The sequence below is a fragment of the Lissotriton vulgaris genome, chromosome 1_1, assembly GCF_964263255.1.
Source record: "Lissotriton vulgaris chromosome 1_1, aLisVul1.2, whole genome shotgun sequence".
In the NCBI taxonomy this organism is placed as follows: domain Eukaryota; kingdom Metazoa; phylum Chordata; class Amphibia; order Caudata; family Salamandridae; genus Lissotriton; species Lissotriton vulgaris.
In genome coordinates, this window is record NC_141685.1 from 997,605,622 (window position 1) to 997,677,710 (window position 72,089).

Consider the following 72,089-nt stretch of genomic DNA (forward strand, 5'->3'; position numbering starts at 1 on the left):
TCTCCCTGCTCCGGTTCCCGGCAAAGGTCATTGAAAAAGCCGCCAACAAACAACTAACCCTAGCTGATGGCATAACTGATGGGACTGTGTACTTGTCTGCACTATGAAATAATTGCAAATGGCATCCTGCACAGTGCCAGTTATGATAAAATAAGTATCTCTATCTTTATATGTTAAAGAGCATATAGTACTTTCACAAAAGGGAAACTGAAAAATTTGCAAGCAGTGAGACAGGTGATGATTTTGGGATCCTCCCTAACCTAGGGGGAGTACCAAACAGATGCCTTGAAAACAAAAAGCACATCTTATTGAAGGATTCAATGGTGGCCCCATCCTCTTAGGACCACCCCAAGCACAGTTATTGGCAAAAAAACATCCCCAACCAAAGGCCCTGCAAAGCATTATGGGATGAGTTTTGCAGTGGGCAGTGAATATTATATAGAATCTAATATCAAAAGAATTCTACAAAGAGCTGCAGTTCATTTGGTGGTTACTAGATGTCCCTCACGAGTCAAATTCAAATGCTTGATGAAAGGGTTTCAATGGTTTTTCATTTGACTCGTGAGGGACATCTAGTAACGACTAGTGGAACTGCAGCTTGATGTAAGAATTATTTCAATGCTTTGCATTGGACTCGTGAGGGACATCTAGTAACGACTAGGTGAACTGCAGCTCTTTGTAGAATTATTTTGATATTGGATACTAAAATATTCACTGGCCACTGCTAATCTCGTCCCATAATGCTTTGCAGGGCCTTTGGCTGGAATTGTTTTTTTGCCAATAACTGTATTGGGGTGGTCCGAAGAGGATGGGACCACCACCGAAATTCCACAAGATGTGCTTTTTGTTTATGCTCTTTGTGTTCAAGGCATCTGCTTGGTCCTTACCCTAGGTTAGGGGGGACCCCAAAATCATCACCTCTCTCATTGCCTAATATTGTCTTTGAAAAAGTTCACTTTTGTGAATTGGTTATGTGCTTTTTAGCATATAAATTTGTTAATCAAAGCACCTGAGGATGTTGTTGTTTTATCTTGAGCAGAGGGCAGAAGATGAAAAACAAGCTTGTTTACACAGGGCGTAGGTGTCTCTGGCTTTCTGTTGATGAATTGGTTAACTGCAAAGAACAGGGGGCCTTGGGTATGATATCGTTTTTTTAGCATCAGCAGAAATGGAGGCTGTAGGCAGGGTTTTGTCACGAGATGGCAAGAAATGGAAGAATGTAAGGAAATTAATAGGACCGAGTAAAAACGTATTTCTTCAGGCACTCCTTTTGCCATTGAGTGGCAAAACATGTTCTTAGAAAATGTCTATCTGCATTAGGTCACCAATCTCTTGTCGATGCATTATCCTTACGTTGGTGTCACGTGTACTGACCGGGGAACTTTTAAGGGCCTGTGTACACATAGCACAAAGCATAGGCAAGCACTGGATACACAGGCAGCATGATATGATGACTACTGTCCTTAAGGCAAAAAAAAATGAGGATCCCCATCCCTATCTGAAAAGGAGGCCCCATGTCCAGCCCATGAGGGACCAGTCATCTTGTTGTTGATGAATCTCAGAGGAAAGTTTATGCAGACGTTGTATAGCTTGATAGACTGATGGAGCGTTATCAGGTATGTAAATGCAGCACCTGGAGCCGATTAGTTTACATACACCACCACGGTCAGCAAGGATGATGTCAAGTACCATTCGATATTGTAGTGTCATCAGGCGGTCCGCCTGAAGCTCTGCGGTGATGTCGCCCAATGCCCCTGCTGTTTCATTATTGGTTGCCTCCACTACTCGGGTAAGGTGTCGTATGTTGCGGCTGTTGACCATAGGACCCAAGAACGGCAGGAAACCTTTGAAGAAGTCCCCCACCTCCTGTCCTGCAGTGTCATCGGCCTCAATTACTCCCCTAGGCATACGATGGTGGAGGTGGGGATTGGTCAAGTGATGTGTCCCAACAGCAGTAAATTTAGGGGGAAGAAGAAAGGCCAAATAACACACACCTGACCAATTTCCCGGAAGCCAGGTATAAGCAGACTGTCCACAAACAAAATAGGTATTTGGAGAAGCGATTAGGAGTGGTGGTGAGGTAATATTCAGTGTACTGACTATTGCACAGTCACTGTCTCCTACCTCCCGGGTCCCCAGTCCTTTTATGCACACTTGGCCATGTGTGTTGATCACATTGAAAGCCTGCAATTTGGCGGGAACTTTACGTCTGGACTGTAAGCAGGAGAAGATTATTCTACTTGAGGTGTTGAACACAACCATCTCATTGCATTCAGCACAAGAGATGTTCAAGATGTCAGATGTCGTAGTAGGGCGGAAAGGATTACTGACATTGCTTGTTCTGTTTCGGGTGAAAGTGTCATAAAAATCGCCAATGATGGAGCTCGTTGTTCCATTGATCGTATATGCATTGGTGACGAGCATCCTCCAAGTCAGACAGGACCCAAAAACAGAAAATGGATAGACGAAATAGGGGACAGTGTGTGTCATAGACTGTGGCATGAGCCGACATACCCAACAGTTTGAGGTATTAATCACAAGCTGATGCTGGTGCAATAATTGTACAGAAGTATTGTTCATGAATTCCAGGCGTCGTGGTAGTTCATGGGGTGACAAGGTGGCGTGGAGATGTTCTGCAGGTGTCGGTGTCATAGCCAGAGGAGCTGGGGGAGAGGTCAGTAACAAAAACCATCCCACAACCAGCAGGATGAGGAGAGCAAAAAGTATAACTATTGTGGAAAGGAAGCATTTATTGTTCAGAAGTTTGACATATTTCTTGTGCGCTTCAGACCCTCGGACCGCTGCCATTGTGCTCAGCCTGTTGTCACTAGTGGCTGTCTGTAATTGGTGGTTGCTTCACTGGATGTGGATACTAAGAGTCCTACTGACATCCCATTGGTCCAGCATACCAGCACCGGTCTCATCCGGAGATATCACAGCCGTACAGCCTATTAGACATCAGACAGAATCAAGGGCCAGCCCCTTTTCTTGGTCTCAAGTTGTAGCGAGTGGAAGAAGGTATGGAGTGGTCTGGAAAGAGAGCTTCTTTTTCCTTCCTCTGGTCCCGCAGAGGAGGGATGACTGGACCTCCTAAGATTCGATCAGCTTCGACTTCCGTAGTGGTGTAATGAAGCTGAGCATCACTGAAAGGGACAAAGGTCGGTACTACCTCTGTGTTGCAATCCGGCAATCCTTCTTTCACCCATTGGTCGTACGGGAGGGGGAAAGGCACCCTTTTACAATGGGTAGCATGTATCCATTTCTTTCTCCCTTCGACTTTTACAGCAGTGCGGGTGGCAAGAAGAACCTGTCGGGGGTGCGACCAGCGGGGCTCCAAACACTTGGTACGCTGAATAATTTCGGATCACCGCCCAGTCACCTGGTTGAATGGTGTGACCTGGGCCTTCACTCTTGTCGGGGATAGCAGTGTGTACCTGATGATAAAGTGTATGAAAAGAATCGGTTAACTGGTACAGGTAGTCAGTCAATACTGGGAACTCAATATCAGACAATTTCTTTGGCCTTGGTACGCCCCATACAGTAACTGGTCTACCGAATAACCAATTTGTAGGGATATACTCCTATCCTTGAGTGGGCAGTCGTCCTTACTGACAAGAGAGCAAGGGTTAGGGCATCTACCCAGGTAACGCCTGTTTCCGCCACTATTTAAGTACCCAATTGTGTTTCTCCACCAATCCGGCTGACTGGGGGTGATTAGCAGCGTGAAACTTTTGTCTGACACCAAGCCCGGAACACACAAACTGGACCACATTGGCTGTAAAATGTTGGCCATTGTCACTCCAAATCAAATGGGGAAACCCAAATCGGGGAAACTATTCTTTCAACAAAACTTTGGCCATTGTAATAGCTGTGCAATCCTTGGTGGGGTAGGCCTCCACCCATCTGCTGAAGGCACAGACCACTACAAGGACATATTTCAAATTTGCACACCTGTCCATGTGGATATAATCCATCTGGATGGCCTCAAAAGGAAACGTAGGTGGGGAGAACCTACCAGCGGGGGTAACTGTACCTTTTCCTGGACTGTGCATAAGGCAGATCATACATGACTTAACCACTCGGTCAGCATATAGGGGCATTTTTTCATTATACCATGTTGGTTCTTGTAATTTGCATATTCCCTTTGCACTGATATGGGCAGGGCCATGGGCCATAGTGACAACTGGGGGACATGACTGTCTGGTAACATCCATTGCCTCCCTTCGGATATACGCACCCAACATCCCTCTATCTCTTTCTCTGCCAGATGTTCCTCCCATGTGTGCAGTTCTTTTGCAGTGGCATGAGATTGAATCTCGACCACACTCTGACTAGTATTTTCCAACATTCCTCCTTCCACCACCCATATGGCTGTTTCTGTCACAAACATTTCATCTGATTTACTTAGAGCAGTCTGTCTTGCTGTTTGGTCTGCAAAGGCATTGCCTTCCCCTACAACACTTTCTGGTGGGCTTTACATTTAATCACTGCAACTTTTCTAGGTAATGTCAAGCTGTCTAGAAGTCTGTGTATCGGGGGGCCATGCTGTATTCTGGTCCCATGTGAGGTGAAAACATTTCTTTCTTTCCAGAGTCTACCAAAATTGTGAACCACCCCAAAGGCATACTGACTGTCCGTATAGATATTAACAGTCATGTTTTTACTGATTTTTTAAGCTCGTGTCAAGGCCATTAATTCAGCCGCTTGGACCGATGCCTGTGGAATTTGTGCTGTCTCAACTACTGTAACAAGATTGGTGAAGGCATATGCAGCAGATGTAATCCATCCGATCTTTTAAGACATGAACCATCTATGTATAGTGTTCCCTCAGCGTCTGTTAGGGGGGTGTCTTGTAGGTCCAAATGACCCTTTGTCTCTTCTTCAGTCTGTAATATGCAGTCATGAGGGTCAGAATGTTTCCCTTGTGTCTCAGTAGGGAGTAGTGTAGCTGGGTTTACAATATTCCATCTCCTAATGTCAATGTGACTGGAAAAAAGAGTGCGCTCATAACCTGTAAGTCGTGCACTGGTAAGGTGTTGTGTCTTGGTGTTGTTGAGCAAGGTATCGACTGCATGTGTGACTATTAAGGTCAAGGGTGAAGACATAACAATACCTGCATTCTGGCAGACCATAAGTGCAGCAGCAGCAGTTGCGCATAAACATCCAGAAAGGGCTCGGGCTACTGGGTCAAGTGTAGCCGAGAAATAAGCACAAGGCGAAGTTTGTCTCCAAAACTCTGAGTTAAGACCGCGCAAGCGCAGCCATGTGTCTAATGGACAAAAAGGAAAAATTGTTTGCCATGGTCTGGGGTGCCTAACACTTGTTCCTTACCCTAGGTTAGGGGAGACCCCAAAATCATCACCTCTCTCATTGCCTAATGTTTACATTGAAAAAGTTCACTTTTGTGAATTGGTTATGTGCTTTTTAGCCTGTAAAATTGTTTTATCAAAGCGCCTGAGGATGTTGCTGTTTTATCTTCTACTCTACGTGTATGCTCCTTTAGCGTAGTGTAGTATTATGCCCAGGGTTACAAACAACTGGCCAGCTTCCTCGAAGAGAACAACATCCTGACCCGTCCCAGTCTGGGTTTCGCAGCAACCACAGCACCGAAACTGCCCTCATCACCACCACCGACGACATCAGGATCCTGCTTGACAAAGGAGAAACCGTGGCCCTCATCCTCCTGGACCTGTCAGCCGCTTTTGACACAGTCTGCCACCGCACACTAAGAGCACGCCTCCACGACACCGGAATCCAAGAGAAGGCCCTGGACTGGACCACCTCCTTCCTCACCGGGAGAACCCATAGCGTCCGCCTCTCCCCCTTCCGCTCCAAAGCTACCGAGGTCATCTGCGGCATACCCCAAGGCTCATCCCTCAGCCCAAAGTTGTTTAATGTCTACATGGCCCCGCTCGCCCACGTCGCCCGACAGCATTACCTAAACATCATCTCCTACGCCAACGACACCCATCTGATCCTCTCGCTTACCAAGGACCCCCACACTGCCAAAACCAACCTCCACAAAGGACTGAAGGTAGTCGCCAACATGATGAGGAACAGCCGACTGAAGCTGAACTCGAACAAGACGGAGGTCCTCATCCTCGGCTCCTCCCCCTCGGCATGGGATGACTCCTGGTGGCCGACGGCACTAGGAGCACCCTGCACACCCACCAACCACGCATAAACCTTGGGGTCATCCTCGACTCCACACTCTCCATGACTAAGCAGGTCAACGCCGTCTCCTCCTCCTGCTTCAACACCCTTCGCATGCTTTGCAGGATCTTCAAGTGGATCCCCACCGAAACTAGAAGGACGGTCACCCAGGCCCTCATCAGCAGTAGACTGGACTACAGCAACGCACTTTATGCAGGAGCCCCGCCCAAACTCCTGAAACGACTCCAAAGCATCCAGAACGCCTCCGCACACCTGATCCTCGACATCCCCCGCCACAGCCACATCGCACCCCACCTGAAGGACCTGCACTGGCTCCCCATCAAGAAGAAGATAACCTTCAAGCTCTTCACCCATGCACACAAGGCACTCAACGACACCGGACCAGCGTACTTCAACAGCCGACTCAGCCTCTACACCCCTGCCCGCCAGCTCCGCTCCTCAAACTGCGCCCTCGCCACCATCCCCCACATCCGAAGAGTGACCGCCGGCGACAGATCATTCTCCCACCTCGCCGCCAAGACGTGGAACACCCTTCCCATCCGCCTACGGCAGACCAAAGACCTCCTGATCTTCAGGAGACTCCTCAAGACCTGGCTCTTCGCAGAGTAGCAGCTTCCCCCACCCCCCACCCTTAGCGCCTTGAGACCCTCACGGGTATGTAGTGCGCTTTACAAATGCTATGATTGATTGATTGATTGATTTAATTGCCCCAAATTGCACTTTGTAGTGGAGAGATGAAATATGTAAATGACTTAATAACAGACCAATGGATGAAGAGGGCCAGCTGAACCCTTCTATAACTAATTACATATACATATCCATTTAGTCAAATCAAAAGGACCTGTCTAACGCCAGAACTAAAAATGAGAGGCTTTGAAGATAGACTTGCAGGGGAAGAAGGCTTGGGAATTCGCCTAATGCATTATTTGTTCCAACAGCACCTAGATGGGATTAATGTGAAACAAATGCCCTCATTTACTGTCCTTCATGAAAGGAAATGCTGCATAAAAAAACGCTTTGTTACCACAAGGGGTTGGGCCTATACTTACGTCCAAATTAGGCCACCTTAATACCAAGGGAAATAGAGGGGGTGTTTAGGACGTGCACTGTTCTTTTGATACTTTCAGAAATACCACCTTTAATGATTAAGTGGTTGTGGTGCTTTTATTTCATCTTTTCTATTTTCATTCAAAATACGAACTATTACGACATTTGACTCCTGTCATATAGGGAGACACTGTACAATATTCAAAATTACAGTTAAACATTGACATAACGCACATTACAAACAGAAATACTTTAAAGAACCACATCCATGAACAAACAAGTGTACACAAAAAGCAATATGACAAACATCAGCCCAGTCCTTATTTGTATGGCAGTGCAAATTATTGATACTTGTTAGAATGATACTTGTTAGACAAGCAACATGCCAGATGCAGCTAGATCAACCGAGGTTACAACAGACAGAAAGTCCTGTTTGTATATGGTACATTCCATAAGCTGGTAGTGGCTGCTACTAGCTGTGAGGGGGGGTCGACGCGTTTCTGAACCCAATACATTCTAAGGGTTATCCTCAGGACCTGGACGGGGTCGGACACTATTGAAGTGGAGGAATCAGGATTTGCCTGTGGTTTAGTAGCACCTGTTGAAAACTAGGTTGGACGGTGTGCTCTGTTAATGATTTACAGCCAGATTCATCAACCAAAATTGTGATCGCAATAGCTGCGAATTAGCTATTGCGATCGCAATCAAAAGAAAAGCAATTCATGATTAGAAAAAGTCCAAAATTGCGAATTCGCAAAAAAATTCTGCGAAATCGCAAAATTATACGCAGAATCTAGGAGGAACCCCTATAGCGAATTGGATTTAGCGAGAATCCATGGATTGTGCAAAATATTTTGCGAACTCGCTAAACAATCGCTAATGCAATTCATGAAAACTCGCAAATTGCAAAAAATCAGAAAATCGCTATTTGCGACGCGCAATTTAAGGAGAACCCAAACCAGGTGGTAACCATGAAGAAAAAAAAAATAAACTACCCACAGGTGTTAAGGAGACACAGTAGGAGCATGAGGACTCTCACAATGCCAGGACTCTACATGGCGGTCAGGTGGCGAAGGCTCTAGGCTGCAGCAAGGAACAGATGCAGGATCCGGGAGCGAATATTCCGCCAGTGGATCACCCTTCTGGGCCAAACTGCGGAGCAAATCTACTCTAAGTACCGCCTGAATGGGGCAATGATCACTAAGCTGATCCGGGACCTAGACCCACTGATGCAGCACCCAAGAAGGAGGACCAATGCCGTGCCCACCCATGTCCAGGTCTTGTGCAGCCTGCACATCCTGGCCTCCGGAAGCTTCCAGGGGGTAGTTGCCGTTGCAGGGGGGATCTCCCAGAGCACCATGTCCCGCTGCCTAAGGAGTTTCCTGGAGGCAATGCTGACCCGGCTACACCATTACATCACATTCCCAACCACCCAACAGGACGTGAATCAAACCAAGCTTGATTTTTACAACATTGCGCAATTCCTAGATGTAATAGGATGCATTGACTGTACCCACATCCACATCTGCCCACCTGCACAAACAGAATACATGTACTGGAACCGCAAGTCCTACCACTCCCTGAATATCCAGATGGTGTGCAACGCTAAGACAATCATCACAGACATAGTGGCACAATACCCGGGGAGCACACATGACTCCTTCATATTCCGGCACAGCGGCATGCACACACGACTGGCCAGGGGAGACTTTGGCGAAGGACACCTACTAGGTAAGTACACATGCCACCAAATAGTGCATTGTGACCATATAGCTGCGCATAACAGGCACTCACTCTCTGCTCCTTTCATTCAGGTGACAGCGCCTACGGTCTCCGTGAGTACCTCCTCACCCCATACCTCAACCCTGCCACACCACAGCAACGGCGTTACAATGCTGCACACATACGCACAAGAAATTGCATTGAGACATTTGGGCTTTTGAAGAGCCGATTCCGCATACTTCACAAGACTGGTGGGGCCCTCAAATACGAGCCTGAGGTCTGCTGCCGCATCGTGGCCGTGTGTGCAATACTCCACAACATTGCTACCAAGCGCAGGATACCTGTAGAGATCTCTGGCAGTGAGTCGGAAGGGAACAAACGCACATGTGCGTCAGGCACGCGGGGAGAATCCTGCTGAAGGACACAGACGCCGCAACCAAATCACAATTAACTGTTTCTAGTGCACCCACTCCCCTCACCCAACACTTCACTCATGCATGACAATTGAAATAATGACATGAGTCAGATTAACTGGTACTGAATATATATTATTGTTTTTTTCACAATAATGTGGCTTTTTTTCTTACAGTTACATGAGAGCTGTATTGAGTCATACATCCCCATGTATGTGAGGAGGGCATGCTTGACTCATCAGCATGGCCCTGCATAGTACGAAAAAAAATTGTCAATGGCGCCTCCGGGCGGACGCTCCCAGTCGCCTTTCCAACTCTTCCTCAGCATTTGCCCGTGAGGCAGCAGTGGGCCTGGTGCTGCGGCGGGGTACTGTCACCAGTGGAAACGATTGGCTGCTGTGGCTTGAATTGCCCTCACTTGCGTCATCCCCCCACCTGCCTGGCCATGGCCAGTCGCCTGCAGACCCTGCACTGCAGTGGTGACTTGCTCCAGTGCCCTAGCGACATCCTGGCAGCATTTGTATTTGCATGGCCAACGAGGGTTGTGAGAGTTGGGAGGTGGCATTCCCTATGATGTGGTTCAAGCGTGTGTACGCAGACAGGCGGGTCAGCAGCTGGCGGTGGCGGCGCCGGTTGACGTCCCGCTGGGTCAACATGGCCTGGGTGTTTTCCTCCACTGCAGCGGTCATCCTCTCCATTCTGTCAGAGAGCTCTCCCACATTCCTTGCAGTCTTGTGCAGCTGCAGGTGAATGGCTGCAAGATGACGTGCCTGCTTCTGGTGTATGCGGAGCATACGGCACTCAATTGACAGGCCAGGTACCCGCACATTCACCCCCTGCCGGCGCATGGTGTTGTGTCGCGCGGCTCCCTCACCCATCCGCAGGACTGTGTTCTCACAGTGGCTGTGCACCATGTTTGTTTCCATGCTGCATCTGTTGTTGCCAGTGACACTGGCATGGGTGTCATACGGTGCGGTTGTGGCGCGCCTGTTGTTGCTGAGGTGGCCCTGTCCACAGGGGCAGGTGGTGGTACTACTGCTGGTGCTGGTGCTTGCCCTGATGGTCCTGGTTGAGGGGAAGGATGGATGTCTCCCTCAGTGTCCTCAGGATTGTCATCTATTCAGCGCCACCTGTGATGTAAAGTGGACGTTGATTAATGACATGTATCTTGCACATGGAAGGTTGCTACATGCATGCAGGCTAGCATTCCCTGACTGGCTGTAGGATTGACTCTCACTGGACAGGTCTGGCTGTATGGGGCTAGATGGAAATTGTGGTCGGACTACATGTCCCACAATGCAATAGGGCTTTTCTGGTGTGCATGGGCTGCATGACTGGGGTTTCTAATGGGTAGCTTTGGGGTCATGGCCATTGTTAGGGGACAGGGTCGCAGTCGCATGGCACTTACCTTGGGATTCTTGGGTGGGTCGGGAGGAGTCCAGCCGGGTTACCCCCACGCATGCCTCGGGATTCAGGGTGTCCTCCACAAGGTCCTCCAGTGGAGTGTTGGGTGGTATAGTGGGCTCGCCTCCTCCTGTTGAGACACGCTCCCCCAGCCTCGCTGCAATCCTCTCCTTGGCACGCCCTCTGAGGTCATACCACCTCTTCTTCAATTCATCTACGGAGCGCTGGGTCACTCCCACGGAATTTACTTTGGCGCGGATGCGCATCAAAATGCGTCTTTTGTCCGCCTCAGGCACCCTCCTTGAGTCCTTCCCAAAGAGCCGGTCATGGTCTTTGCTCACTCCCTCAATTAGGTATTCCATTTCTTGCTCTGAGAATTAGATTTTTCATTTCCTTCCTGAGGAACTGCTCCCTGCTGCTTCCTGGGACATTTTCTGCTGTGGGGTTTCTCCTGAATTTGAGCTGGAGGTGGTCTGGAGTGGAGCTCTGGACAGTGCTGCTTTCACTTCAGGCTCAGTATGCAGAATGACGGAGGGAAATGCCTGCTTCCTGGTTGTGATGTCATCACTGTGCTCGAAATGCGACTTCCCGATTAGCGAGATCGCAATTTGCTATTTCGGTAATTGCGAGATCACAATTTCAACATGGAAAACAGCCGATTCTGCAAATTTTATGCGATTTTGGCAAAATCGCAATCAGCAATTGCGGCCGATTGTGATTCGCTTTTTTTAATCGCAATTGATCATGAATCCCATTCTGTGAATTCTAAATTGCGATTCGGTATTTCTCGCAATTTAGAATTCGCAGAATTTGGGTTTGATGAATCTGGGGGTTAGTCTCAGCAAAGCTTTTCAGTTGCGGGTAACAAAACAGCAGCACAGAGTTGCGTAAAAAAGTAAAAATAGCACAGCACTAGATTTAGTAAGAGTCACTCGACAATGATGTCATTGGCGGCGCTCACCTAGAGCATCACCAAGTGGCACAAAGGGGACCCTGCACTGCCTGCCTTTGTATTTGTACTGGAGGTACACACCCAGCACAAATCCCGACATATAGACCCCATCAAAGGGGTCTGCTTGTTTGCAACATGTGCTTTAGGGTAAGGCACACAAGTCACATCTAGCTGTTTCAGGAGCTACCCCACTTGAACCGTTGTCTGTGTCTGTTTCTCTTTGTCAATAAGATTTTGGGGCAAAAACAGATAACACTATTTTAGTGAATGTTGCTTTGCACCAAACCTAAGGTTTTTGCGCTGACCAACTCAAGACAGTCATTCATTGCATACATTATCAGGGGGAAGGCGCAACACACTTTGGGAGTAGCGTAAGGGTCAACTTTCAATGAAAACCACCTTTTGTGTGAGAAAGTTGGTCCGTTGTTACTGTCTGCGATGTTTAGTGAAGTCTTGTGACGCTTTGCATCTCTTACCGTTGCATGAGCACCAGTGCAAACTCTAGGCATAGATGACCCATGCTCTGCAAAAAATGGAGCTCATTAGTCTACCATTCTTGTGGATGCATGCTTTGTGGCCTGCTGCCTTCCTTAGCATCCCGGTTGTCGAAGTTTAAGTATGGCGCTTCCTTTTAAAGTAAAGTGTAATTGGGGTTGTAATGAAGGGCCACCCTGTGTCTGATCTAGATGGAATTTGTAGCATCACCGGCTCTAAATAACTCGAGGCGCCTTATTTTCTAGCGGTACTTACTTTCTATTGTCGGGGTCTGAGCTCCTCGTTGCTGTCCAGAGCCACACGCTCAGACATTGCTTGCCCCGTTTCACAGATCTCTGCATCTTGGTCTTCACTCGGTTTCCCAGTTACCTCAGTGCCTTCCTGTTGTCTGCACGAGTTTTTCGATGATCCCTACCAGAGTACCTCCCTTATTTCCGGTTCCCATAGATCACGGACCCCTTTCCTTGTTCTTGATGGCTGCCCTTTGTCCTTGTTTTAGGTTCCCATACATGGTTGCCTCCTCTCCTAGTTATAGTCTCCCATACATGGCTGCCCTCTATAATTGTTTTAGGCTGCCAAATATGGCTGCCTCTCATCCTCATGCTAGGCTCCAATAGGCTGCCCTCTCAACTTGTTTTAGGCTCTCAAGATGGCTACTCTCTGTTTGTTTCAAAATCCCATAGCACACTTGTTTAAAGCTTCCGTGGATAGTTGCTCCCGTTCACCCTCCTAGGAACTCATTGATGGCTATACACTTTCTATGTTCTCGGCTATATTAATTTCCCCCATTCTTTACTCTTCAAATGTTCTTTTTCACCCCACCCCACAATGTTCTTCTACACCCCACTCTAGCTGATGTGGTTTCTATGTCAAAGTTCTAATAAGATTTCCATGTCTTTTGTTCTACAGCTCTTTGGATGTTTCCCGCTGAGACCAGTAAGATGGTTGCTTTACACCAGCAGAACTTATCCCTGCATAGCCTATACGAAGCATTAGACAACGACTCCTGTGACACTACCCATGAGCTGAGAAACATTTCCAACGTGCCAGATGGTGTCACCAACATGGCTTTTTCCACCCAGCTTCTTTCATCTCACTCCCAGTCGGCCACCATGACCAGCTTTTCTATGACCCTGGGATCCATGTCTAACATCATTGCACTAGTGATCCTGGTCCAGTCCTACGCCCATCTCCGTCGCCGCTCCAAGACCACCTTCCTTCTCTTCGCCAGCAGCCTGGTTATCACTGACTTTGCCGGTCACCTCATCCTGGGCACCTTCGTGCTGCGCCTCTATGCTGTCGAGCTGCAGTGGGAAGAACTTGACCAGACGGGCTCTATTTGCCAGTTTTTTGGTGCCTGCATGGTCTTCTTTGGCCTCTGCCCACTGTTCCTGGGCTGCGTCATGGCCATGGAGCGTTGCGTCGGTGTGATCCGCCCGCTTCTACATTCTTCAATAGTCACATCCAGACGGATGAAGTTCACTCTTTTGGGCCTGTGGACCTCTTGCCTTCTTATTGCCCTACTTCCCATGTTGAGCTTCGGCCGGTATGACATGCAGTATCCAGGAACATGGTGCTTCATCCATGTCAGCCCAGAGTCGCCCTGGACCGAGGTCAGTTTTGCGCTGCTCTTCTCGCTGCTGGGCCTGATTTCACTCTTCATGGCACTGGTCTGCAACACAGTGAGTGGTTTGACTCTGGTTTGTGCCCGGCTGCGCAAGAGGAAGTGCAACCGCTGGGCCAAATCCCATGACATCGAGATGGTGGTGCAGCTGCTTGCGATCATGATGGTGACCTCCATTTGTTGGATTCCTGTACTGGTGAGTGTCGCATGCATGTGGGGGAATGTCAACATGGCCTTCCTTCATCACATTCCAGCAAGGGAAGTTTCACAAGGGTCTATGAGTAATATGTCGCAATGTCCTCCGCCACATACTTGCATGGACAATATCATCATGGCCTTCTCACATGTCCACTGGGATAATTTTGTTGTATAATTTATTTATATTCTGTGCACAGGATGGCCGACCCTTTACATAGAGTGGGGTAGCACAACAGTGATAAAGCAAAAGTCTAGGTCCTAAAAAAAGGAGTTTAAGTCATCTGAAAGGCATTGGTGTATTAGTCATAGAGTTTTGTGGAGACCAGGGACAATCAATTGGGTACAGATTATTAAAGGTCTCCTAGTAAGCGCTCTTTGAGGACCCTTTAAAAAGTAGCTGTTGACTCCACTTGTCAGACGTGTGTCAGTGCGGCATCCGAGATCCTCGCCACATTTCCAGAGTATGATTTTTCAGAGGGGAAGACATCCTTAAATTGTGAGTTTCCAGCTTGAGCTGCTGAAGCTTTTGAGATAAGTGTTTATTCATGTAAATCACCTTGCAAGAGATGCAAGTGGTCCTCAAAGAAGAGCAACTCTTCCTGGGAAGCCAACCTAGTGATGCAGTGGCTGGTGTGATGCACTTTTGTACTGGAGACCAGATGTGCTGCTCACTGCTGCTAGGAGAGATTTAGGAAGCCTGGTCCATGGAGAACCTCAGTAGTTTATACATGAAATGAATAGGGCTTTGAATGGCCAATTTTAGGTCTTGTGTTGGGAGGAGATCTTGCATGTTTTGCCCTTTTAATGACGTGTATCTCAGGGTGGAATAGTTTGTCAAGGTTGAAGCCAAGACATTTGGCTAAGCTATGACAATAGAGCATCCAGGGTACAAGGCAATAATGACTGCACTTATCTAAAGTTTGGTCTCATGTGTTCAAAGGATCTGGGTGCCAAGAACCTGAAGCCACATACCCCTAGGCTTCCAAGGGTATATACCCCAAATTTTGCAACACAACACAATAATAAACTAATGAAAATTTTCAGAATCCGTTCAGTAGGGCTTAAATTGCTTTATTCTTTTTCTTCATGCAAAGCGTAGCCAAAGCGTTTCGTCCAAAAGGACTCCTTCAGGGCATAAAGTAATAAGACTATGTTGATGGTTAGTTTCTGCAAGATGAAAATTTTTATCATAGGATGTATTATCCATTGATCCAGTGGATACCCGGGGATGGCCACCTTACTATTATTTATTTAGTATCCTCCATATATTCACTCCTGTAGTTAACCAGGAAAAGAGTTTTTCAAAAAAGTTCTGTATTTCACGTCCAGTCTCTGTGGTCCCCTAGGGTATAGAGCCGTCACCTCGCACCGCGTCGCCGTGTTATGAAAGAAGTGGATGACATTTGGCTAAGCTGGTCGGTTTTGGTGTGCAGTGCATGTTCTTGAGTTTAGCAGATCACTCAACAAAAATTTCCTGTCCTTTGGCGAAAAAAGGAAATATTAATTTTTGGGAGGGTTTGGATTTACTTTCAGGTTACTCATCTAGTTTAGAATATCAGTAATGGAAGAGGTTAGCGCCTTATGGCTGTTGCAGTGTTAGATTTTAATGTAGAGTAGAGTGCCTAGTTGTTCCACACAGCATGTGGAGAAGATGCGAGAGGACGTTGCCCTGAAGTACTCCAAAAGAGGCTTCACTAGGCCTTGAGAAAGAATTTCCTCTATTGTTTACCAAGTCGCCCCAACTTACCCACTGGGGTGAATCCACCATGATCTCCATGTCATGCTTACTGGTGAGATGGTGCCCTGACCTCTAACATGATTCATTTAAATCTTTACAAGTACCCCTCACCAACCCCACCCAACCAAATATACATGCACATCTATACAGAGGAAATATTTTTCTACCTCCAACATTCCTTCTTTACTATGCCCAGGCTGACTAGTTAATCACTAAAGGCCTTTATCTCATAACCCATCTCACAACCCTATAACCTCTGCAAAGCCTCTCAGTCGCTACCACCTCCCTAGTGCCCCCTCATCCTTCATTCACCCTCTCCTAATCACAAAATGCCTCAAACCTTCCGGCAGCTATTCTCCTCTCTCTAAAGCCCTCTCATGCACACCCCTCGCCACTCTGGCCTTCCTTTTACAGTCCGGTTTCACCCCTTTCAACTCACCCGACTTCATTATAGTATTTCAGATAAGGATGTCTGTCAGACCTCCTTTTAACCTCTGACATTTATTTATTTAAAGAGTTTTATATAGCGCTGGCTAGACCCGTAGGTATCGGAGTGCTTTACATAAGGTCAGCAAAGTTACAACAATAATAACAATTACACGTTACATCAAATTTATGAGACACATTAACGGGAGATAAGGAGAGATCAGTAGAGAGGGAAGGGGGAGTGAGAAGGGAGAGGACAAGGGGGAACACAGAATAAGAGACAGAGGAAAAGTCAGCCGAAAGACCGCATGGGTAGGTGACGGCCAGGGAGGCCAGTCTCCCCTTTAGCTCTCAAGGAAGCTCCAATGGGTATCAGTCAGACAGGTGGATAGAAAGGAGACCAGGCAAAAGCAGAATGGCAGAAATACGATGAGCGGGAAGGTGGGCGAGACAGGGAGAAGGGGAGAAACTGTTCCCAAGGTCCGGCCAGGTAGGTGACGGTCAGGGGGTGAACCAAGTCCGATCTCCTCATTAGCTGAACAGAGCAGCTCCACCGGGCGTCGAACATAGTGCTCAGACTCCACTGTCAGGAAAGAGGTCATGCATACTCAGGAATTGTCAAAGTAGTGCGGGAGGGGAGCCATGGTCCGAAAGAATTCTGGAAGTCCTCTTGAAGTCAGTCACAGTCCTGGAAGGGTTGAGTAAGTAAAAGTTCAGCAACGGGGAAGAAGTCACCATTGTCGGCCATGTTTGGGTCAGGCATCATGGTACCCTTTTCCAAACCGAGAGTGTGCCGAGTACGACAGAGCTCTGTAGGGAGGAAAAGGTCAGACTCCCATTAGTTCTTAAAAGGACACAAGATCTCCCCCGGTGTCCCTAGGAGCTCGAGGTGTCCCTCTTCACTTTCTGCTCTTCCAGAAATCACCGGGCCAAAATGGGCCTGTTGCCCCACTGCATATGCAAGCACTGAGGACCTCTCAGGCACCCTAGGGCTCCCAAGGCTTGCACATAGCCCTGGCTCTGCAGCTGGATTCTCTGTGTCAAGCCTGCACAATGCCTTCTTTGGATAGGGGGCCCAATTAAGGCCTCTGTTACATTGTGCAAATAGGGTAGCGGGCCTTCCCTTCCAGTGACTACGTATCCGTCGATCAGCACCCGCTGTGCACACACGTCTGCCCACCAGCAGCACCGGGTTGCAGGCCTCTCTAGATCCAGTTCGCCTCCATCCTGTAGTTGCTACCCCATGCTGTGCAGCCTAACTCCGTCCCCTGGAGAGGCTATCATTTCTCAGGCGGTCACCTATACACTGCCTGCTCTTCATCTATTGGGACGCGAGGGGAGAACGCACCCCGCCTTCCTTTCAAAGTGCCTCCAGCTGCCCCTCATCTCAGCACTCCTGCAAGGCCTTCAAATCACGGGTCCCAGTCTCCCTGCCTCAGGCCTCTCCTTACCGGGCAGCAGAAGGGGGGAAACAGGAACTGCCAATGTCCGATTCTCTTTCCCCACAGCGCGCACCCAGGGACCGCCGACCTCAGCTGGGTGCCGCCTCAGCCGCAGGCCTCTCCACTGCTCGGACATGGGTACAGCCCCAGTCACTGCTCTGCCGCACTGTGATGATCGGGTCTGCCGGGTCGTCTGTCAGCACCTCTCGGGTTGCAGAGTCATCGCTCCGGGGTCACTCCGCCAATTTTGCACCCAAGAGTCTCGGCCCTCATCTGGTCAGCTTTCAATCCGCTGCAGATTAACTGCTCCACCCCTCTGCGGCCGCCATTGTGCCTCGCATAGGGCCGCTCCCCGGCCGGTCACAGTCGGGCAGTTTGCTTCCACAATACAGCCTGCCCAGTTGCAGCTATGAGATTGGCACAATCCAGAGAAAGTCCGCCGTCCAGTAGGGGCAATATACACGTGCCCGGGGTTCATCTGCTTGGAGCTCACCCAACCTGCCCATAGCCTCTCACACCTCTTTACAAAAACTCTTCCCTTCTACATCTCACTTCTCTGTAGTCCATCACGCTTTCTTCCTACAACCCAGGCCATCAGGCCTATGTTATGCCCATCCATCACAAAACATTACAACTACATTAGCTACCAGAAGCCGGTCCAACCTTGTATGATCTCTCGCCCCTTCTTAGAGGCCTCTTCATCTTCAGAGTCCCCCTCACTTCCCTATATAAGCCCTAAAGACACCACTATAGCATTTAATTTTTCCTTGACTACCCTCTTTCACATTACTGTTACATAGACTTCCAGTGGCAGCTACTCCGTTAAGGCAGGGAAGCGTTGCCCCACAGCTTTTACGACATGCGTATGGGTGAGGCTGCTCTGCCCTCAGAGCAGGGCAGGGGAGGAGTGGTTTTCCCACTCCAAGTATGCAATGAATGTTTGGCCGGCCCTCTGGGGCTGGGCAAACAGTCATGTGCACTTCGCATGTTCTCCATACAGGCAGCATTGCAGCCTACGTAGAGAACATGCCCAGGCTCCCAATCCCTGTCTGAGGGCCACCCATCACAATGCTGCAACAATCGTCACAACCCACCCATGCTTCTTCATGGCCCTCTAAGAACCCAAATCCTGGAGCAGGGCCTGGTGAGAGACCGAAAAAAAGAATCGTCTTGCTGGAACACATTGTGCAGAAACCGGAAGTACCTGCACAGCAAACAGGCTACAAGAGAGTAGGACACAGTGTTATGAATCGCTCCCAGTGCTTCACAGCGACGTTTGTAAATCTGGCCTCCTTTAATGAGATTTGGAAGACAGCTAACCAACAAGATGGTATGTGTTAAAAATAGTTCTGTGCAAAACGTTGTAGTTTGGTTTGTTATTTGGTGTCGTCCAACGGACTGGGCCTACGCGCCGAAAGGATTACTTTGGGGCCTTAGTATGGTGGTGGCTAGATAACTGTACCACGCCCGGAGCCCCTGGCTTTTTATTAACTTCCCTTAAACTCGACTGGCGTACGCTAGTCCGGCCCACTTTCATCGCGCACTTGGGGGTCATGGCTACTCCCCCCTGTGCGACTGAGCGACTTGGGCTCTCCCATAACTTGACAAACCCACAGGTTATGACCAGTTCATAAAATGGAGAAATAGAAGTGCAGTTATTCTGTAACAGAGTACCTGCATGTTTCCGAGAAGTGCAGGTACTTTACAATTTAAAGTATTATATCTCTCAGTTCAGTTCAAAATAACTTTATTCAGCACCAAGACTACAAAAGTTTGACAAGCAGACAATACATTTTAAAATGTTTAAAAAATCCTTATTAATAAGATAAAATCCCAATTAAAACTTAATGCATCATCAATCATAAAATTTCATATTGGTTAAAGTTAAACTGTACAGAATATTTAATCTCCCCATCCAATTACTATAGTTCATATTGTTTCCTAATAGCCATTGTAGGGTTGATAAAGTTTGGCTCAGTGCTACAAATAACAGAATTAGTCAGCAATTGTAGATATCTGAACCCCTCAACATATGTACATGGACGAATATTCTTTAGTAGAGATGCCAAAAATCTTCTCCTTGGCTCCTTGTAAAGTGCACAAAAAAGGATAAAGTGCATGGTGCTCTGGGTTGCCATATTATCACAAGGAAAGGGAATGAGATTGTCCATTCACCCACATTGTCTGGGAAATGCCACTAAAAAATGCAAAGTGCCTAAGCGGAATCTTGTTAAAAAGAAACGTGTCTGAATGTTTGTAGTGAAGGATAGGTAAAATTGCTGTTTAGGCGTAAAAAAGCAGCTAGGACCTGACACCTTCAATTGAGTATGGCACAAGGTTGCCCAGGTGTGGTGCGCCTTTTTCACAATAACTTTAGCGTTTGTAGGCATACTCATCGGGGCGTCAAAGTACTTACCCAAACCAATCTCAAATAACCTATCCCTCACAAAACGAAGCCAGGGGATCTTTAAAGACTTATCCAAATTAATACAATATTCAATAACCTCCCTGGAAACAGTAACTCTTCAGACACCCATATTTTGGTCCATAAAAGCAGGGGGCGGTGCCAATGCGGCCGTCTACATATTCCATCCCCAGTTCTTGGTAGGAGAAAAAAGTGGCAGAGCTTATTTGTAATCATTAATAAGCGTTTTATGAACTTATTTTCCACCACTTGTAACAGGCGATTTTTTTAGTAGCCCCACTCACCCGTAAGATGCAACCGATAAATATTTTGCTTTGTTAAAGGTAACAATCTCAGGCACTGGCTTATAGCCTAACTTGCAGGCAAACCTAAACAGACCCTCCACAACTCTACTTGTTTGCTGAGCTCTTGCCATGGCCAAGGGATACGACTTCATCTCCTTATTGAACAACTTCCCCAAATATCTAAAGATTTCCACCTTTTCAATAGTCTTGCACCTTACAGGAAAAGTACGGGTTTTAGTCTTTTTTGGGCCACATGCCTTTATATAAGATTTTGAAAAATTGACCTTTAGGTCAAGGGCCAACACAAAATCTGTAAAGGCATCCAGTGACGTTTGTAAGCTGTTGACCGTCAGGGCCATAAGCACTGTATCATCTGCATACCAAAGTAGAGGGATTGGGTTGTCTCTGATGCAGGGGAAATCAATTTTCTTACCCAATAAAAACTCTTCCAAACCATTAGTATAAATCAGGAAAAGAAAAAGAGCTAAAATGCACCAGTGACGAACTCCTTCAGTGGAGACCATGGCCTTAGTCCTTTCCCCATGTGGGCCAAATCTTATGGAGACGGAGGTGTTAGCATGGAGTCTTCTTAAAAGCAGGATCAGTGCCGTTTCAAAGCTCATTTCACAAATTAGCACCCACAATTTTTCCCTGTTGACGGTATGGAATGTACTCGACAAGTCGATGAAGGCAAGGCGGATGGAACCCCCTTTTGCCTTCATGTACTTGCCCATAATCTGGGACAAATTTAGGCATTGCTCTCTAGTGCCCAACCCCCTGCGGAAACCATATTGGGTTTTCGAGATAATCTCCTTATTAGTTGCTCAGGTCTCTAGTCGAGCAAGAATTACATCTCTCGTGAGAAATGCCTGTACTGTACAGCTCAAAATAAAGAAGTGCCGGTACTCAGTACCGGGCAGTACCGGCCCATTTAAAGTACTGGTTAGGACATACTATAAATCTCATTTGTCTCTACAAAGCCTGGATATATGGCTAATTATACTTGGTTCTAGAGTGCCAGTAAAGCATCAGACAGTGCCACCTAGTGGCTCACACATACATTCCTGATGTGGAATGTATTAATCAAAACTGACCGACGATACAATAATTGTTTCCTCTCTGAACCCTCAAATATCTCCTTCCATCTACGATAAAAACAAATGTTATTTCCCCTGTGCACCCTAAAATCTTCCCTCACTTATCCAGCACGGTCGCTCCCCCCACGCTCCCTGACCCCAGCTCCTGCTCATGCTCTGGCTTGCTGGTGAGACCGAGACTGCAGATTTGGAAGTGATTCAATTTATTTAAATAACCTCGCGCTGTTGTATATTTATTTAGCTTGACTCGCGCTGTGCATTAATTATTTATTTCGATTCGCGCTGAGATTTCATTATTTAATTTGAGTCGCGCTGGGAATTAATTATTTATTTACAGTTGCGCTGGGATTTATTTAATTAATTTTACCTAACGCTGGAAACTGATCTGTGCCCCCGGTGCCGTGGTGCTTCTGCTGCCCCTGCCTTAGTCTCCCTTTGACCCTCCATCTTGTTTACTCGCTCCCTAGCCCGCCCCTCCTCCCTGCTACCGCCTCCCAGCTGCTGCCCCTCCCACGCTCCGCCCCCTTCCACCATCCATTTATGGCCAATGCCCACACGCGCAGCGTCCACGCGCTACGGCCGCGCCGAAGGTGCGCCAAAGGTAAGCCCGTCCGCGCCTGGACCGCGCCCAGCGCCAGAGCCCCTGGTACACGTAATGCCCACCCCTCCCGCATTACTTATGAGGCCACCACCCTCCTAGCCCTTAACCCCGGTCGCGCCCCCAACTGCGTCCAAGCCGCTCCCGGACACACCCATGGACCTTTCTCCTGCTACTCCTGCAAATTCAGCGGCACCGATAACATCTCCGCTACGACCACACCACAGTTTCCCGACCCCAACCACCTACAATGCATCCTTCTCAACACCCGATCGGTCCACAGACACGCCATTGACCTATGGAATCTACTAGACACCATCTCCCCAGACGTCGCCTTCCTAACAGAAACATGGATGAACGCTTCCTCCGCCCCAGACATCACCATTGCCATCCCTGAAGACTATAAGATCACACGCAAGGACCGTACCGGCCACACAGGAGGAGGAATCGCTATTGTCCATAAAAAAATTAATCCACATCTCAACCAGCTCTGACGTCAACCTCGCCAACTCTGAACACCTTCACTTCCAGATCCACATCGACCCCAAGACCACACTCAGAGGCACCCTCCTCTACAGACCACCAGGACCCCGCGCTAAATTCAGTGAAGACATCACGGACTTCATCACTCCACACGCGCTCCCCTCCAAACATTACATCCTTCTGGGAGACCTCAACTTTCACCTTGAAAAGGACAACGACCGCAACACCACCACCCTTTTGGACAACCTCGCCAACCTCAGACTTAAACAACTGGTCACCTCCCCCACCCACATCGCAGGTCACACACTCGACCCCATCTTCACCTCCAGCAATCATGTCTCCTTCAGCCACACTACGGATCTCCTTTGGACTGACCACAGCTGCGTTCACTTCACCTACAGCAAGCCGAAACCCACCAACCACCTCCAACCAACTCTGCAAAGAAACTGGAACAAAATCACCATCGACCAGATCTCCTCATCGCTCCTTCTAAACACCCCAGCCCACTCTTCTAACCCAGACCAAGCCGCCGCCAACTTCACCCTATGGTTATCCAACACCGCCGACATCCTAGCACCACTGAAAAACGTCAAAGCAAACCTGGCAGCAAGAAAGCCTCATGGTTCAACGATGATCTTAAGAAGTCCAAGAAACTCTGCCGCTCCCTTGAAAAGGCCTGGAAAAAAGACCCAACCACTAGCACCAAGGACGCCTTCAAAAACGCCACCCGCATACACCACCAACTAATCCGAAAGGCCAAGAAAACAGCATTCAAGGATCGACTAGACAACAACGCCCACAACAGCAAGGAACTTTTCAACATCGTCAAGGAATTTACCAACCCCTCGGCCAACTCCAACGACATCACCCCCTCTCAAGCCCTCTGCGACTCCCTGGCTTTATTCTTCCACAACAAAATTGCAGACATCCACAACAGCTTCGACAACCAACCCGGAGACCAACCCACCCAACCATATGCTGAACATTCTCCCCCCTTGAACACCCTCAACGACTGGAACCCAATCTCCACTGAGGACACCATCCGCCTGATGAACTCCATCCACTCAGGATCCCCACTAGACCCATGTCCTCACCACATCTTCAACAAAGCAGACTCCGTCATAGCACCGCACCTCCGAGACGTCATCAACTGCTCCTTCAACTCCGCCACCTTTCCGGAAAGCTGGAAACACGCTGAACTCACCGCCCTTCTGAAAAAACCCACAGCGGACCCCACCGAACTCAAAAATTACCGCCCCATATCGCTCCTTCCTTTCCCGGCCAAAGTCATCGAGAAAGCTGTCAACAACCAACTCGCCGCTTTCCTCGAAGCCAACAAATCCCTCGACTCCTCACAATCTGGCTTCCGAGCAAAACACAGCACTGAGACCGCCCTCATCGCAGCAACAGACGACATCCAAACTCTACTGGACAATGGAGACACAGTCGCCCTCATCCTCCTCGACCTCTCTGCAGCCTTCGACACAGTCTGCCACAGCACCCTTTTACAACGCCTCAGAAACATCGGAATACAAGGAAAAGCACTTGAATGGATCACCTCGTTCCTCACCGGAAGAACCCAGAGAGTCTGCCTTCCACCATTCAAGTCCGAGGCCACTGAAGTCATCTGCGGCGTACCACAAGGATCCTCACTCAGTCCCACCCTCTTCAACGTATACATGAGCCCCCTTGCGGCCATCGCTCGCCAACACAATCTCAACATCATCTCCTACGCGGATGACACTCAACTGATCCTTTCTCTCACCAATGACCCCAGCACCGCCAAAACCAACCTACACGAAGGAATGAAAGAAGTTGCCGAATGGATGAAACACAGCCGTCTGAAACTGAACTCAGATAAAACAGAAGTCCTCATCTTAGGTACATCCCCCTCTGCATGGGACGACTCTTGGTGGCCAGAAGCCCTTGGAAAAGCACCCATCCCGACAGACCACGCACGGAACCTAGGCGTTATCCTGGATTCTTCACTTTCAATGAACAGACAAGTCAGCGCCGTATCCTCATCCTGCTTCAACATTCTTCGCATGCTCAAAAAAACATTTCGCTGGATCCCCACCGAAACCAGAAAAACAGTCACCCATGCTCTGGTCACGAGCCGACTGGACTACGGAAACACCCTCTACGCAGGTACTACCGCTAAAATCCAGAAGAAACTCCAACGAATCCAAAACGCCTCAGCCAGGATCATATTAGACATCCCGCGTAACGAACACATCTCTGGCCACCTGAAAGACCTCCACTGGCTGCCCGTGGATAAGAGGATCACTTTCCGACTGCTGACCCACGCACACAAATCACTCTACGACATCGGACCAGAATGCCTCAACTCACGACTGTCCTTCTACACCCCCTCCCGCCAACTACGTTCTTCCAGCCAAGCCCTCGCCACTGTACCCCGCATCAACAAGACCACCATGGGAGGAAGATCCTTCTCATACCTGGCAGCTAAAACTTGGAACTCACTCCCCACTTACCTTCGCCTTACCCAGAACCACCTAGCATTCAGAAAGCAACTTAAAACATGGATATTTGACAAGTAATCCTCCTCCCCTCCTTAAGCGCCTTGAGACCCTCTGGGTATGTAGTGCGCTATATAAATTCTTTGACTTGACTTGACTTGACCATGCTCATGAAAGCACACCCTAGCCAAGGAACCCCTGAACTCACTGCTCTTGCTCACCAACCTTTGGGTGAACTCTATTGCTCTTCCATTTATGTCCCTGCACATGGAAAAGTAACAGTATACCTCACAAACCAGACTTGTGCTTTTGCACACATTTGTTTACACACCAGAATCAGGGTCCCCCTCGTGGGCACCCAAGTTGCTCCTTTGTGGCAGTATCCAACATTCTGCTCCACCCCCAAAACCCTTACCCTCACCAGTACCACCCATTCACCCGGCGGCACCTAAACTCACTACCACCCCAAGATCCTCCACTTTTGCCCTTTCTGTATATCTTTCTAAACTGTAGGAAACCAAGTGCCTCATTTATGGGGGGGTTTCTTGCCGCAGAGCAGCGCAGCAGGCCTTGCTGCTGCACTGCCATACAGCAAAAGAAAAGGGCAGGAATCCGCCATATCTATTAGATACAAAACATTCCTGTCCTTTCCCCCTGTGCTGGCGTACAATATACTGCAGTGCGCCATCGCAGGCATATTTGCACCATGTTGCAAGGGTGCCTGCGCTGCGGGGATGATTATTTTTGCGCAGGAAGAGAAACCTTCCGGCACAAAAACAATCACCAAAGGCTTTTTCCTCTTTCTATGTGTGCTGCTTAATGCAGCACACATAAAAAGAGGTAAAGCGGAGAGAAATAAAGATATTGCTCCTCGTTGTGCCTCCCTTGGGGAGGCGTAGGTTTTGGCGCTACCTCAGACTTACGATTTCTCGTAAATCTAGGGCAGGGTCTAAAAGCCATAGGTGTTGCTGGGAACGCCCCCAGCAACACTCATGAAACACCCCTTTGATGCAGTATTCTTCGTGAAAGAGACACATATTTATGAGGCCATGAAAAGCCATGTAATGTGGCTTTATCATGTGGCCTTATAAATATGCCAGTGGCACATTGCACCACCGGATACTGTGATAAAAAGTCATGCATCGGCGGCTCAAGGCGGTTGTCAATAAGTCCCTAAGGTCTTAGACACGCATCTGAAGCTGGCCCTGCTTTAGTACTAGTGGCTCCTGGTGCAACAGTCTTTTTTGGCACCCGCCTAATGATCCTTTTTTCCACTAATTCCCTCACTACCACCTCCAACAGTGCCCCTCATCACTCCATTGACCCTCTCTGACTTAGATTTTTTTTTATAGCGCTACTCATAGTTCACTTACACTCAGTACTGTGATCGGCATAATACATGTTCCTTGCAGCAGGCACATTAACCCTCCATGCTACTTTATGATGAGTCAAAACTACTACCAGACACAACTCTGATCTCTCTTCTGAAGGATTATTAATCACTAGAGTTATCTTGACATTTGTGTTGTTACCTGAAAGATGCTAGACACAAGGAACTGTGAAGCATGTATCTTTAAACCCATACTATCCCTGCCAGTCAAGAACTCTGTGACAAAATAGCTAAATTCTTCTTTGACAAAGTTGATGCCATCTTTTCCACTTTTACTCATTTAACAACTAAAACAATTTCTGACCATACTGTAAGTCTTATGTCAGGAAAGAGCTCTGCATCACAGTTGATAAATTTGCCCCACTAACAGCTACAGTTACTCTTACTCTTCTTATGACAGCGAAATCAGGCTCCCCGAACGACCCATGCCCGGTTTCTATACTAAAATTAGCACCAGAGCCAGTCACACTAGCATTGACTTCCATCATAAATGCTATGTTTTCTGAAGGGTATTTTCCAATAAACTGGAAAAGTGTATCCATATTGCCCCTGCTCAAAAAACCAAGTCTGGATCCTAAAGATTTCAATAACTTTAGACCTATCTCTAGACTCCCACTTCCTGCGAAAATCGCAGAAAAAAACATGAATGCACAACTTAGTCTGTTTTTGCAATGCTGGGCCCTACCCAGGATGGTTTCAGAGGGGGCACAGCACGGAGTCTGCGCTTCTTAAGTCCACAGAAGAGATCAGGGCTATACTTGTCCAGGGAGGAAAAGCCACAATGATTATGTTGGATCTCTCAGCGGCCTTTGATACAGTCCATCATGTTTTGTTGATGGACCGGCTGCAAGAGATTGGAGTCCAGGGCACTGCCTGGAAATTACTTAAATCCTTTTTATCGAATAGAATTCAAACTGTCTCTCTCTGCGAATTCTCTGGCAAACCATTCTCACTGCCCTGTGGAGCCCCTCAAGGATCATCTATAAGCCTGACACTTTTTAACATTTATGTATCCTCACTGGCTCCCCTGATTGAATCGTTTAGCTTCAGTTTGACATCTTACACAGACGACACCCAAATTGTGGTATGGCTGCAGCCAGTAAGGATGTTGAGAACGGCATCCCGGGTCCATGATTGAATGACGGCTGTGGGAATCCGGATGGCCCAAAATTCCCTCAAACTCAACTCCGGGTAAACGAAGGTTGTGTTGTTTGGTAATGACACTAATTTCAGGACCCCAGCTTGGTGGATGGATACATTGGGTCCTCTCCCTAGTCCTATCAAGAATGTAAAAAGTCTGGGAGTCTGGATAGCCAATAAACTCAGTTTCAGGGATCAAGTGTATTCTTAGATCCTGTAAGAAAATAATGCCATTCTGGCCCAAAGACAGTCAACAAACAGTTATCACTGCCTTAACCATGTTCAAGCTGGATTACTGTAATAGTCTCTACATCATTAACCAGGAAGGGCTTATGAACAAATTCCAACTTCTGCCAGACTGCTTACCGGTACACTAAAACATGCCTCAATCTCGGCTAAGATCAGAAGGCTCCACTGGATGCCCGCTAAGAAGCGTTTTGAGTTTAAAGCCCTATGCTTGGTCTTCAAAGCCCTCCAAGGTACTGGGCCAGACTACCTAAAACAGCGATTTCATTGGTATGTACCAAAAATTCTATTGCTCCAAAGAAGTAAGATTGATGTCAGTGCCCTTTGTAAAAAAAGCCAGCTGGGGTGGCAGAAGTTTTGTGGCCGACGCAGCCAAAGCATGGAATGGTCTCCCACTGCATCTTAGATGCATGACCAATCTACTTGCCTTTAGGAAGGCTTTAAAAATGTGGCTTTTTCCTGTCTAAATCCAATAATATTCTCTCTGATTTAGGCTCTGTAGGACTTTACACAGCGGCAGGACACCTCCGGGTAACAGTTAGCGCTCTATAAATGTCACTAACATTAACATTAACACAAGTTATTGTAAAAATGGCACCCCCAATGTCACCGCCAGGTGAGGCTGCACCGGTCGCATCACCCTAAAGCCGGCCCTGCATCCGAGGTTTGCACAAGAGGTACTGTCCCTATCGAATGCCCTGCACCCCTTATTGCTGTCACGGGTGCAACTAGTCCTGGACTTCGGTGGGGCCTAACACTTCGGTGGGGCTCCACTGCTAGCAAGGGGTGGAGTTTACCCTTCAATGCAAAGGTGACATTGGCACCTCTGAGCCAATGTATCAAAATGGAGCAATAAACTTTGCTTTGTAAACATAGTGGACAAACCCAATAAGATTACAACAAGTCTGTTTTGGGGGAATTGATGCCTCATAGGCTGCTGTCAGTGATCATTGAAATGGGACTGAGCGCACTGAAAACTAAAAAGCACTGTCTACAGATTTTTTTTTTTTCCAAAACCTTTATTGCACTTTGTATAGTACACAGCGGAATGCCTACAACCCTGTGGGCCGGCCGCTATCAGAGGATCATTGTTCACCATGATATTCAGCAAAAATGATAGTAAAGCTACAGTTACATTAAATGCGAGACGGAGCGTGCTGAAAAAATAGAAGTGCCAGTTGAGCAACTGTTCAATTCAGGAAATGAGGTTTTGATGGAGTTTTTTCATTTTTTGAAAAATAACAAACTCAGAACAACAAACAGTTAGGAATGACATTACGGTCAGGTACGAATCAGTGCATTTCAAGTCATAAGTGTCTCTTGGGATTGTGGAAATCCGACATCCTCGCACAGTACATGCATGTAACTACGTACTACACATGCCCCCACCCCCTTTGACTCACCAGTTTAGGCCCTAAGAAGAGGCCTCCTGCAGGAGCCCAGGCCTCCAACCCTCCCCTCCAACCCGCCTAGGTTTAGCCCTCCTCGCCCTCATCATCGGAGTCATCTTGATCGTCCTCCAGCAAGGGTTCGCATTTGTCCCCCCTGTATTCATTCCATTTCAGCGATATTTTGTTCCATTTCCCCGGGCAGGCTCGGTTGGCCTACACTGCACGCTCTGTCAACATTACTCGATCCATGTTTAAGCACCATTGGGACTTGGTTGGGAGTTCTGCCGCCCCCCAGCGCTGAGCTATGTCCCGTTTCGCTACCATTAGCCCTGCCGTGACCCAGAGTTGCTCGTGGCGGGACAAGTCGGTAGGTTCCCATATATTTAGCAAGCACCTTCTCGGGTTAGGCAGTATGGAGTGGTCTAATGCTTGTGAAAGTGTGCGGAGTATCTGTTTCCAGTATTCCTGGATCTTGGGGCAGTCCCATATGGTGTGGAAGAACGTGCCCTCCTCCCCGCACCCACGCAGACAGTAAGGATGGGGCGCCCTGTGTATACGATGTAGCATTGTCCTTGTATAGTAAACCCTGTTCAGGATCTTAAATTGCACCAGTCGCATGCGAGCCGAGATGCCTACTTCCTTAGGGGACCCAAGTGCCTCGTTCCACTCATGTTCATCCATGTCGTTAATCTCCCCTTCCCATTTCTCTTTCAGGTGTGATGTAGGCTCAGGGGTGTTATTGAGTAACTTGCGATAAGTGAGGGATGTCGCCCGTTCTAGCATGTAATCAGTGAGTAGGCGATCTTCTAATGGCGAAGACTCCGGCAGTGGTGTGTCGGCTGGGATGGCTGCAAGCAGCGCATGTCGGACTTGGATGTATCTCTAGAGTTCCCTGTCATTGAGCTCATAGAGTTCTTTTAGTCGGGCAAAAGGGATCACCTCATTCCTCTCCCACAGGTCGCCCACCGTGGAGATACCTATTGTGTCCCATTGTGCGAACCCCTTGGTGTTTCTCAGGTTGCCCAGTGCGCGAGAGTCCCACAGCGTTGTCATCCTAGTGATCCTCCCTTTCCAGCCCAAAGCTGCCGTAGCTGCGTGCCATATCTGCACAGTTAATTTGGTGGGGCCGACTAGAGTCCGCATCCGTCGGTGATCATACAGTGGACCCAACAGACTTTCAGCGCCTAATTGCACCCTGTCCGAATGAAATTCTGGCTCGGTATGTGGTGCGTGGATCCATTGATTAATGGGTTTGAGGTGTGCAGCCCAATAGTACAGTTTTAGATTCGGTAGCGCGATGCCCCCACTATACCAGTCTCTGTGGAACTTGGATTGCGCCACTCGCGCCGGGAGGTTGCCCCATAGGAGATTGGAGACCACTGCTGCTACCTTCTGGAAAAACTTGGGCGGCACAGGATAAGGTGAATTATCAAGGACGTACAGGAAGCGTGGTAACGCCATCATCTTGTAAAGCGCCGCCCTGCCTAGGAGTGTCAACGGCAGGCCGGACCAGAACTCAACATCCCGTTTGAGCCTTTCCATGGGCGGCTTCAGATTATTATCTATGAATTCTGTCGGGTCCTTAGTAACATGTATGCCTAGGTATTTAAAGGATGATCCGGCCAGACGCAGCGGGCAATCACTGTCGAGATCCGGAGCCGGGCCCCGCAAGACATATAACTCTGACTTGGACCAGTTTAGTGTGTAGCCGGAGATCCTGCCGTACGTGTCGCAAATGCGTAATAGGGCCGGAATACTCTCCTCGGGGTCTGTTAGATATAGCAGCATGTCGTCTGCATATAGGGACAGACGGTCTTCCCAGCCCCCGGTCCCTGGTATACCTTTGAGGAGGGGAGAGGCTCGTATGAGAGTCGCAAGGGGCTCCAGCGAGATGGCAAACAGCAGGGGTGACAGAGGGCATCCCTGTCGCGTGCCCCTTCCCAGTGGGAAAGTGCGTGAAATGTGGCCATTAGCCACTACGTGAGCCACTGGTGCTGTGTACAGCAGTTTGACCCACGCTAGAAAGCGAGGCCCAAACCCCATACGCGTCAACGTTTCGAAAAGGTACTCCCACTCCACCAGGTCAAATGCCATTTTGGCGTCAAGTGCTAGGATTACTGCCGGTGTGTGGATGGTGTCAGCTCTGGCCAAGACCCCATGCAGTCGCCGCAAATTCAGCGCTGTGTTCCTGTGCGGCATAAATCCGGACTGATCCGGGTGTATAATTGAAGACAGATGGGGCAGGATCCTTTGTGCCAGAAGTTTGGCCAAGATTTTCACTTCCGCGTTCAATAAGGAAATGGGTCGATAAGAGGAACAAACCTCCGGTGGTTTACCCGGCTTGGGGATTGTCACAATAGTAGCCACACGTTGGTCTAATGGAAGGGAACCCCTCTCCAAACAATCCTTGAACATCCCCAACAAATGTGTGCTGAGGGTGTCCGGCATCACCTGATACCATTCTATGGGTATCCCGTTCGGTCCCAATGCCTTGCCCGGGTTCAGAGCCTTAATGGCCAGTTGAATTTCATCGGTCGTGATGTCCGCCTCCAGCTCGCTCGACGCCTCAGGCGATAGGGTCTGGACCTCAATTGGTGCTAAAAGCGCCCTGGCACTCTCAGGTGTAATTTTACGTGCCGGGGTGTACACTTGCTCAAAATGGGTCGCAAGCAGTTCTGTTATACGCCTCGGATCAGTGTGTGGCACCCCCTGTTCATCTTTTAGACGCTGGATCCCCCTGGAGCTGCCCTCACGTTTATCGAGCCACGCCAGCATTTTCCCTGCTTTGTCCCCCACTTCATAAATCCTGTTCTGCGTGTCGGTTATGTGACCCTTAACTACCAAACGTAGGTGATCATTGTACAGCTGTTGTTGGAGAGTAAGTGCGTGCAGGGCAGAGGGAGAAGGATGAGACTCATGAGCCGCGGTCCGTTCCTGCAAAGTAACCTCTAAGTCGGCCAGTTTTTGTGACTGCTGTCTCTTATGCCCGGTTATGGTGTTAATGGCTTGGCCCCGCAGAACCGTTTTATAGGCCTCCCAAAGCGTTGCTGGGGAACGCACTGAATGTGTGTTTTCCAGGAAGTATTGTTTCGTGGCGTGTTTGAGTGCTTTGCGAACCTGTGGAACTTTAAAATATGATGCGTGCATGGGGTAAATGCGCTTACGTGCCTTCGTCTGTAGGGAAAGCGTTAGTGTGAGTGGTGAATGGTCTGAGATACCTCGAGGGTGAATCACCAGGGTATCTACATGACAAAGGGCATCCCCCAGCGACAGGAAGTAATCGATGCGAGACAGGCTGCCGTGCACCGCGGAGTGAAATGTGTATTGTTTCATGCCCGGGTGTAAGTGCCTCCAGATGTCTGTCAGGCCCATGGCCGTGGTAAATCGTTGAAAATATGTTTCCCCCCCTGTCTGGTTTGGTGAGGGGCGCTTATCTAGTTGTGGGTCTATGACAGCGTTGAAGTCCCCCCCTAAAATGGTCTCACCCTCGGGGAGAGTTAAAAGGAAGTCCCCTAGTCTTGGGAGGTGTACCGAATGCAGAGCCGGCGGGATATATACTGACACTAAATTGAAGAGTTTCCCCTCCCATTGTCCCTGCACGGCCGCAAAGCAGCCCTGGTCATCAGTTTTAATTGATAGGGGCATGAATCGTGAGTTCTTCTGTATTAAAATGCCGGACCCCCGGGAGCCGGACGTGAAAGCAGAGTGGGCCCACATTTTGTAACCACGCCTATCCAAGGCCTTCGTAGCTCCCCCCACCAGGTGTGTCTCCTGCAACAGGGCCACAGTAGGCCGCAGACGTTTAATAGCAGTCAATACCAATACCCGCTTAACCTTGTCCCCCAAACCTCTCACATTCCAGGACATCAAGGTCATAGGTGGGCATTGTGTGTCAGATGGATTCATTCCCCCTGTCGGTGCGGAATTGTTAGCCATCGGGGAGTATAAGGTACATACTGTATTGCCCCAGAGATGTAACCGGTCTATCGGCTGCGTCGCCGCACAGCAAGGCGTTCAGAGGCATCATGGGGGCATAGTGTCACTGTCCGTACTCAGCAACGTGTCCTGATTCCCATAAGTACTGAAACATTGTCCTTGACCCTTTGTGTGCATTCCCAACATAAACAGTTCAGAACAAACCCCCCTCCCTGCCCCCCTGCTTAACGGACCTCCAACTGCCCGCCACCCCAACTGAGCAGAGTGCTTTACCCATCCCAAAACCAGAGTACTTGTGTGTAGGGGGGAGAGCGTCTCCCCGGGTTGGCGGCCCCCCTGTAGGCTCTCGGGGTTGCCATGCCAGAGTCAACGTGCAGCTATGAAACACTAAGTTAGGTCGGTGGTCGGCGATCTCGTTCAGTTCACTGTCTGTAGCCGGAGTCATTCATCTCCGCCTCCCCCTTCAAATCCATGGGAAGGCGAGCGTTCTGCACCCTCCACACGACCAGACGCTTGCGAGCCATTTCTGCTGCCTCCTCTGCGATCTTGATCCGGTCTATTCGTCCTGCGCTGTCGTCCAACGGTGTGCCAGCCCTCCAGCCAGTCTCGGGCCGTGTCAGGAGAATCGAAAAACCATACTTTTTTATCCGCTACCACTCGTAGTTTGGCCGGGAACACCATCGAGTACGGCAGTTCTTTCTCACGCAGGGTTTTCTTGACTTCCAGGAACGTCCTCCGCTTCCTAGACACCTCCGCTGTATAGTCCGGGAAGAAGGCAATTCTGGAGTTCTGAATCTGAATGGCCGGCGCCACTCTTGCGGCCTGTAAAATGGCGTCCCGATCCCGGAAATTGAACAATCTCGCCAGTATTGGTCGTGGCGTGCCTCCTGTCCTGGGTTTCCCTCCCGGAACACGGTGGGCCCTCTCGACCGAGAAGAAATTGGACAGGCCTTTCGGCTGGAGTCGTTTTTTTTTTTGTTTTTTTTTTTTTAAAACCTTTATTTACGAATGCACAATACACAGCGTCTGCCTACAACCCCGCAGGGCCGGCCGCTATGACATAAACAGGCTGAGTGAAAAGTATAATCCGAGACAGTACGTTGCTGGAGCAATCTATCACGTCCACATCGTCGGCAAGAGCATAGCATCATACAAGTAGGATAAGAAAGGTTTAATTTTATGTTTTTGTCGAAAAGAACACAAACAAACAAACACATGGTATCATAGTGGCAAGGGTTGCTGGAGGTGGGGGGGGGGGAATTGATGTGGGAGAAACGACAATGGCGAGGGGGGGGTGGCGCGCGCAAGAGAACAAAGCATGTGGTGAGATTAGGAGAGGAACGTAAATCACGGAAAGGAGGGGAAAGGGACCTCATAGTCAAGCGGGGGAGAACAAATGTCTCCACGATAAGTATTCCAGGGAGCCCAAACTCTGGACCACTTCCCTGGACGCCCCCGGGCCTCATATACCGTCTTTTCTCGGAACATGGACCAGTCCATGTTCTCTTTCCAGGCACTTAGCAATGGTAATCTAGGGGAGCCCCAGAGCTGCGCGATATCCCTCTTTGCGACCATGTTGCCTAGGGTAACCCAAAGTGTCTGGGCAGCAGTGCAATCAGACGGTTCCCACACATTCAACAGGCAACAACGTGCCTCAGGAAGTAATGGGATCCCCGTGACACGACTCATAACATCATGCACCCTGGACCAGTATGCTGCAATCATCGGACATTCCCACAGAACGTGAAGAAAGGTACCATCCATCCCACACCCACGCTTGCATCGTCCATCCGAAACCAAACCCATTCGCACCAGACGCACTCCAGTAAGATACACACGGTGGAGGATCTTCAATTGGACAAAGCGAAGTCGTGCCGGAATAGCCACCTCCTTAGGGGAGGACACAGCTGACTGCCAGTCCTCGTCGTCCAATTCAAGTCCGTCAGCCGTCCAGGCGGCCCGGAGCTTCTCAAGCTGGTCAGCTCTGTTATTAATAAGCTTCTTGTAGATTAAGGAGATGGTACTGTCCGGGACGTGGCCATCTAGAACTCGATCCTCCAAGGGGGAGGATTGCGGAATGTCTGTACCAGGGGGAAAGACAGAAGACAAGGCGTGTCTCACCTGCATGTACCGGAAGTGCTCCCTATCGTCGAGTCGGTATTCCAGCTTCAATAACTCAAAGGACTTAACCGCGCCCCGTGCCCACAGGTCCTCCACAGTGCTGATCCCAATCATGTCCCATTTCTCAAACCCTTTCGTCTTCCACAGGTTGCCCAGCCGTTCCGAATCATACAGCGGCGTCTTACGTGTCAGTCTACCACCCCAGCCCGTGGCCACCGTAGCATCCCTCCATGCCCGCACAGCACATTTCGTCGGGCCCGTAAGGAGTCGGAAGGGGGCCTTAGAATACAGTGCCCTATTAAAGTTGCCACCAGGCAACAATAGTTTATCCAAGGCAAAGGCAGGAGCGGGCTCCGGAGAGTATGTCGCATGGTTGATGGCGCTCAGGTGCGAGGCCCAGTAGTACCGTCTAATATCCGGCAACGCAATACCCCCGTCGTACCAGGAGAGCGTGAGCTTGGATAAGGCAATGCGGGCACGACCATCCCAGATAAGTTGTCGCTGTAAACTCTCGACTTCGTGGAAATAGCGAGCTGGAACAGGGTCGAAGAAATTTTGCAGGGCATAGAGGAATCGGGGGAGCGACATCATTTTAAAGAGCGCCGCCCGGCCCAATGGAGATAGAGGCAGATCGCGCCAACGCCGAACGTCTTGCTTCAGTCTGCGGAGCGGAGCATACAAATTCCGCTCGTAGCGGACCGAGGAGATCGTGGATACATAGACCCCCAAATACTTAAAGCCGTCGGCCGCTACCAGGATGGGGAACCTGCGGGGGAGAGGCGGCAGAGTACCAGCTATGACGTAGACACAGGACTTGGTCCAGTTAATGACAAGTCCCGAGTTCTTACCGAAGGACGTGAGGACGTCAAAGAGAACGTTGAGCGACTTCTGAGGGGAAGTGAGATAAAGGAGGATATCATCCGCGTACAAGGAGACACGATCCTCGAGGTCAGGGGACCATCGGATCCCTTTGATCGAGGGTTCCCACCGGAGCCACGCGGCAAGGGGTTCGAGTGCCAACGCGAATAAAAGCGGGGAAAGTGGACAGCCCTGACGTGTGCCACGGCCCAAGGGGAAGGGGTCTGAGCATCTACCATTCACCGCGACCTGAGCTAGCGGCTGTTCGTAAAGAAGCTTGACCCATGCGATGAAATTGGGGCCAAAGCCAAATTTAGCGAGGGCTGCCCATAGGTAGGGCCATTCAATAGTGTCAAATGCCATCGTGGCGTCCAGAGAAGCGACCACTGTTGGCTCGGCGAGAATAGGAGCTCTCGCGAGGACGCTGTGGAGCCTACGCAAATTAAGGGCCGTGTTTCTGTGGGGGATGAAACCGGATTGATCCGGGTGGATCAGGTCACAAATCACAGTAAGCAACCGATTGGCCAGCACCTTAGCGAGGATTTTGGGTTCCGCGTTAAGGAGGGAAATGGGGCGGTACGAGGCACAGCGGTCACGAGGTTTGCCGTCCTTATAGATGACCACTATGGTAGCGAGGCGCTGCTCAAGGGGGAGGCATCCAGCCTCAACCGCCTCGAGAAACATGTGACGCAGGTGGGCGGCCATCTTGTCGGGACAAAGTTTGTAAAGTTCAATGGGGAGTCCATTGGGGCCCATTGCCTTTCCCGAGCGAAGGGATCGGATTGCGAGGGCAATCTCATTGACAGTAAAGGGGGCCTCCAGGGCGAGGCAGTCCTCATCCGACACAGTGGGCAGGGCAATGTCACGCAGCAGTAGCCTGGAGTCGGCCTCATCTCGATCGCTAACAGGCGTGTAAACCGTCCGGAAGTGGTCAACAAAGCAATCAACAATCTCACCCGGATCAGAGACACTCTCACCAGATTCACGAACAATGGAAGGAACAACACGACTCGCACGCTCAGTCTTATCCAGCCACGCAAGGAGCTTGCTAGCCTTGTCACCCACATCATACAGTCGACCCAGTTGATTAGACCGCATCAATTTAGCAGCATCCGTGACACAGGCTTTATATTCTGCTTGCTTCAATTCCAATTCGTGCAACAATGCAGGCGTGTCATTCCCACCTAACTCACTTTCAAGCGCAGTAATTTCGGTTTCAAGAGCCACAACAGCCTCCCTCTTGACCCTACGCTCAGTGGCAATGAGTGACAGGGCGGAACCCCTAATAACCGTCTTGAAGGCCTCCCAGAGAACAGTGGGGGAAGTGACCGAGCCCAAATTCTCAGAAAAGTAGCAATCTATTGCCTTAATCAAATCTGAGCGGAGCCGGGGGTTTCGGAAATGCCAGGGGGGGATCGGGGGAACTCTGTTACCAGGTAGACCGCCCACAGAAATCGTAATCAGCAAGGGGGAGTGGTCCGAGATACCCCGGGGAAGATGCCGAATCTCACGAACCGTGGACAAAGTGGAGGCTAACATGAGAAAATAATCGATACGGGAGAGGCTGCCGTGCGCACCAGAGTGAAAAGTGTATTGTTGGAGTGTGGGGTGTAGTGAGCGCCAGACATCCACTAAGCCAAAAGTTTCAGCCATTTCACTGAGCCACATCTGGGACTGCGGCAATACCCTAGGGGGTAGTCGGTCACAGTCGCCGGACATGACAGAATTAAAGTCCCCACCCAGGACCAGCAAGCCGTCAGGAAGCCCAAGGAGAGTCCTGCCCAGATCAGCATAAGTGGTAGCCTGCAGTCCCGGGGGGATATAGACAACAACAAACACGACCTGCTTACCCTCCCACCTCCCCGAAACAGCAGCATACCGCCCACGATCATCAAGGATAACGTCGTCAATAGCAAGAGCAAGGGAAGACTTTACCATAATACCCACACCCCGGGAACCCGAGGTGAAACCAGCATGTGCAACCAGGCGATAACCCCGGCGGTCTAAGGCCCTGCAAGCATTTCCAATCAAGTGGGTCTCCTGAAGGAACACAACATCAGGGGCGTGGCGCCTCAAGAATTGCAGTACAATGCCCCGCTTAATCCTGTCACCCAAACCATTTACGTTCCAAGAAAGAATCCGCATTTCACCCCCCCCCCATTGCGACAAAGACATTCCACCCCCACCCCCCAGCAGGACCCACGATTCAAAGTCATTGCAAGATATGAAATACCATGAAAACCAAAACAGAACAAATTAAACGAAACACAACCTAGTCCCCAGAAACCAACCCCAAAACCCAAACCCGTTACAACACCCCCCTCCCTGCACCCCTGCTGACTAAGAAGCCACCCCCAACTGCAGTGTGCCTGTCGCCCCATATTATCTACACAAAGAACCCCCCGAGGAGGAAGGGAGAAATCACCCGTTACCGCACCGCCACGGGCAGTGTCATAAGGCACTAAGTCAATTTACACAGTACGTTGCATAGTCTCAATCGGAACCTCCGGGGCCCCAATTACTCCTGGGCCGCTGCACCACCTTCCGCACCACCAGGGCCTCCGCTCCCAAAGTCATCTGCCGGCAACGAGTCCAACCAGTCGGCTGCACGTTCAGGTTGATCAAAGAAATAGGCACGCTCTCGATATTCGATCCGGAGCCGGGCCGGAAACAGCATGGCGTATTTCAGTCCCCGATCTCTGAGGCGACGCTTCACTCCAAGGAAACCTGATCTTTGTCGCTGCACTTGGGGAGTGAAATCGGGATATATGGAGACAGAGTTATTGTCGTACTTCAGGGGACCATGCTTACGGGCGGCCTGGAGGATAGCATCCCTGTCCCGGTAGTGAAAAAGCCTCGCAATGATAGGCCTCGGCTGGTTTCCCGGCTTCACTTGTCCTCCTGGAAAACGATAGGCGCGTTCCACGGCAAAGAACTTACTAAGTCCTGCCGGAGCTAGTTGGGCGACTATAAGTTCCTCGACCAAAAGGTCGGTCGATACAGCACCATCACATTCCGGCACTCCGACCAGGCGTATGTTGTTCCGCCTGGCCCTGTTGTCATAGTCCTCCATCCGCTTGAGCAGTAAGTCGTGCGATGCACGCAGATTACCAATTTCAGATTGCGCCTCAGCCATGTCATTCACCAGACTTGACGCTTTAAGATCCAGTGCCTTCACCCGCTCATTCGTTTTGGCCAAATCGGCCCGAGTAAGAGTCACATCCACCGCCACCGTGTCTATTTTGGACACTACGGCTTCGAATTGCTGACTCATGTCGGCCTTAAGTCCAGTGATGGCAGCCAAAAGATCTTGGAGCGACACTTCCGAAGTAGACGGTGCGTCCGTTTGAAGTCCTTCAGCACCCACGCACACGGCCCCGGGGGAGCCTCTCGGCTGGGTGTAGCGTTCGATCATATTAGACTGGATCGATCCCCCCCGGGTCGCAGCCTTCCGGCGTTTTTCGGCCTCCGCTTTCGTTGCCATTTCGCGTTCAGTGTCGGCCGGATAGCCAGGGGAAGCGACGAGAAGGTAGAAAAGTCTCGAAACTCCGATGTGCCAATGAGACAGAGGTGTCGCGGCCTCCTTGCCAGTCCAACGGAGGAGAGTGTAGGCTGGGAGGGCAGCAGGCAAAGGCAGAGTAGGAGGAGACAGGAACAAAGGGAAGGAAACCGAAAGTGAAAGCAATACACCTCCGGCGGGCCAGATGCCAGGCAGCCGTTGTTGTTCAATTACTGGTCGGCCACAATGGGCAGCCGAGTCCCCGGTCGCGCCCGTGGGCAGGCCAGAAAGTTGCAAATGTCAGAAAAATGGTCCCCAGGGTCCGATTTCGACCAGAAAAGGATCGTTAGCATCAGTGATGATAGCGCTGCAAAAGCCCGTCAAAATGACCAGGATAGGTGAAGGATAGATAAAGAAGGACGGCGCGGGTCTCGGGAGCTCTCTGCTCACGCGACCATCTTGGATGCCCGCGTAGCTCCTCCTCGGAGTCGAGTTTTCACCAAATCTTCCACATAGAAGTCCAGGGCCCCAGTGTCTTCCGATTCCGGTACACCTAGAATGCGGACATTATTGCGTCGTGAGCGACCTTCCTGGTGGTCCAGTTTGTCCCTGAGTAGTTTGTTGTCGGTTTGCAGGCGTTCCATAGCTATCTGCAGTTCGGACACATCTTCGACCAGCGATTTAGTGACCACTTCGACCTGTTTGACCCGCTCGTTCATTTTTTGAAGGTCCACCCTGATTAAGGTGACTTCAGTCGCCGTGGCCCCCACAGTCTCTTGTACCTGCGCCAGCGCCGCCAGGACATCGTCCAGCGTGGCCTTTCTCACCACCTCAGCTTCCGCCATTTTCCCAACGGTTTTGCGCTGGTCTTGGAGGGGTGAGCGTCTCTCATACGCAAATTTGTCCAGCTTGGCCTGGGTTGTTGTGTTTTTGGGGCCCTTGTGCGACATGGCGCAGGTACTGCTGATGCGGCTTGGCGGCCGTCCCGGTCGTCTTCGCCTGGTAATGGCGGCGCTGAGTCAAACGTGCGCGACGTCGTCCGCACCTCCGGCAGAATTTTGCGCGCCCAGGGAGGGTCAACCGGTGACTGCAGAGTGTGCTCTTGAGCCCGGGCCGCTGTGGGGAGTTTCCGCGGGGTTTCGGAGCAATGTGGTCGATGAGCCGACACTTCCTGTCCCTCGGCCCCGGCTTCAGGTCGCTTCCGGCCGGGTCTGATCAAACTGTGGCCCCGCGGCTTCGTGATCGAGTGCAGGCCCAGCTCCTCCTCCGTCTCCGGCCAGCGGGAATGCGCTTGTTTGGTCTGTTGCCGCTCCAAAAAGTTCTGGAAACACTCGCTGCACGGACTCCGGGTCCGGTCTACCCTTTGTAGCCGGAGTATTTCAGGATAAGTGTACGGATTGTTGCGGAAAGCCGCCTTTACCCGGGAGCCTCCCTAAGCTGCGGCCGCCATCGTTGGCTGCTAGCCACGCCCCCATCTACGGATTTTAATATGAAGTATATGAGAACTGTTTTTCGCAAAACAATTTCAAGATAATAACACTTTTTGCCGATTCACCCACAATTTCCTCTGGGGCAGGACAAAGTTTTTGTGAAATATGTTTCATTGCAGGTCCAGGAAGGTGCTCCTGCCTGATTGATGTTTTAAGACATGTACTCAGTCTGTCCATAAGGTTATTCAGCATTTTTTTGGGTTGTGGCTGCACAAATGCGTGCATGTTTCCAAATATTGACCTTAGTAGGGTACCACACCTGATGTTGGGGAGGTATGATTAGCAAATTACCGGTGTGATTTTTAACAGGGGTGGGCAGAACATACCGCCCATGGAATTGGCGGAATTTTGCGATTCCATGTTACTCTTAAAATGTTAAAATAAGAGTTCTGGCCAAATGCCCGCAATCGCTGTGTGGTGGAATTTTTCCCCAACATGGCTCCAGAAAGGCAAGCTGGTGAGAGCGAGCAAGATTTGGCGTCCCCTAGTGCGATTTTCTAACGCGGGCAGTCACAAGCAGTCAGAGAGCTGCTTATCCTGTAGATCTGATGCCGTTCAAGTAAATTTTCTACTGGAGCAGTAGCAAAATCAACTTGAATGAACGTGTGCTATTGCGCACTGTATGGTGCAGTTTGCTCTGATTTTTAAGCGTTGCACAAAATACTGGTGTTAAATTGCAGTGCAAGCAGCACAACATGCATATTTTCTGCTTGTTGGCAGAACTCAGTGGAATCTTATTGAGCTTTTTATATGAATCCACAGATTTCTGTTGAGCGAAATACTGCGAGTTCTGCCCACCCCTAATTTTTAACATCTTTCATTCCTCCTGAGAGTGAGTGCACATTTATTATCTATATTACAGCTTGTTAATTACTCTGGCATGAATTTGTGCTATTCTAAATTTTAAAAAAAATTGTTGTTAGCACTCACATTAAGCAGTACTCAAACACATGAGATACTCGTCCTCACGAAATCTGCCTTCACCTTGAAATAAGAAACATTAAGGCTTTTCTGGTTGCACCGAACAGAAGGAAACATCTTTCTCTGGCAAAAACATGGCTTTCCTGACTATACCAGAAATGGCTCTGCCTGGCCAATGGGAGGTTAGCTGCAGGATTTCATGGACAGCTGTGAAAATCTACTTCTGATGCTTAAGTTCTAGAGGTAATGAGCAAAAGATATTGAATCAAGTTCTCCTGTATACCTAGAAGTTCTTGGACTATACGTACGGCATGACCAGGGTCTCATTCTAAGTTGCTTGCCATGCTTCAAACATACCTTTTCACGTTACAAAAGCAAGCAATAGTTCATGTACCCAGAGAGGAGCAAGGGACAAGAAAACATTGTAGAGTCTTTCCGGTTCCAAATTCAAGAGGGGAATTCTAGATGATCATCAGTCTCAGGGGAGTCAATCTATGGGTACAGAAGATTCCCTTCAAAGTGAAAAGCCTTCAGAGAGTAACTCTACTGGTTCCGAAGGGAGCCTGCATGTTAACAACCAATCTCCTGGATGCTTACCTTTATATTCCATAGCTGTAAGTCATCAAAAGTACAGAGTCTTGGCATTTGGACTTTGCTCTGTGTTAGACCTGGTATCCTTGGTATCTTATCCCCCTAACATTTTGCCATGAGACCTCCTGTTTTTGCTGACTTCGTTTTTGCTGGCCTTGGACTCTGCACACTTTATCACTGCTAACCAGTGCTAAAGTGATTGTACTCACTCCCTAAAACATATTAGATTGACATACCCAATTGGCATATTTAGTTTACTTGCAAATCCCTAGTAAAGTGGGACTACCTATGCCCAGGGTCTGTAAATTAAATGCTACTAGTGTGACTGCAGCATTGATTGTGCCACACACTTAAGTAGCACTTTAAACATGTTTAAGGTCTGCCTTTACAGTCTGTGTTTGCAGTTTTAAACTGCCATTTTGACCTAGAAAGCAAAACCTTCCTCTTTAACACACATAAGCCACCCCTAGGATAGGCCCTTGGCAGCCCAGAGGGTAGGGTGCAGTGTATTTAAAAAGTTGGGCATGTACTTTAAAGTGCCCTGATAGTGAAAAATTCTTACGTTTTTCACTACTGCAAGGCCTGACTCTCTCATAGGATAACATTGGAGTGACCTTTTAACATTTTATACATGTAATTTCCAAATGAGAACAGGTAACCAGTACATGTTTGGTATCGCTGGAATTGTAATGAAAAATCACAACTTCTTACACTCTGTTTAAAGGGTCTTTACCAAGATGGCGGCACCCATTTTTACTCTTCCCCATTTTGAGACTTAGAAAATATGTTCCTTTGTCTGGATGACTGACTGCTAAATGCTTGTTCTACAGAAGAGACTTTGGCAGGAATAGGAGCCCTTCACTCTTGTCTCACACTGCAAATATTTCTCTTGAATCTGCCAAAATGCCAGGCAGAGCCATCTCAAAACAGAACTTTGTTCGGAGCCCATTTCAACACATATATGCTTTATCTACCTGCAGTCAGAGTAGAAAGATTAAGGACCACTCTAAAATCTCTCAGTCAAGCTCCAGCCAGACTTTTCTTGAAAGTTCAGGGACATATAACTTCTTGCATATTTACAGAACCTTGAGTACATCTGCATCTTCACTTTCTTCTACTTCATAGTTTTCATCATTGGAATCCAGAGTCTCAGAAACACGGCCTGTTGATTCCTATGTCAAGTTCTCTACATCCTCAGCTTTGCTGGTGGTTGAACCCAGAATCCTTAACAAGAAGTTTTCCACTTCATGCAGGTTTCCTGATGGTGTCAACAATGGAAGTTAGCTCCTTTAGATGGGTTACCACCTTGGAGGCACTATTGTTCAAGGATCCTTGTCACTGACATGCCGCAGGCACTCTTAGAGGGATCTGTCTAAAGTATATAAATCTCTGTCACTTCCAGCATCAATTGAAGGGGCACCATGGTCTAGTACAAACAGAGAATACAGTGACCGCGCTTATGTGAACTGATAAGGAGGACCTCAATCATGTTCTCTCTGGCTAGGAGCCCTACTGGTAGATGCTTGGGTGGAATCGCATCTTACTACAAGGGCTTCTCACATCGGGGTCACATAGATGAACAACAGATTAAGCAGGAGATTTCCATCCTCCCAAAATCTTTCCATATGTCAATTTATCTTCAGGAGATTATGCCGAAGGTTCAGGGGACTTTTTGTAGGCCTGTTTGCCTCCTCTGAAAAATGCCCAACTACCCAGGTTCTGCTCCCACTATCCCACCTCAGTGGCGTGGAAGAGGGGTGAGTGTAGCCTTCCCTTGGCTCTGGCATCTACTATATGCCTTTACTGCTCATCCCTTGGATATTTCTTTGGAAAAAAAGATGAAGAAGCCAATGTTGTCTAGTAGTTCTGTTCTGGCTATGCAGGCCCCAGTCCCCCTTTTTTGTCAATGTCCATTGTTTCAGTTTCGAAACTTCCTTGGTTTCCCTTTTTCTTCAGCTTCAAGGTGTGTTTTCCAGAAGGGTGTCCACCTCTCGCTCAGTATGGAGGTTGAAAGAATTGGTTTGCAGAACAGCAGACTCATAAGATATCTTGACAGGCCTTTTACAATCAGAAATCTAGATACCTTCCTGCACCAAATCTATTCTTAGAGGTTTATGTGTCTGTGTATGTGTGCTGCAGAATGCAGCACAAATGCAAAGAGGAACTAACAAGAAGAAATAAAGATATTTTTCCTTGTTAAGACAGCCTAAGATTGGCGCACTATTTTGGCACAAACATAGGTTTACAGGTTTTATAAAATTAGCGTTTTTGTCAAAATGCATCAGTGGATGGACTGGAACAACCATGCCACAGGTACAATACAAGCCCCTGTGATGTGGGGCGCCTACCCGTTCAGCCGTCCCCTCAACATTTCAGGGCAGCCCCATTCTGACCAAGGTCAATGAATATCTATGAGATATTCGGAAAAGCTACTCTTTACTTTCTGCAGGGGTGCCCCATCATTTTGTGTTATGCCACTAACCCATCCTTCACTCATTTAACGCATCCGCAACGCAAAGAATATGTGCTGTATCAAGTTTTTTAAAATTTTGTTTTATAAAGCCTTGCACTTTGAGCTTTGGGACAAAAAAAGTGGCACACTCACGATGCAAAATGTTAGTAAATCTGGGACTAAATTTAGACTAACTTTATAAAGTTTGCCACTTTGTAGGTGCGCTGCACAGTGCAGCACATATGCAAAGTTTGAAAAGTTTGGAGAACTATAAACATTTCCCCTACTTCGTGCTTGCCTCTAAAAGGTGCAATTGTTTTGGCACAAAGTCCTAATTACTAGTAGTAGTAGGGCATTGGAACAAAAAAACATTAGTGCTAGATTGGGAACGTCCATGTGGGATGACTCCTTGACACAAACTAAAGCAAAGTAGTGGAACACATGAATTTAAGTTAATTTTAGGGATCTTTCGAGTGAAAACATGTTGTCCACTGAAAAGTAAGGGTGAGATTCACTATTATGCCATGCAATGCAGTGCAGCAATCAAATTTAGAATTGGCCCTGCTATTCTCTTCCAAAGTGCTGGCAAAAATTCAGGCTCCCTACTGCACTGATTGATTCAAATTGGTGAATAACTGTACTTGTGTTACTTGTTATGGTTTACATCTTTTTATTGAGTTCAAATACACATACCAAAATTGAAAACACGACCCCCAGCTCTCCTAATTGTCATAAAACAGACAACAAGTATCGCAGTAAGCGTTATTACTCTAATAAATGCATGGAGCGGGTCTGTTAGAGAAAATGGTTAACAGTGCAAAGAGAGACAGTACGCCAACAGAAAAGGGAAACCCACCATTCCTACCCTCCGCTCCCCTCGCCCCCTCGTCTTCCATATCAAGAACAATAGAAAGGGAAATGTGAGGCATTGTAATGTTCATCGCGGTCTACGAGTCTTGCGCAAAGAGTTCATCTGTGGTATTTACGTGCAAGTCAAACTTAATAGTCGCAGATATCTAGGGCAGGTCAGCTCTCTAAACTCTGTTATGAGGAACGTTAGGAAAGGGCGCCATAGCTCTGGGAATTCAGACCCCCTACCTTACGGCGTGAGAGTCAGTTTCTCCATCCCCAGCACCATCCATAGTCTCTGGAGCCTGTCAGAATGAGGTGGGGGCTGGGGAGGCCGCCAGTGTGCGAGTATATTCTGAGTAGCCGCCCCTAGGGCGATTGCTATCAGTCTCCCTCTCCGGGACTTAGCTGGGTACATTAATGGGTTGGGTAGGCCTAAGAGGTTGTGTTACTTTTTAAACAGCTTTCCAGCGCAAAAAAAGGTTTGCGTTGGAAAGTATATAATTTATCAACATTTTGTGTCACTTTTGTGACTTTGCACTGGCACGAAGTGTTGATTAATCTAGCCACTAGTTTCAGAATACAACTTTTCTTACTTTCAGTTTCTTTTTAAATAGTACCTCTTATTGTGAACAGCTTTAAAGCTCTAAAAGTAAAGCCCGTATTATTAACCATTGGGCTTTCATTTTAGACATATATTTCTTATTTTGAAAGGCAAAATCTTTCTCATGTTTATTCTGTCCCTCTCTCTCTTGATTACATTCTGATTACATTTTGCATTCTCTCCCTCTTGCTGTAAAGTGTGGAAGGGGACCCATACAATGTATTTGTAGATTAGGTGGGGAGCGAACAGGGGCTAAACACCCTGATGTTCTTTCCTGTAGAAGAAACAAGCATTTACAATGCAACGGTCTCTCCTTTGCAAAAGGTAGAGCTATTGGCATGGTAAATGACAACATTTTTATTTATGTGTTGGTTTTGAAAACAGATACATAAATGCCATTGTCATTTACAACGCCAATAGCTTAATCTCTTGCAAATGCGAGACCGAGTACTAGAGTGAGTAATAGTGAGTAGTAGAGAGTGAGTAGTAGAGAGTGCATAGTAGAGGAGTAGAGAGTGTGTAGTAGAGTAGTAGAGAGTGCGTAGTAAAGTAGTAGAGTGAGTACTAGAGAGAGTATTAGAGTGAGTAGTAAAGAGCGAGTAGTAAAGAGTGAAAGAGTGAATAGTAAACAGTCACAGAGCAACACACACAGAGCCACACACACACAGAGCCACACACACACACAGAGCCACACACACACACAGAGACCCACACAGACCCACACATACACAGAGCCTGGCTTTGACAATGTTTGGTTTTACTTGTATTGGAGAACTTGTAGGCCACGATTTATAACTTGGAAAGCAAATAACTGATTGAAAAGTAGAAGTAGATTACGTACCACAGCCGACACTGCCCCTTGCAGCCCCCCCCCTTCCTACTATCACGCACGGAGACACTTCTGGATTGAAATGGCGGCAGGACAGCTCAGGGGCACTGGTGCCTGCTGCAATCGTGTTTAAACCACCAGTTCGAACGTCGATTGCCCTTGGTAATACTTATTTAGGATGTAGGCGCTGGGGAGGTGATTTAGAGGATGTCTTTGTCGCACCCCAGAACCCCGGCATGGGGGTTCATGGAGCCTGAACCATTTAAGCTGCAAAACCATTCCTAGAGTTCTATTAACTGTTTCATAGTGATCTCTGAGCTGCCGGACTGCCGTTGTACTGCCAAGCCGTGCCGAGCCGCTGCTGAGCAGGGTCGTGACAGTGACTCCGTACCTGCAAGTCGCAAGCCCCGTGCCTCGAACCCAGGGAAGATCTATTGGTTGCGCTCAGCAGCGCGGAGGTAGACAGAGGTAGGCGGCGACAAGCCGGCTCTTCCTTTCAGAGGGCAAAAGACAATGTGAGGCAAGGAGTGGGGGAGCAGGTTAAAGCTGCTGTCCCTCCCGTATGCCCAGAAGTGGTCGGCGTTAGCCCGGCGCGGCAGCACTCCTACAAGAAGCACAGGTCCGCACAGGATTCCAAGCCACACAGTTCTATAGCCTTGATAGGCTGAGGAAACCATGCAAGGGCCAACAACACGAACGTGAAAGGGCCAACAATACGATATTTTATAAGGGGGTAAGTCCCAATAAGCCCTCTAACCGGATCAGCTAGATAGCCGGCAACGATTGCAGAGACCATCTGGACCGTGAACGTGGCATACTAGCAGCATAACAGTGGCTACGTGAGCCTGCGGAGGGGAGATATCAAAGAGGCAGTGCCATACTATACTAATCTCCAGCTAGTCTGCTGGTGCCCCCCTTGCATGAGCGCAAGGGAGCGGGGAATAGGGTGGAGGATATTTGACGACAGAGGCTATCTCTGCTAGATCTGAGGTGAGCGGACTCTCTCCAAAAGTGCTTTTCTGTGGTTAAAGACTTTAATGACTCTATAGCCGCACTTTAGCATGCCTCTGGTAACCTAACTGGAAGCGGAACTTCACCTTGCTGGACGCTGGGCAGTTCCATTTTTGCCACGGCCGGGAGAAGCTGCAAAACACGCTGCTGGGGGAACTACAATCCCCATCCTCCATTGCGCCTGGGGAAGCCCTTCGGAGCCTGGTGGAGGCTGGGATGGGCCCCCTCTCTGACTCCTGATATAAGAACTCTCAGAAGACCGCATGGGGAAGAAAAAGGTAAATAGAATAACAACTGAGGGGGGGCGTATCTCTAAATCTGATTCCTTTTTGCTGAAAGCCACCACAGCTAGACATAATCAAATCACACTGACTGAGAAGAGACTATCGCTGAGTGGAGGGGGTAACTCAATAGAGGCTACGGTTGGTCATAATAAGGTACTAGAAAACAGTGACGCACAGGAAGGGGCAGGAGCTGTTGGACCAGACCACTTAGATCAATTAGCAGCTCTCTTCCATCACCATCTCCTAGCCCTGTACTCTCAGCTACAGCAAAGGGAACAAGCGCTCGCCATGACACAGTCTTTTGTCTCTAAGCCCCGACCTTTTCAGACTGGGCGCCCGGACTTCCTGCTGACTTAAAAGGTTTCTTATCTTCTTTATGGAGGGGGGGGGACTTGCCGTTCTATGTAAATCCTCTCTGCCTTGTACGATAAAATCTCTGTCAGTAGCCTCGGATCCGTTTGAGGCACTGTATTTTCTATTCTATGTGCCCCCTCGGTCTCTTTTTCTGGAATCCTTATTTATAGACCTCCGGGCCCTAGAGCTGCCTTTAGCGGGGACCTTCTGAGGATTCTTGAACCTTATTTTGGTAAACCCCATTTTACCATACTGGGGGATTTTAATTTTCATTTGGAAAACTTAAGGGATACTGACACCGCTATGTTGGTGGACTCACTCAGAGCTTGTGAGTGTACCCAATTGGTGAATAGCCCGACCCATCGGGCGGGTCACATCTTAGATGGCGTATTCACTAATGACTCTAGACTTTCAGTAGGCACTCCGGTGCCTCTAGTTTGGTCAGATCATATGGCCGTACCTCTTGCATTAGTATATGGCCCAGCAGAACTACCTGTTCTGACCACCAGCACCAGAGGTCCGAAAAGGAGCTACAGGAACATTACCAATGAAGCCCTTGCTCCCTATATAGAGACCAGCAAGTACTCTCCTTTGAGAGACGTTGACGAGGCAGCCGATGGGCTTGCTAATTCCATCACCAAAGCTGTTGATGAATTAGCCCCTGCATCTTATCGATACTCGGCTCGTCTTAAACCCTCTGCCCCCTGGTTCACAGAATCACTAAGACTTTTGAGACAAAGTTGTAGAAGACAGGAAAGAAGATGGAGGAAGACTTGGGATCCTACCGAAAGGGAGGCACACAAGTGTTTGTTAAGAGAATACAAAGCCAGGGTTATTAGGGAAAAACAGGAGTTTTTCTCTAATCTCACTACCTCCCTTACCTCTTCTAGGGAACTTTTTAAGATCGTGGACTCCCTCTGCTCCCTTCAAGTGCCTGATCCAGTTGTGGGCTCTCAGGAGCTGTGTAATAATATCTCTGAGTTTTTCCATAATAAAATTGAAGATATATATCTTGCTTTGGAAACTCAGAGGAACATCTTGGGGGATCTCTCTCTCCAAACTCTAGTTAATCTAGAATCTTGGCCGAGAGACCCCTCCAGGAGCCTTACTTATTTCCCGCCACTTACCCTTGACGGGCTTGAGCTCCTGTTGGATCGGACTAAATCGTCCTCGCCTCTTGACCCATGTCCTCTGAAGATTCTGAAGGACTGTAGGCTTACGCTTCTTCCGCCCCTCCTTGAAGTGATGAATGGGGCCATAATTCAAGGCACCTTCCCTTCAGCTTGGAAAAGGGCGATAGTGAAGCCTCTTCTGAAGAAGCCCACTCTGGACCCAGAACAGCTTAAGAACTTCAGACCCATTTCCATGTTACCGGCTCCCGCAAAAATGCTCGAATCTCACCTGAACCTACATCTCTCTACCTTTCTGGATTCCTCTGGGTTCTTAGATAGTTCCCAGCATGGATCCAGAAAGGCCCATAGTACGGAGTCAGCACTTACTATGGTGGTGAATAATATCCGCCTGAAGGTGGATTCGGGTCAAACCACGGTGTTGGTCTTACTGGACTTCACAGCAGCGTTTGACACCCTGTCTCCCTCTACGTTAACATCACGCCTGAGGGAGGCAGGGATTGCAGGTCCGGCCTTGAACCTTCTGCTCTCTTTTTTACATCTTAGAGAGCAGAGAGTCATGCTTGGAGAGTTCCTCTCCCCTGCTAAATCCTTGCAGTATGGGGTGCCACAAGGGTCGGCCTTGAGTCCGAACCTATTTAACATCTATGTGACCCCCCTTGCTAGGTTAGTAAAATCTCAGGGGATGGAGGTTGTGTCATACGCCGATGACACCCAAATCATGGTGTCTCTGGCCCACTCTGTTACCACCTCCGCCACCAACTTTAGGACCTGCATGCAGACAGTCTCGGACTGGATGATCCAGAACTCCCTATAAAACAGAGATTCTGGTCTTTGGCAAAGACCAGGATGTTTGGTCCAGTGAGTGGTGGCCTTCAGCTTTGGGAACTTGTCCATCTCCCTCCCAATCAGCCAGAAACCTCGGCGTAATATTTGACACTTCATTGTCCATGACTCTACAGGTCAATCGAACAGTGGCCACTTGTTGGGGGGTCATTAAAATCCTCAAAAGAATCCTGCACTATCTTTCTCCTCTAGCACGCAAGCAGACGGTGGTTGCATTAGTGGGTTCCAGGTTGGACTACTGTAACGCACTTTATGCAGACTCCAACAAGGGACTCATTCAACGCCTTCAGGTCGTACAGAATGCGGCTGCTCGATTTGTTTTGGCTCTTCCTAATGCATCCTCTGCCAAAATGGCCAGAAAGAGTCTGCACTGGCTCCCCATACAACTGAGGATCTCTTTTAAGATTTTGTGCTTGGCCTACAGAGCTCTTGCAGATGGTCCTTTGGACCCTCTAGGTGCCCTGCTAACTCGCTACATGCCTAGTAGATCCCTCAGATCATCGGAGATGAATCGGCTTGTGGTTCCCCGTGCTAGGAAGGTACGCTGGGGCAGTAGAGCATTTTCCATTGTTGCTCCTAGGCTGTGGAATTCTCTCCGTCTGGAGATTAAGATCCAACCATCTTTGTACCTTTTTTAAAAAGCGCTCAAAACCTGGTGCTTTATCAAGGCCTACCCACAATGAGAGCAGATATGTAATAGCTAGTTTCTTTTTGGTTAGGCGCCTTGACGCCCATTGGGCTTAGTAGCGCTATATAAATTTGTTTTCATTTCATTTCATCTGGACCCATAATGAAGATAAGAAACCTTTTACTTTAGCAGTAAGTCAAGGAGCTCAGTCTGAAAAGGACGGGACTTAGTGAGAAAGGAGAACGTCACTAGGACCTCTTCTCCAATGCTGGCCACCGTTTAGGAGGCCAGCCAATGGAGAAGAGGGGCGGGGCTTAATCCTCGCTAATGAAGTGCACTCTGAAACATAAAATCTTGCGAACTAAACTGCGCATGTGCGCAGAACGCCACGCGAGACCTAAAAAACAACACTTTACTCAGGTAATACCAGAATACACGTTTATTTAGACTTGTTGAGGAGGTGGGCTAACTGATGGAAGACATCAGCCATCCAGACTCCTCTCAAGACAGAAAACACGGGCAGTATGTACACAAACCTCCATGGTAAGGTGTCATCTGTTTCACCCTAAGAGGGAGGCCTGTTCAAACAAAATGTTTTACAACTTAACAGGTGTGCAACATAATTTAAGCAAGGCTTCCTACAATTAGAAACTGTTCCAGGTTCCCAGACTATGAAAGTAAGTAAAATGCTTAACAGTTTAGCCTTGCACATTGATATATGGTAAGCAAAGTGCAGGCCCAGCAAATTTCTCAAAGCAAAACTGCTATTTTGCATTCTACCAAGGTCGACAAAGTAGGCTTGATAGTTACCTTGCAAATGAACTAAATGGGGAGTGAGAGCAGGGAAAATCAAAACAAAGCCTCCCAAATGTCTTTCGAAAGGCCGACAAAGCACTTTTGATGAGGCTGACCTTGAGGTCTCACAGCCCCAGCCCAGAGCAGGCAATGGCAGCAGGAGGATTCTGTGTCATTCCATGCTGCAGCAGCCCTGGCTGTGAAGACAACAGGGGTCAAACGCCCTTTTAGCCGTATAGAAGTTGCACGCCTGACAGCTGTGCAGTGTATGTGCTTAATTTGTGTCGTATTTCCCAGTGTTCGGCACCGGCACTTCATTTTTTTAACACCAGCCCTTATCCTATGATAGTGAACCACATGGTGGCGCTGTCCATCTGTTTCCAGCAGAGCACATCAGTTTAATCATAAACACTAAAAATAAAAATAGCAGCGCGGGCAAGTCATTGGAACTGTGATTCTACATTGAAATTAAGCACTGTATAGTCTACCACCCATCAGAAGATGGCACCCATTTACATCTTTCATCTCTCTACCAGCAGGCAGCAACATACAGACAAATGGGTGTAAAAGGCTTCAATGAACCTGCTGTGTGGATAGGTCACGTGCTTGTGTCAATCAAGCTGCTGTTCCAAGGCACCTGACCCGGGTTCAGCAACTGTCCTCTCAAACCTGGATGGAGCATCACACAGGGACTATCTATGCTCTGATATAGTGCCAGAGGCTTACAGTTACAGCATCTCTTGTTGACTGGTTAACATAGGAGCCCTGCTAGGTCTTGGGCTATCTGGAAGTGCTGGGGTGGGGAAAGTCAACAGGGGGCAGGGTGAAGAGCTATTGAAGGCTAAATGCCGCCTTTAGAAGTGCCCAGGCTGAATCCCTAACCTCTCGCCTTTCCTTCTCCTCTTTCCAGGTTTTTGTGATGATGTCTGTGAACTACGTCGGCAGTGGGCGCATTGACCGCATGGAGCGCAATCAGTGGCTGATGTTAATCGGGGTGCGCCTGGCATCATGGAACCAGATCCTGGATCCCTGGGTGTACATCCTGCTGCGGCGAGCCGTGCTGAGGAAGGTCTACAGCATGGTGGTGCGGCGGCCAGACCTGAAGCCAAGCAGGACAAAGCGCTGGGAGGTCAACTCTTTCCAGAGTGGAGACCGCAGCTGCGTCAGTCGCTTGACCCACACTGGTGGAACCAAGGCACTGCCGCAGCGAATCCCTGTCACCAATGTAATGAAAGGGACATGCTGAGGTCAGCCTGGTCTGCACCACCCTGTCAAGATTCCCCGGTTTGTGCGTGAAATTCAAAGAAAAAAATCTGGACTGGAGCAGCACATCATGCATGGACCTGGGAAACTTTGCAGATATGTAATATACAGCTGGTCATGGTGCATTGCCCATATGAATGCTCTTAGGCCTAACAATCCAGCTGTGTAGGAAAATGTAGGATCAAAAACTGTCCACACCAAATATGCAGTGCTTAATTTGAGCAGGTGCTATCAGGTGCTCAGCACCTGCACTTCTTTCACAGGGCCGGGGCTACAATTTCTGAACCTGAGGTGGTGGTCTCAATATTAATTGTTCAATTCTAAATAAAAAGAATAACTTACATTGCATGATGACTGGCTGGTAAATGTTCATAGGCAGGTCGGCATACGCCTGTCCAGGCAGGCATAATTGTGTAACACCACGTTAGTGATGATGTTCTCACGCTGATCACAATCCAAGAAGTCATCGACAAACTATGGCTTGCATTCTATTCCCCGAGTCTGCTGCACCCTCCCAATGCCTGAGCCTAAGCCTCCCATTGGATAATTGTAGCTGGGGGCTGGCTCATGACGGAGTTGAGGCAAGGAAGCTGCAAGAGCGCATTTGGAACTTGGGAGTGAGGGCTCTTGAGGAAGAATAAATTAAAGTAAGTGTGGACTTTCGACATGTTGCGTAGCCAGAGTAGCATATCCGGCTGCCCTACATTGCTGCTATCCTCAATGTGCTTAATGCGGCTGTTGCCCAACACAACTTTTGTGCGCCATGGTGTCACCAGTAGAATCTGTGCGCTGCACCCCAGCATGGTAATTGCTGAGCGTGAGTGAGTCCAGTAGGCACCACAGCCATACTTACCAGCATAGGCAGCATTACGGCTGGGGACAATGCCTGTGCTGTAGCAGGCAGGAACACAGCAAGCTGAGCAGTGGATGACGATGCCGTCGCCATCCCTGGACCTACTAATTACAGGCAGCACTAGCAGTGACATGAACTGCTGTGCTCAAGCAGCCGCCTGTTCCGCAATAAACCCAGTCATACCACACTGATTAATATATGCAAAAAAGCATTTTAATATTGCTTTTCTACTCTGTGTAGGTAAGAAAGTAAAACACGTCATCTTCCGCTTCTTTAGGAATGATAACAGGAAAACGCAGAGTTCAAAATAGCAGGGACATGTACAGGCTGACGACAGGGGTCACAGGCAGCAGTATTAGAGATGAGAGACAGCAAGAGTAAAGAGGAGAAGAAACAACAAGAGAGGAGAGAGATAAAACGGAGCAAAGTAGAAGAAAAGGACGAGAGCAAATCAGATACAAAAAGAAAGCAGCCATGATGTGAAGAAGAGAGCATTAAGAACAGAGAAGATAGAATGAAATGATGTTGAGTACAGGACAGAGGGAAAAAAGCAGACAAATGATAAAATGGAGACACAGCTAATCACTGCTAGAGAGTGAGACACAGCTAATCACTGCTAGAAAGTGATAGTAAAGAGCCAAGATCGAGGGGAGAGAGAGCAGAGCATGGATAAAAGTGAAGAGAAAAAAGGGCAGGGCTAAAACAAATAGAGGGCAAATCAGAAATACAGGGTGTGACAAAGGTGATAGAAAACAATTAGAGAGGAGAGAGGATAGACTCTTAGAGCAAAGACGTAGGGGACAGACAACAGATCAAGGTTAGAAGATAGAGACTGAGGCAGTGAGAGTGTTGAAAGTGGGGCTCACCGGAGGAAGACGTGAGGGGTGGCCTCCTTGGCTTCATTTTCAGCACCTGCACTTCTTTTTTTTACAAATTAATCACTGCATATATGTGACTATTGAGCATCTCTTGCAAACTTCATCTGATTATTAAAGGACAATGGTGTGTTTCATGAATTGTTTGTCTGAAGATGCAAGGTTTAAGTGGGTTTCCCTGTCGTGTTCACTGGCTTGTGCACGATCCTTGCAGTCTTTCAACCTGAGTGGGCCACACATGTTGACTCTATTGTTGTGTTCCCTAGTAGGGGTCTGTCATCTTCTTGATGCGAGTGAAGGGTAACAACAACAATCATACATATTCATTGATCTCTGCATTCACCATTTCAAGCATGAGCAGAACCCCTAATCTGTGCTCAACTGGGAGTGTGCAAGACTATGGGGACATTTGAGGCGTCTCTTTAGTGTGTTCGAAGTTTGGATTCCTGGATCTCCTGGAGCTAGGAACGCAGAGGACATTATCCAAGCCGTCCTTACCTAAGCTCCCTAAGAGCTAAACACACAGAATGTGTTAGTTCCAGTCTGTGTGGTATTTGGCATCATCATTAGGTGACTTCACTTGTGTTTGCAAAGGTTGGGCTCACCCTAGTGCTTCTGAGCTCCATGGAATCCACGTTGACCGGGGAGGGTTGAAGCACCACTGTCCTTCCCTGTTAGTCACAATCAAATAGGGCAGGGATGGCTGTGACATGCTAATGTCAGACCCCATTCAGGGGGCCACTGGGCAGACAGGGCTACAGGGCCTCAACTGTGGTGGCAGAGGTCATTTGCCACTGGAGTCCTGGGGTCCATCCTACTAAGGCTCTGCAAACCATGCCAAGTGCACCCTTTCCATTCCTGACTCTCAGGTTAGTGAGGGCACACGGTCAAAGGATCCTCAATGTGGGAGTGTAGGGGGCAAGATCTCAGAACTCGACAATCAAGCAACAGACGTAATACGATGCTGTCCACCAAGTACTTTACTAATACCCAATACTAGTCACAGAAATAAGGTCCTTCTACTTGCTTTGGGCCATAAACAACGTGTCAGTGCTTGCACTGACCCAGGACTCTGATCAGAGATCACTATTGCTTCCCTATTACAACAACGTCCCACTATGGCTTTAGCTACCACTTGTCTATAAAGAATGTGTGCTTGTGCAATAATCTGGCAAGATTCAGGCCAGGTGCAGCACTGGACTATGCTTATAAAATTAATGGCCCAATGTGGGGCCCCTGAGGGTCCACTCAATCTTGTAGCTTGTTATGAGTTTGGATGGCAAGCTCGCCAGGCTGAAATATGCTGTTCTAAGTCAAGATGTAGTCTCTCAATATTTCAGGAATGGACAGTGTTAACCAATTTGGTGATGATAGACACCAACCTTGGTTGCACAGCTGCTCTTCAAGATCCATGGAAAGCACTACGTTCCTTGGTTAAGAAACACTTGTAACTGGAACAACTGGGGTAATTTGGTCCCCAGTCTATACTCACTTTTCAGATAGAGGAAGTGGATCCACATTTTAAGGTTTGGTTGGTCCCCTTTCAACTCTATTTTTCTGGCTGTAGTACATACAAAGGCTTCTTGCAAGTTGATATATCTCACAATAGATAGAGGTGATGCTGGCTCCAATTGGGAGTATCCAAAATGTGCGGAATGAAGACTGAGATCTTTACATCTGGCTGTCACCAGCTTTCCTAAACTGGTAATCCGGGATAGACAAAGGGTAGTCCCGGTCTAGAAACTTTCTCCAGTCACAGGAATACAGGCAATACACTTCCACATGTTGGGGCAGATGTATCCACCGTCCATGTTGTGCCATTTTGAAATGAGGGGCCATCAAAAATGGATCCCATGGTTCACAGCAATCAAACTCACACTACATACAACACATGTGCCGTACATTCACTGTGCACACACATACACATTCATTCGATGCACACTTGACATATCAGTGTAAGGATCAGGACATCACATCCCAGCAGAACTTTACACAAGTGAACCGCTGGCAACTCTGAGTCAGACAAAAAGGGCTGTGTCCAAAACAATAAATCCTCAAATAAAAGTACTCTGCTACTACCACTATATATCATCAACCCAAAACAAGGACAGAAGTCCAATGTCTATACTGAGGGTAATTCTATGTGCACACTCCAATATCATAGAATAGGTTATAGACCTTGACACGCATGCTAAATCAGAATGCTGGCTGAGCCAAACAGAAAGTCAGGATACCACATTCACATGCAGTCGGACAATCAGAGGAGGGTTGCATGCCTGTATACCATGCAGGGGACATTCTCGGCCTGCCATTGACACCAACACCAACATGTCACTTTGTTTATATAGTGATAGAGCAACATTTGTTTTGTAAAGTAGAACAGAAGGGGACCGTTGCTTGCATTCAGGTCATGCCCTCACTGTGCTGATGAAGTAAGGGTCAGTCACAGCCATGCCAGGCCCACAGTGTACTCCCAAGTATTTCTGGGTTGGTTTTGGACCCGACATTGGAGCTGAAAGAGAGGAATTTTGTTTCATGGATGTCCCAAAAATTACCTTGTTGACCAGTGCGGGAGTGGGGTACAAATAAGAGGCGTTATTAAAAATCCTTTAACATAAGCTTTGCTGTGTGGATTGATAAGTAAGGGGGTTAGAAAAAAAGGAATTTTAGTAAAGAGGCTTTAACAGCAGTAGATATGCATCAGGTTCATATAGAAATTTGCATATTTTTATATAAGTGCATTAATTTATCTTCTGCAGGCATTTACAGCATGGAAACCTGGCAGGCACTCAAGCATGAGCGCATATTTGTTGGCTAAATAAATGTGGAAATTTACTCATTTCTGCTTCATTTTTTCACGAAGTCTAAAATAAATATGGATACAGATAAAATTAGCAAAAAATAAATATGGATAAATACAGATGGAAATGTAAAAAAAACAACAACCCCGGAAGCTCTAATAATGAACAACAACACATAGAGGAGAACGTACACAAATAGCAAACACAGAAAAACTCACCTACCCCCATTGCCCCCACCAAATACAATCTGTTTGCAAAACCATGTTGCTACCCGTGTACCAACTTAACTACCAAAGGAATGTTTAGAAACCACAGTGCACAGCTGGCAAATATCACAGTGGTAATGTGTAATGGTGGGCGGTAAACTCTGCTCCGCCAGCGGAGTGCACAGAGTTTTTGTCACTCCGCTCTCCAATTGGAGGGCGGTGTTTATCAAAAACTCCGCCTACGCCCTGTTGCAGAGTTTACCGATAGCTAGCACTATAAAAGCTGTTGGGTAATGAGTTCTTTATGGCTGTACTTCGCCATTAATTCTGGGTTTGGTTAGAACCACCCACAAAATGAAAACCACACGCACCCTAAAGAAAAATCTTTCATATGCTCCGGAAGTCATATGTCATTGTCAACCACGTGTAAGCCAGAGTTCCAGGCTCTTTAGCACAATGTGTAGTTTGCGTAGACATCTGCAAGAACAAGTCTTTGTACTGCGCATTGTACACATACAGACAGAGTTAAGGGCCGCATTGGTTTGTTCCCCTGAAGGCAGGCTCCCCCGGGAGCGCAGACAGACGTTCATAAGAATTAATGCGGAAACGAAAAATGAAAGTAATTCCTGAGCAGCCGCGTAGCTAGGAGGGGAGGGGGGGGGGGGGGGTCCGGTCCGCTCCTGGCGGCACCTTTTTTGAGGCGGCACCTTTTGGACTGAGGCGGCCGCGGCCACAACCGCACGGGCCGGCACTGACTGTTTGGACTGCAGGGAGGCCGAGCCGAGGCCCGTTGCGGCCGCGGCGGCCTCTGTGTGACTGTTGTGCGCTGGGCGCTTTGATCCAGGAGTGCTTTGATCACTTCTTTGATAATAAACTCGGCTGTTACCCAGCAATCAAGTTAGCACAGACATGATTTGCATGGCATATGAATATGATAAAGTTATATCTACAATACATGATCATGGCGCAATAAATACTGTAACAAATCGTCGGCAGCATCACCAATCTGTGTGAACCCGACCGTTGTTGGGCCCCAGCCTCGCTCACACTAGTCCTCCAGGGCTGTCAATCAGTGGTAGCATGCGCAGCACGCGTGAGCGCAACCAATGACGGCCCTGTAGGGCATTTTTGGCCAGCCCTCGCCGCACCGTAGCAGTGTGACGCATTACGCGCTCACTGCCCCCTACGCTCGCTCGCCCCTAGCCCCTCGTCTTGTCGAGTAGTCAGAGTGCGTGGAGAGGAGACCACCATTCTGACTTGCCTGCAGCCTGCTGCTTACTGTAATTAAAAGTGAGACTGAGAGAAAGTAAAGTAATAAAGAACCGTCCGCGGTCCGTCCAATAAATACAATGAATGATGATTGCACCGACGGCACCAAGTTACACTCTGTGTCCAACAAGCAAGCACCCAGACTCGTTTTGCACTCTGCCACGGCCCGTTAGATTTTGGATCTCATTGTAGGCCTACTTGTTACTAAAGTTAGTGCAGAGTCGCCGAGTTGTGTGATTCAGTGCAATTATTTAGCGTTGCGAATGAAAAAGCCTTTAGTGTTTAGTTATGTTATGTTATGTATTTGTAAAGCGCGACAGCTGCCCCAGCAAAGGGGCGTCCCGGCGCTAGAACCATATCATAACCAGCTGAGAAAGGGAAAAAAGGAGACCTACAGGGGGGGGAAGAGATGAGTTTTAATAGCTTTACGGAAAGCTGATAGGTTGTCGATGCAGCGGATGTGGAGGGGAAGGGAGTTCCATAACTTTGCCCCTAGCAGTCTGAATGATCGTCCTCCGATGCGACAGAACTTTGTGTGGGGGACCAAGACTAGATGTTGCCCTCTAGAGCGGAGGTTGCGTTGGGGGTTGTAGGGCGTTAACAGCGGGCGCAGGAGCTCGGGTCCCTCGGTTTTCAGAATTTTAAAGGCAAAGGTGAGGGCCTTGAATTGGATGCGGGCTTCCACGGGCAGCCAGTGAAGTCTGTGAATGGTAGCTCTCGCGGAGCACCTTCTAGGCAGGCCTACTATTGCCCTGGCCGCAGAATTCTGTATACGTTGGAATCTCTTGATTTCAGCTTTGTTAGCTCCTAGCAACAGGACACTCGCGTAGTCCAGCCGGGCAAGGATGGTCGATTGTACAATGAGTTGCCGCGTTTTGGGGTCGAAGAAGCCTAGAATGGGATTGAGGCTTCTCAGTAATCCAATACAAGTCGCAGCAACTTTTTTGGTGTGGGACTGGAAATTAAGTGCAGAGTCTAGCCATACTCCTAGGTTTTTTGCCAGAGTTTTTGGGGGAGGGGCTGGACCCAGTGAGCAGGGCCACCAGAGGTCACTCCAGCTGTTGGGGTTCTTGCCCAAGAGCAGCACCTCGGTTTTTCCTCCATTAAGTTGAAGGCAATTTGCCGTCATCCAATCAGCGACGGCGGTCAGTCCATCCCTGAAACTAGTGGCATCGGGGGAGGGCGCCTCGTTAAGGGTGATGACCAACTGTGTGTCGTCGGCGTACGACACCATTGTGAGATCCCACTTTTTGGCAACTTCCGCCAGAGGTTGCATATAAAGATTAAAAAGGGATGGACTGAGGGCAGAGCCCTGTGGGACTCCTTGTCCTATATCTTGAGGTTGGGAGATGAAAGGGGGGCTGACACCCGGAAGGACCTATTCGTGAGAAACGACCGGAACCATTCCAGTGCCGAGTCTACGATCCCGATATTTTCCAGGCGTTTTAGAAGGATGTCATGGGAGACCGTATCAAAGGCCGCGCTGAGATCGAGCAGTATCAGCGCAGCACTTTTACCGGTGTCCATGATTTTCCGCAAATGTTCCGTGGAGGTAAGGAGAGCGGATTCCGTACTATGGCCCGGCCTGAACCCGTGTTGGGAGGGGTCCAGGATGTTATTTTCCGCCATATGGTCATTAAGTACTTTGTTCGTGTGGGCCTCTGCTAGTTTGGCCACCCATGGGAGCAATGAGACGGGCCGGTAGTTCTCCGGTTTGGAGGGGTCTAGAGTGGGTTTCTTTATAATGGGAGTGACCCAGGCCTGTTTCCAGCAGTTGGGTACTGTGGCCGAGGCGAATGAGAGATTGAGGAGTGAGGTCAAAGATGGAAGGAAGAAGTCCAAAGCTCCCAGAAAATGGACTGGTCTCATAGGATCTGCCAGGGCACCGGATTTCACCTTCCTGCAAAGTTTGGTTAGTTCCTCGTGAGAGATAGCTGGCAGGCAGGTGAGCCTGGAGCCCTCGAATGTGGCGTTGGGAGAGTTGATGTCCTCTGGAGGGTTGTGAGTGAAGGAATTGTAGATCTTCCTCACCTTTTCAGTGAAGAAGGTGGCTAGGTCTTCGCACTGCTGAGTGGAAGAGATGTGAGAGGCAGGCTTGTCGCCGTTTTGAAGTTTTTGGACGATTTTGAAAATAGTTTTCGTGGGGTTGGGGCTTGCTTTGATCTCATTAGGGTAGACGGCTGCACGAGCTATGCGTAAAGCTTTGTGGTATGCTTTGAGCACGACCAGGTATGCGTTTTTGTCCTCGTGCTTGTAGTCTTTCCTCCAGTGTCGTTCCGCTTTCTTACATTCTTTCCTCAGTATTTTCAAATTCTCATCGTACCAAGGGTTGGAGGGGGTGTTACGTCCTTTAGTCCACTTGGCCGGTATAATAGCATCCAGTCCCTTGGTGATCCAATCCTGGAAGGTCGCATATGACGTTTCAATGTCGTTTGTACCCTCCAAGTTAGGTTCACCTAGGCTGGCAGCGAGGTCTATTTTTTGAAGTTTGTGCCAGGGCCGTTTCAGGCATGAGGTGGGTGCCTTTTTAACGGGAGGGGAGGCGATCGGGATTGAAAATGTGACTAGGGAGTGGTCGGTCCAGGCCATGGGTTTGGGATCGTCAGCTCTGGCTTCTGGGATATTGGTGAAAACCGGGTCAAGTATGTGACCAGCGACATGCATGGGGGTTTGTACGAGAGGGGTCAGCTGCAGGGCTGATAAGTCCGCTAAAAAATTGCTGATATTAGCGTCCGAGGTGTTGTCTAGGTGGAGGTTAAGGTCCCCTAAGATAGTAAAGTTAGCAGAGCTAGTGATCAGTGCGTGGGCTGTCTCAAGGAACTCCTCTATGAATTTCGAGGAAGGCCCCGGGGGTCTGTAGATAAAAAGGCTCGAAAGGGAGCAGTGAGGGCTCGTGGATATTTTGAAGCGTGCACATTCACTGCCAGTAATGTTTTCCTTTTGGAAAGAGCAGGTAAAGGTAGTTCTATAGATGGCGGCAATGCCGCCTCCTCTCGAGTCTCTATTGATGAAGGTCATGGAGAACCCATCCGGTAACGCTAGATTGTGGATGCTGGTTAGATCATCTCTAAGCCAGGTTTCACATAAAAACATAATGTCTGGGTTCTCGTCTATTAAAAGTGTTCTTACCTCCGCATGGTGTTTGACCAAGGATCTGACATTGAGCTGAGAGATAGTAAGTGAAGCTTGGTTCCTTCTGGTAGCTTTGTGGCTCAGTAAGCGTGGCTCAGGTATAGCCAGATTACAGCCCTTACATTGAAGAGCGGTTCGTCCAATGCATCCCTCTAAATTGTCACATCTTGGGCCTGGGTTGAGTGACCAAAGTAGGGTCCTGTCGTATACGTATGCTACCTGTGGTTTTTGTGCAGGGGGGCTGGCGAGAGGCGAGGACTTGGCGAGGACGGGCGAAGACGGGCTTGCCTTAGGCGCGCCTTCGGCACGCAAACGGCGCACCCGCTGCGCCCGTCCGCTGCGCATACGGTGGATGCACATAATTTCAAGCCAGAAAGGGGGCCGGGGGGCGTGGCCTCTGAGAGGGCGTGGCCTCTTGCCTCGCCGACAATGGCGATCTCGTTAGTTTTGGTGCCTGGGCTCCGCTGACAGCGCTAGGATCCGCTGTGCGGTGCGCTCGAGTGCACACAGTGAGTCTTTGAGCTGCCAGGAAGCAGCGTGAAGTCTAAAATACACAGATATTATGAGTGACACAAGTGAAAGTATTTTAAAAATGAGGATCAAGGTGCTCTCGGCTTCCGCCTCAGGAGGTAACAGGTTCCAGCAAAAACATTATCAGTCAGTGTTTTTATATCGGTGGGGCGGGGGGCGTGGCCTCGGAGTGGGCGTGGCCTCATGCCTCGCCGACAATGGCGATCTCGTTAGTTTTGGTGCCTGGGCTCTGCTGACAGCGCTAGGATCCGCTGTGCGGTGCGCTCGAGTGCACACAGTGAGTCTTTGAGCTGCCAGGAAGCAGCGTGAAGTCTAAAATACACAGATAATATACGTGACACAAGTGAAAGTATTTTAAAAATGAGGATCAAGGTGCTCCCGGCTTCCGCCTCAGGAGGTAACAGGTGGGGCGGGGGCGTGGCCTTGGAGTCAATAGTCAATAAATAGATGCTACCTTCGGGGTCAGTTCGGTCATGTAGGGACCCAAACATAACTTTAGTACATGGTGGCCAAATGTACAAACATGACTTCCACTGCACCAACTGGTGTGACACCATGCTGATTCTACGCACCAAACACCTCACATTGCCCCTCCGTCCCTCTGTGAACCTCTCTACCACCTCCATTTTGCTGCTGAGGGGGCAGAGGGTAACGAGAATACAATGTGGAAACCAAACGTTACTTTGCGCTCTGCTTACTTCTCAGCGCTGCATTCACGGCTCATGAATAATGACGGAGGGAGGGAAAAAATAGTACCATGGAACCTGCTACCCTGCGTCCACTGTCTGACGTTCATGTGCATTCCTGTTGGCACTGACATCCAGCCAGGTTAGGTTACACAGGTGCAGAAGCGCCAAACCTGAACAAGAAGCCACAGACTGAATGCCAACATACATGGAAGCAGTGTTAGGCCTGGAGGACAGTCTGGCAGTTCCAGATGGGTCAACTTGAAAGGACCCGTGGGTGGGCCCTATTTGTTGGCCCCATGTGACAGTGCATACGGTTTGACAGGCCAGCCCAACACTGATGAGAAGGTGGTGGACATACCACCTGTGGAATCTCCTCCACATTTAACAGCTCCTCCAAAAATCAGAGTAGTTTCAATTAACATCCAAATGCAAATCAGGCTCCAAGTCTTATGGTACCCCTGAGAAAGGAGCCCTCCATTGAACAAACCCCAACCATCTCCCAAGCATCCATACCTTCTCTGACCCTCCCAGCCATCGTCCCACTATCTGACGTTTGCACTAATGTTATGAATAGTTTCCGTACTTCCTGTCTGTAGGCACGTGTGTTTTACACGGAAGAAAAAAGCATGTATGCCGACAGCCATGCACTATTCACGAGTGATGTCTGTACACCTTGCCTCCCTAGTGCTGGCATGCAGCCGTCGTGCACACTAGAGTTCAAAAGTTCACATATTAAAAATAAACAGGCCCGCGGGTGGCACACTCACCTTCAGGCTGCACGTGGGGTTCACCACGCAGACAAGCTGCCCTGCAGCTGTTAAGACCCTCTTGGCTTTGCAGTGATGAAACCTGAGGTGAATGAGGTCCAGAACAGCTCCAAAGAACTGAGTGAAGAAAAGCAACACAACTTTTTTTCCAGGGCTCCCTCTCTCCTCCGAAGAGTCAGGTACTCCAGGTCGTGGCACTGATGGAGCGGTAATTTCTTCTGGTAATTTCTCAATGCAAAACCCTCATGCTACCTCTAATTTACAGCTCAAAAGGTGTTGGGCCCTTCACACCATGTAATACCTTCAGGAGACTTTAAATAAAGATGAACAGTCAAAAATGCAATTATTAATTTAAGCCAATAAAGAGAGTTGATGAGTGTTTAAAGGGTTTTATTTTCTAGTAAAAAGTTAATTTTCTCTGACCCTTTATTCATTAATAAAATATCAATCAGGTTACAGAATTTGAAAACCAGGAAAAATAGCATTAATACCGAACACATTACAGTCTGCATATAGGCATAACATGTAGGAGTGTGGCGCAAAATGTCATTCAAGACTCAAAGAGTTTCTAAGAAAAATATAGTCTTGCAAGGCTAATCAAAAATCAAATAGTTTGCAAAAATCTCCCATTAAGAAAAATAAATGCATAAGTCAAATAAATCTTTTCAGACCTAATTAATTTGTCTAAGCATAACTTGAAGTTTAGCATCTAATTCTATTTAATCAGCTGTTCTTCTGCATCTGTCTGTGTCTAAAGAGCAAGCAGGGAGGGAGACAGCCCGCCCTTCACGAGACCTCAAAGGAATGTGGCCAAGATATGACGTGGAAGCAAGAAACCTCCCCCTGATACTCCTCGGACGCCCATGCACCCGTGACGATCTCGTACCTAACCCATAGGCTGTCTGGCCTAATCTGTTCCTTCTCTTCAAGAGCTCACACACCCCCTAATGAGCCTAGAAGCCAGCTGAGCTAAAAAAAAAAACCAGCCCCTGTCAGTTTTTATACACAAAATTTTGGCAGACTACACAAAATGTTGCATTTCAGGAAAACCTGTATGTTGATTGGTTAGTCATTGTGGCATGAGTTCTCATCACCCTGACGCATTCTAAAAACCTGACCATGCCAGTTTTTAACAAATGAAGCATACATAATAAATACATTTTATAAGTTTGCAACAATTGCTAGGGAAAATTTTCAATAGTCTTCCTTCCTTTTCTCAGCGCAGTAGGACGGATACTTTAGTTAGCTGGCACATTGGCACAATCAGAAGAATGTACAGTTCAAGCTGTCCTTCACTTCTTGGCATGAGGAAAGCTACCACAGTCTGCGCATGCTCCCTTCTCATTCAAAGCAAGCCATAGCTTTTGATGGTTTCACAGGCAGCCATTTAATGGTAGGCCCGAAAATAAAACAAACAAAAAGATAATATTAATGTCATGTGAATCAGCACATTATGTTTCCAAACTCCATTATTTATGTACAACATGTAAAATAAATGTGCAATGTGCAACAAAGTAAAAGAGGTGTTATTAACTGAAAATATTTATCAAAATATGCAACAAGTCAAAGTCTTTTAAGACAGGAATAGTGGATTTAGATTACATGGGATGCGCTGGGAAGAGAGAAACACATTCTATTAATCTTCAAAGCTAAAAAGGCCACTTTTCTCTACATTGCAAAAACACATGTTAATTCAGCAAAAGCATGTCAGACTGAATTGGCCTCACTTTCATATTTTTTTTTTTTGTGCCATATTTTTAACTTGCACCAAAATGTGCGTGGCAATTTAAATGCAGTCTGTCTGAAGCACAAAAAATAAAACAATGTCTGACTGCAGATGAAATCTGCTCCATCAATCCACCCTTCTGATGATTCAAATCACAATAAATTGATTTATAATTCATCACACATATTTCCTTTTCAAAAGTGACATTTTTTTTTTTTTTTTTAATTGCAAAAGCTGAGCATATAACAATTTCACTTTTATTTCTAAGGCAAACACAAGTCTATCTGTAATCAGATCATATATAGCCAAGCTCAAATGTTTTAGTGCAGAGTTCTGTAAGTAGCTTCTTGGAACAGTTAGTCTTCTTTAAAATAAATAACTAAAATAATAAAAAAAAGAATTCAACAGGACAGTTTCAGCATTTCTTTTCTCTTTGTCATCAGCTTGCCATCAGAATGGCTCATTGGCATTCTGTACCTTTTTCAATGCAAATTAGACTACTTAGGTGCTGAGAAACTCGGACAGAGCACCATCAATCCTTGGCACTTTTTCAACCAATGCCTTTCACTCTTATTTTCACTTTGATCAGATTCAGATGATTCACCACTTCATCTCTCAGACCAAAGCCGCTGCACCATCCATTATGCAGATCTTGTGTAGCAGCTGCAATCTGGTGAGAAACTGCACACTGTACATCAACCTGACCTACACAGCAATGGCTAGTGTTCTCCTCAGTGTTTTCCACAAGTGCATTTGCATATGCATTTTCAAGCCACTTTGGTGTTGGTGAGACACCGTCTTTGGCAAAAGGTAACTCAGTGCTGCCATTGTGTTGCTTTATTATGCTTGGCATTTCAGGCAGATGGCTACAATCCATTCCTTGTCCAATCTGTTGTTCTGCACTCATTATCTTTGAGACCTCATTATAATCTGATTTCAGAGAAACTGGCAATCTATACCTGGGCATCAGTCTTTGCAATAACACTTTTGCCACTATGCAGTTGTCACTTTTCTCAAAAACAGTTCTGATACAACCCTGTTGTGCTGCTTCAAAAACATTTTCTTGAGCCTCTTTTAATACACCTGTGAAGATTCCATAGAATGTGCATGCTAACAGAACACAAATGTGTGCAACTGAATTAGCATTTCTCTCTCCCATGACAACAGTGACTCTCATTTGAGCAGATATACTGCATGTTATGGTAAGGGCAATCAATTTCGAATTTTGGGCTGGGGTAATTACTAAAAGCCATGAAGCTTTGACAACATAATGTATAAGGAGCACAGCATGTGCTGCTTTTAATGTGTCACCTTTCAAACATGGGCCATCTACAAAATGGACATTGTTGGGCTGACTCAGGCGTTCATCATTAAAGTCTGAATTTGGCTTTATGCATATTTTCATGATATTTAGACACTCATATTCATTCTTATCACAAACCAATTCATTTGCTGATATTTCTGTGAAGTTAGGGTCAAAGGTCATTGGGCAATACATCACAGAGCTTTGAACACAGTCATCTTTTTGAATAGGCAATGAGAGAGTGCAGCCCTCCCTCTCACTGCAAATTGGTGTATTTTCTTTCAAATAAACTTTCATTCCTAGTGCTGGGGCGCAAAAGTTTTTCTCTTTCAACTCTAGGAATGCTTTTGTGCAATTGTTGTCCAATGGAAGCGGATCAGACACATCCTCATGTGTCAGCCTCAGTAAAGGCTTAGCCACTAGGGAAATGTTTAGTAACCACTCTCTACAGCAGCTAACCATTCCCAAAAATGTCCTGATTTCTTTCTTTATTTGAGGTGGATTCATCTTGGAAATTATTTCCACCTTCTTTGGTGACACCTTTCTACCTCCCTTTCCAATTTTGAGTCTCAGGTATTCATCTTCTTTTTGACAGTACTCCTGACTATTCTCATGCAATGGCACTGTGACATGGACTTTGCAAAAATCAATAAAAGTAAGCCATTCTTCAGCACATGGAATGTGAAAAAATATATTGGCTGGATTCGGTACCACAGGACAACATGGAAAACAATATGCTTTTAATCTCCTGCACTATTCTGTTCTTTTCATTTATTTTCTGTGAGCCTGTGATCAGAAAGTTACACAAACTTCCAATCAATTCCATCAAAAATCCTTTTATTGGTAAAATTCCTGCAACTGATGGTGTACCTGAATACATGTCACTTGGTTCTAATTTTTAATAAGACATGTTCTGCACATTTTATTAATCTGGCATCCTTCTCTGTGAACTCTCTTATTTCTGTGTTTATTACCTTTTCAAAAACAGAAGGTAATTTTTCAACTGTCTTTTCTGAAAATAATGCTACAGCTGTTTTTTGTTGGGCCATTTTAAAATGTACATCGTCATCAGGAATCTGAAAAATAACATTATCTGATGTACAGTATTCTGTGCTGTTTAACTTACAAAACAATTGTTTTTCTGCTAGGCCTGAATCACAGACAACAGTTTTGCAATCTTCCTCAAATGGGCCTAATTTTGGTGCAAATTTTTCTAAAACTGGGTTTGTAATTTCTTTGTTTAAAACTCCTGTATTTAAATCTGGACTTTCCTCTGCCTTCACAATGGACTCGGTAAATTCAGAATTGTGAGGGTTAAAACTCTCATTTTCAAACACAGCAACCTGTTGGACTGGGTTTTGATTTTGTCTCTGGAAAAAATTCACATTTGCTCTGGACACCTTATTTAAATTAATTTGAGCTTTTTCCATATTTTGTGGGACCATCTTTGCTTGGAAAATTCCTGCCATAGGTACCTGTTTCTGAACTGACATTTGCATTTGCTTAGCTTGCATATTTTGCATCTGCATTTCTCCATGTTTTTGTGCATCATGTTTACATTTATTTTTCTTCTTCCAATGCTCAAATCTGCTATAAAGATGGCAAAAGGACATATTTTCCAGCAGTACAACATCCATACCATTTTCACAAACCAAACCAACTTTACTTCCATTCTGTGTTCTTTTAATCTGTACCCAATCAACATCCTTTACTGGCACTCCACCCTTCAGGAAAATAATCACTGCTATGTTTTCCTCCATATAAACAGAAAATGATGGTGCATTCATGCAAACCCATTTCATTGTCTCCTCACCTGAGCTTTGCAAAGCTTTAGATTCAAACCACAATTCATTCTGCACGGCAATGTAAAAGAACATTTCCAAATTAATGCACAACTCTTTTAACATCTCAACAAATCCATCAACTTGTGGGTACCACAGCATAATTATGTCCCTCAATTGTGGGAATGTGTTCAGAAATGCTGCAAGTTCACTTTTATTCTGTGGCATAGGAACATGCATTTCTCCCACCTTTTCTCTCAATGAGTAAGCAAAAGCTTTGCCCTCATTCTGCTTATTATTTTTCTCAACTAAATCTGGTGGCTTCTTTTCCTTATCCAGTTTCCTTGCTAGGTTTGGTGGTTTCTTTTTCTTCTCATGTTTTCTTGCCCATTTGTCTTCTAATTTCTCAAACCCATTGCATTTAAAAATATACTTTATTTCTGCAATGAGCAGTTGCATTTCTGAAGAACACATTTTCTCATTTGCTTCATCATCCATATGTACCCTAGAACTTTTCTGAAATGGGAAACTTCCTGAAACATCAAATTCATAATTTTTAGCCAAATCTGTCAGGCCATTATGGGTAGTTAATGCACATGCAACTATTTCCTTACTCAGGGAAATTAATTCTTTTTCCTGACACTTGTTCACATTTTCATTATTTAAACAGCATGGACTGTTATTTTCTCCATGTTCAAGTGCTGAATTTAAAACACTACGCTGTCTCTCTTTTTCAGGGCCTGTGTTAATATGTTCTCCCATGTTTTCTATCTTTTTAATCACTGCTGCTTCCTCTAAGCAGGTTTGAAAAATCACATTTTCAATTACATTTATTTTATCCTGAGCTGTAGATGTTGTAAAGGCCATTTTTCCCTCACCTTTCAGTGCTTGGGGTAATTTCTGTTCAATAACCTGTGAATTCTGAGTTTCTGAGATAAACTCTGCCATAATCACTCCTTCTGCAGCTCTTTTAACCTTTTCAGTAGGGGCCATATTAATTGGGACAATCATAAGTTTTCTATGCATTATCCGTGCATCTGCAGTTAGCAATTCTTGGACTGAATCAGGCACATTTGAAGCAGTAACACCTGTAGGTATCACTGTCAGTGCTGAATCAACAGGTAATGGGTCAATCTGAAATGTTTGCACCGTTTTCTCAATCTGTGTTTTTCTCTGTTCAACAGAAGCAGTAGCCACTGTAGTGCTTACTAGTACACTATTTTCAGTATTTTTAATGGGAACCACATAAAGTGGTGGACACTCAGTTAACAATGCATCCATTATTTCATCCCCTGAATCATTATTTATTTGAAGCTCTTTATCATCATTAATTCTCTTCTCCTGCATTTGGTGCTTTACCTTTTTATCCTCACTTGCTTTCTCTCTTGCTACCTTTTCCCATATGCTTAAGGCCTCAAATTGTGCAGCTTTAGATGGTGTCTTTATTTCACATAACACTTCCCTTAATTTGTCAATAATTTGCAATTCAAAAGTACCATCTTTTGGAAACCCCAAAACACCCTCTTTTTCAGTAATCTTGCACCATTGGTGAACCCACATACATGTATTTTGTCCCAAACTGGTAGACATAAAATGCACAGGTGTTCCTTCAGGAGCATCACCAATGAAAAACGAATTTTTCACTTTACCTCCTAACAGCTTCTTTAAGCCTTCAAACAATTTCATTTTTGCAATAGTTCAGTGCAATTTCTCTTTTACAAAGCTGTCAGTCTCAATTTCAGTCAGTTTTACTCCTACTACTGACCCTCCACAAAACCTTACTGCAATATTTCTCTTAATCAATAAATCTGTTAGTAACAACATAAATACATTCGCTACTCTGTCTGTTGTGCTAAATAAAGGATAGATTTAAATTCACTGCGAGTAACACATTCCGCTTACCCTTCACAAAGTAAGACTTTCCGTTTACTCTTCAAACACTACAGGTAAATCCCTTCCGCTTACCTGTCACACAAGCTCAGAAGAACCTGCTACTCCTTTGGACTTATCCTTCAGGATATATCTTAGTCCAAAGTTTCACCAGCGAACCCTTTTGCTGTCACTCAAGCTCAGAAGAACCTGCTACTCCTTTGGTGTGACCCTTTCTAGGTGATATCAGACCAAAGTTTCACCAGCGAACTCTTTGCTACAATCATTCACACAGAAAATAGTCCCTAATTTAACACTGCCAGCCCTACCTAGCTTCTCAGTGCTATTCCAACAGACGAGTAACCTCAGTGCAGTGTGGCTTCCATTTACCACCCGCTATTCCTTCCCGGGATTCCACAGGTGCGCATACCTGCGTGTTCCAGACAACATAGAACAAGACACTACCTTAACATAAAGAGTTAAAACATGTAATCAATAACCAAAAATTATGTCCTATGAAATTACCAATATAATCAATAACACCATCAATTCAAAATGAGCAAAATGTCACCAACAGTAAAAATCCTTAATATTTTCAACACTTCAAAAATACATATTCTAGCATATTAACAACATTTCACAACCCTATTGATACTC

General features: G+C 47.6%; 1 protein-coding gene across 1 annotated transcript; it reads left to right on the forward strand.

Annotated features, from left to right (window-relative positions):
* The first annotated feature begins 13,148 nt into the window (after positions 1–13,148).
* On the forward strand, positions 13,149–53,613 carry LOC147748378 (prostaglandin F2-alpha receptor-like). Its single transcript, XM_086928013.1, has 2 exons — positions 13,149–14,027; positions 53,278–53,613. The coding sequence occupies exons 1-2, from the start codon at positions 13,149–13,151 to the stop codon at positions 53,611–53,613; spliced, it is 1,215 nt and encodes a 404-aa protein (XP_086784139.1).
* Positions 53,614–72,089: the final 18,476 nt, after the last annotated feature.

Coding starts and splice junctions, on each gene's coding strand:
- LOC147748378 (XM_086928013.1), top strand. CDS start 13,149: ATGGTTGCTTTACACCAGCAGAACTTATCCCTGCATAGCCTATACGAA. Junction 14,028..53,277: donor TTTGTTGGATTCCTGTACTG/GTGAGTGTCGCA, acceptor TCCTCTTTCCAG/GTTTTTGTGATGATGTCTGT.